The sequence below is a fragment of the Xenopus laevis genome, chromosome 1L (assembly GCF_017654675.1).
Source record: "Xenopus laevis strain J_2021 chromosome 1L, Xenopus_laevis_v10.1, whole genome shotgun sequence".
Lineage (NCBI taxonomy): Eukaryota > Metazoa > Chordata > Amphibia > Anura > Pipidae > Xenopus > Xenopus laevis.
Genome location: NC_054371.1, coordinates 231,071,731 through 231,143,819, shown reverse-complemented (window position 1 = coordinate 231,143,819; position 72,089 = coordinate 231,071,731). Strand labels below are relative to the sequence as shown.

The window sequence follows — 72,089 nt, the reverse complement described above, 5'->3', positions numbered from 1 at the left end:
CCAACCCAACTACCGACTGCTTCCTATGGGTAACTGCAGCTGTACAGGCCGTCTGTTCTCTATGTAAAGACAATGCTTTTTCATATACAAATACGCTCTGCCTTCATACTCTGCTGTCTGAGCAAGACGCTATGGCAGCTCCCTCCCATATGTATCTGCAATTCTACTTGTCGATTGCTGTGGCTGATTAAAAGTAATTACACATTACCATTTCTTTGGCAGGAATGCGTTGTTATGAAGAAGTCAGCTGATGCCACACCCCCACAGAGCTGCACTGACTGTATGTTGGGAGGAGCCTGCAGGTGTCATGTGACCAGCCTTAATGCGGGTGCTCTTGATGCCCTTGGCTCCGTCATAGAGAAGGAAAACGCCAAGAAGATCCTGGAACTCATCTCCAACATCCTCCACTTGCTGACTGGAGAGGTGGGTACAGCGGCCCCCCAATTCCTTGTTGCTTAGTAACAATGTGAGATAATCCCTTTCTCTGGCTGGGGGTGACTGTAACATTGTGTGTGGCAGGTTGCCATAAGGTGTGAGGATGTGGCCATCTATTTCTCCATGGAGGAGTGGCAGTATATCCGAGACAATGAGGCTCTTTATACAGGAGAAACCAAAGAGAACGTCCAGCAGCGCCTCCCACTGGGTGAGTTGATGTGTGATCCACATACAGAACCGGACTTACACTATCAGTACAAATACAGACCCAGTGGAATCTGCTCAGTGGCATTGTGGGTAATTTAGTCAAGGAACTAAACTACAGCAAGGAAAGCCCAGGCAGGTATCCATATACAAACACTGATCACAGTCTCTCACTCTTTGGGGCAATTTCACTAAAGGGCGAATTTCTCGCTGCGCCAGGCGTTAATTCGTGACCACTACGCTAATTCGCTAAAATGCGAGGTTGCCTCTCTGCCAAATGCTGGCAACGTTTCCCTACATCAGCGAGAGCCTTTCTTTCTCTAGCATTCAATTCTGCCTAGTAAAACGTCATTAGTACTGACAGACAGACGTTACCCACACACTGACCAGCCTGTGTCTATAGAAACAGCAACTGTTGTGTCTCTTTAGATCCAGTCAGAGCAGCTGAACACAGTAGTTGTGTGTCGGGGGGCTGCCAGTGAGGGGGGCATTTTACTTCTATATAATAAAGGCAAGGGTTGATAGTGAAGAATATGGAAGCAGAGGTGACCGGCACTCAAAACGGATCCACAGGACCAAAGGAGTTCAGTTAAAAAATAATTTTATTTGTAGAAAAATTAAGAATATAGCTGCATCTCCATCCACCCTACACATTTTGCACCCCTACAGGGCACTTAGTCATGGGCTCCCTAAAGCTGGGGGTCTGGGGCTGGTGCACCCGGACCACTTTCACTGTTTGGTGAGTCACTTTATATCTCATTCTGGAGCACCTTGTTCTCCTCTAACCATTTAAAGCAGTGATCCCCAACCAGTAGCTCGTGAGTAACATGTTGCTCTCCAACCGCTTGAATGTTGCTCCCAGTGGCCTCAAAGCAGGTGATTATTTTTGAATTCCAGGCTTGGAATGTCTAAAAACCATGTTTACTACCAAACAGAGCCTCAATGTAGGTTGTCAATCCACATAGGGGCTACCAAATGGCCAATCACAGCCCTTATTTAGCACCCCAAGAACATTTTTCATGCTTGTGTTGCTCCCCAACTCCTTTTTCTTCTGAATGTTGCTCACAGGTTCAAAAGGTTGGGGATCCCTGATTTAAAGGGTTGATAGTGCCCTCATATTCACCAACCACCTCAGATCGGCCATGGTTTGTATAAATGCCGTGTACCTGAGCACTAAAAAGCACATTTATATAAGAATTAGTGAAGTGCAGCTCAGTAGAAACTCATCCCACACCCGACCGCAATTTGCAAACCAGCAAACAAACCTAACCAGCAAAATATTGTGTCTCTCTGCTCCATACGCTACTTCTTCTTGCTCCTCTGGTTTGAAGAGGAAATTCACAAATTTTCGCCTGGGAAGGACTCTTCCCACCACTTTGTCAGACGTTCAATGCAGACACTAGTTCATAAAATGCAAAGTTACGTCTCTTATAATAAGGAATTTTGAAGACAATCCCGCTTTAAAAAACATGAAAAAACGCCAGCGTTTTTCGCAACTTTTATGAGTTTCTGGCTTACAGGATATGATGTCACTGATATAAGATTGAGGAGGATGAAGCTTCATCTTAACAGCTCGTCAGGTCTAAGGTGGTGAAGGAAACTCTGGCAAAGCGTTCTGTAAAATTCACACTTTAGTGAATTTGCGGGGGTAATGATCGTTCGCCTGATCGTAAATTCTCCAGGTGAAAGGGCACGAAACTAAGCTAGCGACGGTCTCTTTCACTAGCGAATTATCTTCTACGCCTGTTAGTAAATTGGTGATGTTTCTGTGGATGAGATTTCTGGTGAATGTTCGCTAGCGACGGCCACTTTGCCCTTTAGTAAATCTGCCCCTTAATATCCATATCTGCTGGGCTATAGTGTTAAAGGAGAACTCCACCTAAAAACTGTAACCCTAAGCAACATGATATTTGCAGAGTAGAGAGAGAATCCACGCAGTGCCAAAAGAGAAAATGTTGTCCTGAACATCTTACACTCAGGTGCAAACATGAAGGAGTTTGTTTGCCCTTTAAATTCCATTTGTTGGCTCAGCTTGTGTCTGTATAGTACATATCCACTTTAATTACTAATTCTCTTTCCCAGGCTGTGCAAATGAAGGATCCGGTGAGATTAAAGCTGCACCAGAAGCAGAATTATCCCCCAATAAGGAGCCTGCTCTCTGCACAGAAGGAAATATCACAAACACAGACATCCCTGTGCATCAAACACACACAGAGCAGTCGGCATCGTATGATGGAGGCAGCCAATCAGACCACAGCATTAGAGAGTTTATGGAACATACACAGGCAGCATATACAGCCGTTCCTAACACGGGAATCAGTAGAAATAAGTGCTTGCCGGGTAACAGTACTCCCAGTGGTATAAAAGAGGAATATTCTCTGTGTGACACAGAAGCGAGAATTCAGGAATGTCGGCCTTATACACCATCTCCAGTCATGGGCTGCAGCGTAGATCATGATACAGCCAATAGCAACAAACAGGAGGCTGACTCTTGGGAAAGAGAAAGCCAATCAGATTCCAGCAGTGACGCACTTACAGAACTGACACGAGGAACCGACACGTCTAATTACGGCATTGGATACAGCCAGAGTAACTCCATGTCCGATACATTGTTATCATCTCCTGGTATCAAAGAGAAGCCAACGACATACAAAGGGGCAACGCAATCGAGTTCCACCTTTAATAAACGTACGGGACTGGTACACGGTATAGATACGTCTTCTGATACCTTCGCATCGCTTTATGCAGATGAGGGAAACCATTCGGATTGCAGCACTAATGCCCCTACAGAACCGACCCAAGGGAATGACTCTTCTGCTTATATCAGGGGATGCAGTGTGAATAACAGGATTTCAGAATATACTATAAATGCATCTGCTTCTCACCTAAGCACTGATGCCTTGCCAGGTAAGTACAACTGTGACAGATATCAGAAACCCTTTATAGATAATGGAAACCTTTTTCAGCATCAGCAAACTGATACGGAGGAGAAACCGTATGTTTGTTGTGAATGTGGCAAATCCTTTTCCCACAACTACCTTCTTGCGAGGCACCGGAGAAATCACAGTGGGGAGAAACCATTTTCTTGCTTGGAATGTGGGAAGAGTTTTACCCATAATTATCTTCTTATGAGGCATCAGAGGTACCACACCGGCGAGAGGCCGTTCTCTTGCTCCGAGTGCGGCAAATGTTTTACGCAAGTGTCGCAGCTTAATTACCATCAGAAAAGTCACACGGGAGAGAAACCATACACGTGCTCCAAATGTGGGAAATGCTTTGCGTATCGTTCGTACCTTATTGTACATCATCGTGTTCATACAGGAGAGAAACCATTCACCTGCTCCGAATGCGGGAAGTGTTTTACCCATAATTACCTTCTGGTCAGGCATCGAAAGAATCACTCCCAGGAGAAAGAGTTTGCTTGTTCCGACTGTGGGAAATGTTACATGCAACTTTCACAACTCACCAGTCACCAGAAGAGTCACACGAGGGAGAAACCATACACTTGCACTGAATGCGGGAAGTGCTTCTCCCATAACTACCTCTTGGTCAGGCATCAGAAGAACCATTCCGGAGAGAAACCGTTTGCGTGTTCCGAATGTGGGAAATGTTTTACACAAATATCGCAACTTAATCATCACCTGAAAGGTCACGCAGGAGAGAAACCATTTCCTTGTTCCAAGTGCGGCAAGTGTTTTGCATACCGTTCCCAACTCCTTATACACGACAGGACTCACACCGGGGAGAGACCATTCAAATGTATGGAATGCGGCAAGTGCTTTACAAGCCGCTCCCACCTCAATGTGCACCAGCGGTTTCACACCGGAGAAAAGCTCTATCCTTGCATGGAATGTGGCAAGCGTTTCACGCGCCGCTCACACCTCAATGTGCATTACAGGTGCCACAGCGGAGAGGAAGTCTGTTCCTGTAACATATGTGGGAAGTCTTTCACGTTTCACTCGCAACTCAATGAACATCTTCAGGTTCACGGTGGGGAGACACTATTTAAATGTTCCGAGTGCAATATCTATTTCAAAAGCCGATTGGTCCTGTTGGAACACTACAGGTTTCACACGGGGGAGAAGATGTTTTATTGCTCCGGGTGTAACAAATGTTTCCCGAGCCGCTCGCAGCTGATTATACACTACAGGGTGCATATGGACTCAAACATCATCGCTTGTCCTGAGTGCAATGAAGGGTTTGTAAGCCACTCTCAGCTCATAGAGCATCTCAGGACTCACACAGGGGATAAGCCCTTCTCCTGCTCCGAGTGCGGGAAATGCTTTGGCTTTCAGAGAAACCTTTATGCACACATTAGGGTTCACTCCGACCAGGATACTGCCAGTGGGAATGTTTGTTGAGCTGGAGGCTTTATGGGTCATGTTGTTCTAAATATGGACACTGATTTGACATGTTCATTGGTATTTAAAGCAGTTATTTTATAAATAAACATGTAGCAACAATCACTTTCTTATCAATGAAAGTACATGGTACATTGCAAAAAAAAAATTCCAATGTCCGACTCAGTTTATATCTAATTGGGGCTTGGTGAGATATTGATCTTTTAGTCTATATATACTAATAGTCTCCCATGCAAAGAAATAGTCACATGAGCACCAACAATTACAGTTCCCTTATGCACTGGGCACCAGAAAGAAGCAGAGCTCTCATGCCCAGCACGAGAGCACCAGGAAATACACTCCCCCATGTAAAGGAAGTAGCAACAGTCACATGTGTGCCAGGAAATACACTCCCCCATGCAAAGGAAGAGTCACATGAGCACCAAGAAATACAGCCCCCATGTAAAGAAACCAAAGACATGGGTACCAGGACATACACTCCCTGTGAAAGTGAAAATCAGGAAATACAGTTTTTCTGTTGTAGGAAGAGATTTCACCGCATTATTGGGGATCAATAGCACCCACTCTAAATATCATGGGTCCCGTAGGTTAAAAAATACAGAATAACTGCAGAACATTTCCCCAAAGAGGATACGAATAGACAGATGGTGCAGAGGGACCCTGTTGCCCTGCTTCTTGCACTTAGGATTCCCAATAGGAGTGCTAATATAGGTAATACACTGCGGGGAGATGTAATAGGGGCAGATTTAAGGCAGTTGAGGGGGCTGTTATATCTCAGGGGGGTTTATTTCTCCTTGAAAGACTCAGGCTAGAAATGTTGTACATGATGTTTTGTGCTTCTGTCCCACCCAAGGCAACCACAGCCCTTTAGCAGTAAAGATCTGTGTCTCCAAAGATGCCCCAGTATCTCCCCATCTTCTTTTCTGCTGATTCACTGCACATGCTCTGTGCTGCTGTCACTTACTGAGCTTAGGGACCCACTCACAATATACTGAATATACACAGTATAACCGTTTTATATCAACCCTATAGTATCAACCTCTCTGATATGTGAACCTCATTTTCTGTTTGATGATTTGCGAAGAACCCTAAGCTTAGCTTCTCAACAGTGGTCTAAACCACAGAGAGCATGTACGTGTCTCAGAGACTCCCAGCAAAATGCAATATGGGGGACTCCCTGTGAAGGCCTGGCTCATTATGGTTATAGATCCTGAAACTTTAAGCCAGTTCATTATATGAAAAGCCAGGATTTCTACCCATTATGTTTTTAAGGTTTAGTTCTCCTTTAACCACAAATCACAGTTTGGTGCATCGAGGTTTAGGATGAGGCAATCACAGACCCATTGGTGCCTATGTATCAGATATCCAGATTCTGAAAGCAATTATGCAACTTTTTTATATTCTAGTTTGTATCGGAGGTGACCCCAATAACTCATCACATTGTGTACCCACCAAACAATGGAGGTACCCCATTACCCCTCATCCATTTGTTCCTTTAATACTTGGCGCAGCATCACAAATTATATGGCAGCGATTCCATTCATAGAACTGATTATAATGCTTCAGTGAAGCATATGCCCAATTGCATACAAAGTACAACACCCCCATTTGTGGTTTTTCAGTGTATCTGCAAAATAGGGTGTAAAATATAAAATCAGGGAAATGAGTTGAAGCAACAAGTCTAGAAGTAAATGTGACATTTATCTATGACACACAATTCTACACTGAGGCGCATATTATCTATATTTAAGGGTCGAATTTCTAATCTAAAAAACGTTGAAATTTGAATTCAAAAAGGCCAACCATTGAAGTTTTTTTTTTTTGGTCGAAAGGGTCCGTTTTCGATCGAATAGGTCCATATTGAAAAAACTTCAGAATTCGAATTCAAAAAGAATCCCCCATAGGCTTTAGATGGCGAATGGTAGAAGTTGAATTTTTAAAGAGACAGTACATGATAAATTTAGATTCAAATTTTTTCAAATTTGAATCGAATTTGGACTATTTCCTAGTCGAAATACACAAAAAAATTGCTCGGAATTCTTGTTTTTTTCATTCGAAAATTAACCTCGACCTTTGATAAATCTGCCCCTGAGTTAATGGCAAGTGTTAAGCAGTGCAGCAATTGTGTGACATTATGGGGCAGTACTTGCAAACCGCTCTGAGAGTCACAGGCACAACTAACACTATGGGGATTATTTATTAAGGATCGCATTGTTTTCTATGAAAAATTTAGTTTTTAAGTCAATTTTTTTTAGTCAAAATTCACATTTTCAAAAACAATTTTTCGAGATTTATTATACCCGACACTGGGAAATCCAAAAATACACCATGTAAAACCTGCAGAGGTCATATCGGAGTCAATAGCAGAGGTCCCTTGAACCATTTGAAGATGTTAATAGCCTTCATGAGGTTTGAGGGTTTTGATCAATTCCAGAGGTTCAAGTTTTTTCCAGATTGTTAACCTCAAACTCACTGATTCGAGTTTTTTCCATTCGAGTTTTCCATTAAATTAGAAACCATTCCAGTTGTGAATTCATTTGAGGTATGAAATATTTTGACCTGGCGTGGCAGTAGCAGATGCAAACCAATGGACACTTATCACTTCAAAATTCTTTGCCCCATGGGAGGCGGTGCCAGATATCCGAAAAATCACACACACCCCTCCCACCAGTACACCAGAGAATAGACCCTTATTGGCACTTATTAGGGATCCATTGGATATGGTTCTGTGAAGACAATTCTTCAGCAGAGCCCATCAACTTCCAGGTTTCCATACCTCCACATAGCTTGGTGGTAAGTGCATTCTGAAAGGAGAGGCTTCTGGTCATAGAACTCATGGATGAATGGAATGTTGGCAGCCACGTGATTGTCAGGATCTGCTGAGGTCTTAAGACTAGTGATAGGTGCCTCCTGCACCACCGTATCTATCGCATTCGATACAACCACTAAAGGTCTATGAGTCTTTGGAGGCAGAGTTTTCTTTCTACTGTGATGGTCACCTATTCATGTCCAGGTGCATTTAAATGGCTAGTATTGAAGGTGCTTCCATGGTATGAATCCTTTTCCCGACAGTACGGTAGGGCGTGGCTATGGAAAGACTCCAAAGCACCTGCCCCAAACGCAGGCCTGTTCACTTTTTGTTCTTCATTGTATTCAATGCGTCCATGTAAGCAAGCTCTGGAAACAGACACAATATTTGGCAGGGAAACGAGGACTATCAGTGTCGGGCAGCTTATGTCCAACCACATCTTTCACTTGCTTTCTTTCATCCCGGCACTGTCTATAATGAGAAATAAACATTTCCTCTGGCAGTGGCACTGCGTACTATTAGATACACACGCTAATCTGAATATGGACAACATAGTGTGACGTTTCTGAGACCGGCACCCAAGAAAAGCGGCACCCATCAAGCACTTCCAGCGACTGTTCAGCCTGGCCATAGACCAGCCATTTTAATAATGAGGGTGGTCTGTTTCTGGTCGTTACCGTTACCTAGACAAACAACCCCTCTATCGTTATGTCAAACGATTTTTGAAAAGCGTTTCCCTTCTTTAGTGCAGACAATTTGAAGAAACAACAGCCCAGACATGATTCAGAGCTTATACACATCTCTTACTCGTCTGCTCTGCTGTTAAACGGACAAGGAATAGTGAGAAACAAGTGTCCATAAGTAGCTTCCAAAGAGCATTCGGATTCACATTCCTACAAAAGAGGTGCAGTTCTAACGATCCCGCATTCTCCTCTCACGGTGACATCATAGACTTGGACCTTTGGTGATGTCACGTGATGCTTCCATTTCTTTTCATTCTTTCTATTGCTTTTCATTGGTTTAAACGATAAAAATTGGGAAACGTACACCAAAAATTCAACTTTATTTCTGGCAGGTCAGACAGCGTTTCTACGTCTTTTCCACATAATGCAACTGAATGAGCTCATGTCAAATAGGAGGGGGGGGGGAATTTTCACTTTAAATATTACAATCACTCTGTTCCATGTGACACAAATATCAAATTGTCTAACTTTAATCTACTGCCATGTCCTCGGCAAAGAAATCCTGCAGATAACGGGATCCTGCATAATATCCATCTGGATCCGGAAAAGCGTTGCGTATGGCCTCCACTACACACGGTGGGATGGGTCTCCTGTTCGAGGCACCCAAGTACCCATAAATCCATACGGTGAAGATCCGATAAGCGATTATCCGAAGTCCACTGAAAATGAGATGAAACGGAACAGGAACATTACTGCGCAGAACATACATGTACATTTGCATATATACACCGGTACACATACATGAATATATAAATACAAGATAAGTCACATGCAAGGAGTGCTGGCTGTGTGGTGCGAATATTGTCCCTCCATAATGTGTTTCCCCGCTTAAACCCCCAGAAACCCCACTCACGTCTAGCGAAGCAAAATTTTGTTTCATTACCGTTGGTAAATAGGAAGTGGAGGCGATTTCTTTAGTGTTTTATTAGCCATCTGATAGCAGTGGTGAATGTGGCCTTTATCCAGACAAGTCCAGTAGAAGTCGGGGAGAGAAGTTATGCAGCAAACAGTGTCAGACATTTTGTTGTGAATGGGCGGGACCTCACGGCAACAAAGGCTTTGTACTTGGGTTGGCATCGCTGGGCATTTCCCACACACACACTGCGAAAAGGTGACCGTTTTGTCACAGCGTGAGGGGTCTATAACGTTGGGTCCAGGATTTGCGGGACAGTCTGCTTCATTATTTGGTGGCATGATGGGAAAATATCCTCCTGCATTCACAGTCCCACTGCAATTTTGTAATTTTCCCGATGGAATTCTGAGCTGTTGGAACAAAAGTGATTAAATACTTCTTGCAGGTTCATCTGGAACATCGAGTAGTAAGTGGAAACGTCATGGGGCATATTTATCAAGGGTCGAATTTCGAATTGAAAAAAACCTTGAAATTTGAATTCAGAAAGACCAACGAAATTAGTTTTTTTTTTTTTTTTGGTTGAATAGGTCCGTTTTCAAATAGTTTGAATCGAAGTTATAGCGCATTTGACCAAATTCGATTCAAAGTTTTTCCCAAAAAACTCCACCAATTGACTCCAAATAGGTTCTAGGAGGTCCCCCATAGGCTAAAACAGCAATTCGGCAGGCTTTAGATGGCAAATGGTTGAAGTCTAATTTTAAGATACAGTACATGATAGATTTCGATATTCGAATTTTTACATTTTTTCAAAATCAAATTTGGACTATTCCCTAGTTGAAGTACACAAAAAATAGCTCGAAATTCAATTTTTTTTCATTCGAAAATTCACCTCGACCTTTAAAATAAATCTGCCCCCATGTGTCTTTACACTCCTCCAATTCATGATAAACAGTAATAATGTGTTTTAAATCTGACCATAAATGTTAATCATTCAGTGATATTGCCAAACAAGGGCACAATTGTCTATTACGGCCAATCAAATGCAGCGACGAAATCAAGTGGGGCCCATCTGGAGAGGGCAGCATCAATGAATGTGCTTCTCATTTGCCTCTGCCCCATCGATATCAGGCCAATTTAGGCCCCATACACACTTCAGTCTGGATGTGACTACACGGCTTATTCTCCTCTGAGTGCAAAATGCAGCTGTGGAAATGTCTGATCTAGGGGCATTGCCCTAAAACATCACCATCAGGAAACTCATGGGAAAACATGTTTTTTCCAAAATGCATCAGTTAATAGTGCTGCTCCAGCAGAATTCTGCACTCAAATCTGACATGGGGCTAGAAATATTGTCAGCTTTCCAGGTGCCCCCAGTCATGTGACTTGTACTCTGATAAACTTCAGTCTCTCTTTATTGATGTACTGCAAGTTGGAGTGATATCACCCCCCTCTCCCCCCCAGCAGCCTAACAACAGAACAATGGGAAGGTAACCAGATAGCAGCTCCCAAACATAAGATAACAGCTGCCTGGTAGATCTAAGAACAACACTCAATAGTAAAATCCAGGTCTCACTGAGACACATTCAGTTACATTGAGTAGGAGAAACAACAGCCTGCCAGAAAGCAGTTCCATCCTAAAGTGCTGGCTCTTTCTGAAAGCACATGACCAGACAAAATGAGCTGAGATGCACCTACACACCAATATTACAACTAAATACACTTGCTGGTTCAGGAATGACATTTTATATTGTACAGTGAATTATTTGCAGTGTAAACAGTGTCATTTAGAAATAAAAACGACACCATAAAAATCATGTCAGAATCCCTTTAAAGGACCAGTAACATCATTTTTTTTTATTAAACAAATAAAAATTACAGCCTGCTTATAATACCCCTGACCTAATAGATAGTCCATATTCACCCTCCTTTTACCTGAAAAGTCCCCAGTAAAAACTGACCTGACTTTAGAAAAAACGGCGATTTGGCGACCAATCTTCACTCATTGCAGTACGTGCGCGTCCCAGGCACTGCTCCTCCTCCCAGGACTTCCGGCAGGAACCCAGAAGTCAGAAGAGCTTCAGAGCATAGCAGCCGGCAACCAGCGCAGACGTCTCCCTTTTCTTTATTTTTTTTTTCTTTTACTTTGTTTTACGAGTTGGACGCTAGAGTGACAGCAGCGATGGTGAGAGGAGCTCGCTAAGGAAAGGAGACGGCAGTGAGAGAGGAACATGGAAGGGGGAGGAAAGTTGAAGGCTGGGTAAGGGGAACGGCAGTGAGAGGCACACAGAAGGGGGAGAAGGCGGCATAGACATGGGACGCTAAGAAAAGGAGCCGGCAGTAAGAGGAACATGGAGAGGGGGAGGAAAGTTGAAAGTGTGAGAAAGAGTTAACAGAGTGAGATGAACACAGAGGGGAGGGAGAAGGCTGTATGAGGGAACGGCAGTGAGAGGAAGGGGGGGGGGAGAATGCTGCATTGAAAGTGGACGCAGCTGGGTGAGGGAATGTCAGTGAGAGTAACACGGAGGGGTAAGGCTACATGAAAGTAGGCAACGGCTGTGTGACAGGGACACAGGGAAAGCTGCATGGACAGACGCTGAGGGAACAGTAGTGAGAGAGGAAGTGACGTCATGAAGACCAAGAAGAGGCACACAGCTGCGCGCACGTAGAGGAGAAGAAGAAAGATGAAGCTAGAAGATGGCGGAGACCCTTTGGACGCCGTGGGACAGCGTCGGTTTGATTTTTTCCGGATGTCTTACTGAAACAGCAGGAAAGAGCAGCATATTGGGGGTAAGTAATGTATATTAATTATTTTTTTTTGTGAATAAAAAATGATGTTACTGGTCCTTTAAATATGCCGGGTTAAACCCCGCTTGCCCCTGTTGTGCCGGTTTCCTTTCCTCATGTCGTTACAACAACCATTCAGCAAAACCTGTGGAGTGGAATAGGGGCCATATTATCTCTGTCCATCGGTCACTACTTCTAATGTCAGACAGGTGGACCCCCACTGGACAAAAGTGAAGTTAGAACAGTCACTGCGTCATTAACTTAAACACAAATTCGTGCCACGTTCAATTAACTGGAGCAGATTCATTAAACTTCATTAATAAGAGACTTACCAGATCCTGAGAATCGGTGACAGTCGGGGATTCCTCTGAAATGTCAGACTCCAACATGTGTCTGTTATCAAAAATATAATTACTAGAATTATTAATTTACAGTAGGGGGTACATTATCCCTTATAATACATGAGTGATACTCAGAGTTCCCTGTATAACTCAGCCTGCAGCCTTGTGTCTTTATATGGTCACAGAACAACCCCTCAGTGACTTCTAATATCCTTATCATTTACAGTAGGGGGAACATTATCCCTTATAATACATGAGTGATACTCAGAGTTCCCTGTATAACTCAGCCTGCAGCCTTGTGTCTTTATATGGTCACAGAACAACCCCTCAGTGACTTCTAATATCCTTATCATTTACAGTAGGGGGAACATTATCCCTTATAATACATGAGTGATACTCAGAGTTCCCTGTATAACTCAGCCTGCAGCCTTGTGTCTTTATATGGTCACAGAACAACCCCTCAGTGACTTCTAATATCCTTATCATTTACAGTAGGGGGTACATTATCCCTTATAATACGAGTGATACTCAGAGTTCCCTGTATAACTCAGCCTGCAGCCTTGTGTCTTTATATGGTCACAGAACAACCCCTCAGTGACTTCTAATATCCTTATCATTTACAGTAGGGGGTACATTATCCCTTATAAAACATGAGTGATACTCAGAGTTCCCTGTATAACTCAGCCTGCAGCCTTGTGCCTTTATATGGTCACAGAACCCCTCAGTGACTTCTAATATCCTTATCATTTACAGTAGGGGGTACATTATCCCTTATAATACATGAGTGATACTCAGAGTTCCCTGTATAACTCAGCCTGCAGCCTTGTGCCTTTATATGGTCACAGGACAACCCCTCAGTGACTTCTAATATCCTTATCATTTACAGTAGGGGGTACATTATCCCTTATAATACATGAGTGATACTCAAGAGTTCCCTGTATAACTCAGCCTGCAGCCTTGTGCCTTTATATGGTCACAGAACAACCCCTCAGTGACTTCTAATATAAACCATGTGGGGTATTTACTAACTATAACAGGAGAATGGTTCTGTTTAGAGTAATACAAATGTGCAGGGTGGGGCTTATAAATATAGTAATTAGTTAATTATACCTTTCATTATCTTTCATAGAAGGACAACTTGGCTCTTGCTCCTGAGCAATATCCATATATATTTTATATTGTACATTACAGAGATCAGCGACTCCTCCATTGTTGTTATCCTTTAACTTTCCAATTGGCTCATTTTGTTCAACATCAGTCGAGGTCATTAGGTCTTTTCTTGGTGCTGATTTAAAGGGTAAGTCAGACAAAGGGTTACTGTAAGAATGGTCCTTTCCAATAGAGTCCTTTTGCTCACAGATCACATCTTCCGGGAATTGCACTTCCGCACTTAACATGGGAACCCCTTCTGTTTGTGTCGATGCATCCTTCCTGGTGGGTGGAGCAGGGGTGGGTGGAGCAGGGGTGGGTGCAGCAGGGGAGGGTGAAGCAGGGGTGGGTGCAAATAAGCTGGTGGAGGTCACATACAGCTGCCTCTTCTTAGAGACTCGAGCGTTCTGACGAAATGTTGTTTTGAATATAGTTGGGGCAGAGTTCTCCTTTAGCCGCCTCTTGCCCTCCACCGTGATGTAACAGTCGTCTGTAAAGTGCTCTGAGCACATGCGGAAATTGCTGCACCTTTGGGTGATGTACGTCACAAACTCCGCCATATTTTCATATCGTTCTCCAGTCCTTGACAGCCACACCTGGACTTGCTTCTTGCACCTCGGAAATGTGTGCAGTATAACGTTGTCCGGTTTTCCATTCCTTCCCGTGTAGTGCGGGCAGCTCTGGACAAAGCACTTGGGCATGGCGGCTCCGGGAACACACAGGAAGTGTCACTGGAACACAAAAACCCACACAGGAAGTGTCACTGGAACACAAAAAACCCACACAGGAAGTATTAGAAAACAAACACACGCAAACGCACAAAGGAAGTGTCGCTGGAACACAAAAAACCCACACAGGAAGTGTCACTGGAACACAAAAAACCCACACAGGAAGTATTAGAAAACAAACACACGCAAACGCACAAAGGAAGTGTTGCTGGAACACAAAGGCACACAGGAATTGTCACTAGAACACAAAAACCCACACAAGAAGTTTTACTGGAACACAAACAGGAATTGTCACTGGAACACAAACTCACACAGGAAGTGTCACTGGAACACAAAAAACCCACACAGGAAGTGTTAGAAAACAAACACACACAAGAAGTGTTGCTGGAACACAAAGGCACACAGGAATTGTCACTAGAACACAAAAACCCACACAAGACGTGTTACTGAAACACAAACACACGCAAGAAGTGTCACTGGAAGACAGACGCACAAAGGAAGTGTCACTGAAACACAAAAACCCACACAGGAAGTGTCACTGGAACACAAAAACCCACACAGGAAGTGTCACTGGAACACAAACACACACAAGAAGTTTTACTGGAACACAAACAGGAAGTGTCACTGGAACACAAAAACCCACACAGGAAGTGTCACTGGAACACAAAAACCCACACAGGAAGTGTCACTGGAAAACAAAAACCCACACAGGAAGTGTCACTGGAAAACAAACACACGCAAGAAGTGTTACTGGAAGACAGACACACAGAGGAAGTGAGTGAGAGAAGTCCCAGGTAGAAGAGCTGAGAGGAATAAGAGGTAGAACACAGGAGACACTGCTCTCGTTATGTTACTGTGTCAGTAGATGGGGGTCAGTGTGGGAGGAGCCCGAGTCAGACAGGGGAAAAGACGCGGGAATAAGAAGCGGTACCTCGGGGACGTCACAGAGACACCAGGGGACACCAGAGCGCTGCTCGGAGTATTTCCAGTGCGCATGCGTTGTCAGACCGGAAGTGGCGGAGGAAAAATATGGGGCGGGAGATAGAGGGTTAGATCGTCTGCTTGTCCCTATTATACACACTGGGGCAGTTCGTAGCGTCGGATTTATGGAGCTTCAATGTCTTGTGTTTATTTCCTGAGCGACTGACGGATTATCTGCGCCGGGATTTCAGCGAGTCTGTATTTATTGTGTAATGTCCGCCAGCGGCCGCCAGATGTCAGCACCGAGGCGCCAAACGTCACTCCCTGTCAGTAACACCAGAGACGCGGCATGGACAGCACGTGACTCCTCCTCAGTCTCACGCTGCGTAACAGGGCGGCGCCTTTCTCTGGCTCTTAAAGGAGACGCAAACCCTAAACTTCAACCCCTCCTCCCTACACAGACTCCTCCCCCCAATCCCCCCAATATAAAATAATTACAATTCATAAATATCGGTCATAATCAAGTTGTAATTGAGATAAAGCACTGAGAAGTCTCGCGTTCCTTTAGTTAAACAGAACACGGAATATATAAATGCTATTGAATTAACAGCGAGTGAATTTGTTGTTTATTCCATCTTCCCCTGCAGTCCTAGCTGAGGCAGCCATCTTGGATTTCACTGGCCCCTCCCACCTATATCTTCCCAGCCAACTGCAGCTCTGAAATCTCGCACATGCTCAGTTGAAATTCCTTGGTTGCTCAGCAACCCTTCCAAGCTCTGTGTTAGCTGCTGTTCAGTAGTGCTGCCCCCTGCTGGAAGTTACTGTGTGCCCTTCATTTGCATAATGACATCACCAGCAGGGGACAAGATAGGGAAATCTCCTGATACTTCTAGTGGAGGAGTTTACTAAAACAAGGCATTCTGGGTAGAATACTCAAAGCAGTGTTACAATCTAAGCATGCTCCTGAAATTTGCATATTATAGTCTCTGTTATAGTCTCAGTATGGCCTCTCTCAGTGAAAGAACCCATTTGACAAAGTAAGGGATTTTCTAAAACCTGCAGTTTTTTCAAAAAACTATAAATGTAGTTTGATTAAAAGTTTTGTACTGGTCAGATTGTTAATATGTGTTTGATTTTGGCTGTGATAGGTGCCCTTTAAATCATGTGACTGTGAGGAAGTGGCGACACTAAGGGGCACATTTACTAAGGGTCGAATATCGAGGGTTAATTAACCCTCGAATTCGACCCTCGAACTAAAATCCTTCGGCTTCGAATATTGAAGTTGTAGGGTTTACCGCAAATACTACGATCGATCGATCGAAGGAGAAATCGTTCGATCAAACGATGAACAATGATTCGAAGGATTTTAATCCATCGATCGAACGATTTCCCTTCGATCAAAAAACCCTTGGAAAAGTAATGGGGAAGGTCCCCATAGGCTAACATTGTAGCTCGGTAGGTTTAAAGCGGCAAAGTAGGTAGTCAAAGTTTTTTTTAAAGAGACAGTACTTCGACTTTTGAATAGTCAAACGATTTTTAATTCGAATCAAAGTCGTAGTCGAAGGTCGTAGTAGCCTATTCGATGGTTGAAGTACCCCAAAAAAAAACTTCCAGTACCCAAAACGAATCCTTCACTCAATCTTAGTAAATGTGCCCCATAATCATTTGCTCTGTGTCTGCTTCAATAAAGTCATTTATATGATACAAACATTGTGTCCATGTGTCGTCCTCCGACTAGCGCCCAACATACGGGACAAACACTTGTATAAACATTATACCCCTCCCCCCAGCAGCACTTCATTAATCTCCCTGAGTGTCGGTTTATGATTATAGAAGAGAAGAAGATGGCGCCCTTGAACTCCGCTAGACACAATCTGCACCAAGGGGTAAGTAAAGACTTAGGGGCATTTGCCTGGGGTAACACTTAGGCTGAGGGGAACTGGAAGGGGCTCTATGTTGGTTGGGGTTTTTAACTTTAGGGTTTGCTTCTCCTTTAAGATGGCCCTACACAGGGAGATCTCTCATTTGGCGAAGTCTCCAAACGAGCGTATCTCTCCTTCATTGCTACATTGAGGTGGGTGACATCAGGCTGATATTGGGCCCTAGGGTGGATCAGAATGGAGGCGAAGTCTGATCATGAGACAACATCAACGAACAGATGCAGCCGCAATTCAACGGGATTCTTTACCCTCTGCAATTTCAGCCAAATATTGATCAGGGACATTCATCGTCAGCCCCACACACTGGCCAATAAGCTGCAGACTCAGTCTGTCGGCAGCTTTTCTCAACCTCTGTATGGGGGACTTAAAGGAACAATTCAGTATAAAAATAAAAACTGGGTAAATAAATAGACTGTGCAAAATAAAAAATGTATCTAATATAGTTATTTAGGCAAAAATGTAATGTATAAAGGCTGGAGTGACTGGTGTGTAGTATAATAGCCAGAACACTACTTCCTGCTTTTCAGCTCTCTTGCTTTCCACTGATTGGTTACCAGGCAGTAACCAATCAGTGACTTGAGGAGGGGCCACATGGGACATATCTGTTGCTTTTGAATCTGAGCTGAATGCTGAGGATCAATTACAAACTCACTGACCAGTTATGTCCCATGTGGCCCCCCCTTATAGTCACTGACTAACTCAGAGTTAGAGAGCTGAAAAGCAGGAAGTAGTGTTCTGGCTATTATGTTACACATCCACTCACTCCAGCCTTTATACATTACATTTTTGCCTAACTAACTGTATTAGATACATTTTTTATTTTACACAGCCTATTTATTTACCCAGTTTTTATTTTTACACTGAACTGTTCCTTTAACACAATGGGGCTTTGACTGCCTCTAATTCATTACCCCTCGTCGGGACTACACGCCCTCTAATCCTGTGTATATTCTCATCAGAATAGCGGCATGTGCTTAGTCAATGCTGTCCCCTATGTGCTGCCCTCTGCTGGTCACATGATTATCTGCACATGATACGTCTATAGGAATGACGTGTGTCTGCTGACATCTAGTGGTCACTGTGGGACATTACACAGAATTGCTGCTGCTGATGAGAGTTTTAGTTGTGCTCAAGGCCACCCTCAGTAATCAAACAACCCCCCACCCCCCTAAAATCTTGAAAAAAAAAATATTGCTGGTCATGGCCCCCCCATAAAAAATTTTGATGCCTAGAGGTTTTAAAAAATATATAAAAAAAGACAATTTGTATTTTAAAGTTTGACAAGTCTTCTCCTCAGTAAGACATTGGCTTCATAATTCACCTCTTTGGCTTCTGCTCCCCTTCAGCAGCTTCCACCCCCCCCCTCCTTAAAACTAGAAATCCCAGGATGACCCTGTGCTCCACTGACGGTGACCCTGGTTGTACATAAGGGACAATATCCTGGAGAGAAAGGTGCAGCCCTGATATACAGTGAGTGATATACAGTGAGTGTTATACAGTGAGTGATATACAGTGAGTGTTATACAGTGAGCGATATACAGTGAGTGATATACAGTGAGTGATATACAGTAAGAGATATACAGTGAGTGATATACAGTGAGTGATATACAGTGAGTGTTATACAGTGATGATATACAGTGAGTGTTATACAAGTGCAGTGAGTGATTATACAGTGAGTGCATATACAGTGACAGTGAGTGATATACAGTGCAGTGACAGTGAGTGATAGTGAGTGAGTGTTAATACAGTGAGTGTTTTACAGTTAGTGATATACAGTGAGTGATTACATGAGTGATTATCACAGTGAGTGTTTATACATAGTGTTATACAGTGAGTGAGTGTTTATACAGTGAGTGTTTACGTTAGTGATATACAGTGAGTGATATACAGTGAGTGTTATACAAGTGACAGTGAGTGTTATACAGTGAGTGTTATACAGTGAGTTTTATACAGGAGTGATATACAGTGATAGATATACAGTGAGTGTAAACAGTGCAGTAATATACAGTGATGATATACAGTGACGTGATGTTAACAGTGAGTTGATACATTTAGTGATATACAGTGATAGACCAGTTGAGTGTTATACACAGTGATGGGAGTGATATACAGTGAGTGTTATTACAGTGTAGTGAATACAAGTGAGTGTTATACGTGAGTATACAGTGGAGTGTTATACAGTTAGTGATATACAGGAGTGATATACAGTGAGTGTTATACAGTGAGTGATATACAGTGAGTGTTATACAGTGAGTGTTATACAGTGAGTGATATACATGAGTGATTACAGTTGAGGTTACAGTACAGTGAGTGTATACAGTGAAGTGATAACAGTGACAGTGCAGTGAGTGTATACAGTGAGTGAGTGTTGTATATTACAGTTAGTGATATTACAGCTGAGTGGTTGTTATACAGTTAGTGATATACAGTGAGTGTTATACAGTGAGTGATATACAGTGAGTGATATACAGTGAGTGTTATACAGTGAGTGTTATACAGTTAGTGATATACAGTGAGTGAGTGTTATACAGTGAGTGATGTACAGTGAGTGTTATACAGTGAGTGTTATACAGTGAGTGTTATACAGTGAGTGTTATACAGTGAGTGAGTGTTATACAGTGAGTGTTTTACAGTTAGTGATATACAGTGAGTGATATACAGTGAGTGATATACAGTGAGTGTTATACAGTGAGTGTTATACAGTGAGTGTTATACAGTGAGTGATATACAGTGAGTGTTAAACAGTGAGTAATATACAGTGAGTGATATACAGTGAGTGAGTGTTATACAGTGAGTGTTATACAGTTAGTGATATACAGTGAGTGATATACAGTGAGTGATATACAGTGAGTGTTATACAGTGAGTGATATACAGTGAGTGTTATACAGTTAGTGATATACAGTGAGTGTTATACAGTGAGTGTTATACAGTGAGTGTTATACAGTGAGTGATATACAGTGAGTGATATACAGTGAGTGATATACAGTGAGTGTTATACAGTGAGTGATATACGTGAGTGCAGTGAGGTATACAGTGAGATATATACAGTGGAGTGTTATACAGTGAGTCGTTATACAGTAAGAGATATACAGTGGAGTATACAGTTAATACAGTGACAGTGAGTACAGTGAGTGATATACAGTCCAGTTGGAGTGAGTGAATACGTGAGTGTTATACAGTTAGTGAATACAGTGAGTTATACAGTGAGTGATATACAGTGAGTGATATACAGTGAGTGTTATACAGTGACAGTGGTTATACAGTTTTAGTGCATATTACAGTGAGTGAGTTGTTATACAGGTTGATGATGTACAGTGAGTGTTATACAGTGAGTGTTATACAGTGAGTGTTATACAGTGAGTGTTATACAGTGAGTGATGTACAGTGAGTGAGTGTTATACAGTGAGTGTTATACAGTGAGTGATATACAGTGAGTGTTATACAGTGAGTGTTATACAGTGAGTGTTATACAGTGAGTAATATACAGTGAGTGATATACAGTGAGTGATATACAGTGAGTGTTATACAGTTAGTGATATACAGTGAGTGATATACAGTGAGTGATATACAGTGAGTGTTATACAGTGAGTGTTATACAGTGAGTGTTATACAGTGAGTGATATACAGTGAGTGATATACAGTGAGTGTTATACAGTGAGTGATATACAGTGAGTGTTATACAGTGAATTGTTATTACAGAGTGTTGATATACAAGTGAGGTGTTAAACAGTGAGTGTTATACAGTAAGAGATATACAGTGGTGAGTTGATATACAGTGCAGTGATATACAGTGAGTGTTATACAGTGAGTGTATACATTGAGTGTTACAGTTTAGTGATATACAGTGAGTGAAATTTACAGGAGTGTTATACAGTTAGTGAATATAACAGTTGAGTTTATACAGTGAGTTGATATACAGTGAGTGATATACAGTGAGTGTTATACAGTGAGTGTTATACAGTTTAGTGATATACAGTGAGTGATATACAGTGAGGGATTATACAGTGAGGTGATTATACAGTGGAGTGTTATACAGTGAGTGTTATACAGTTGAGTGACTATACAGTGAAGCTGAGTAGGTTATTACAGTGGAGTGATGGTTACAGTGGTGTTATACAGTGAGTGTTATACAGATGATTATAATGAGTATATACAGTGAGTGTGCTTATACAGTGAGTGATGTACAGTGAGTGTTATACAGTGAGTGTTATACAGTGAGTGATATACAGTGAGTGTTATCAGTGAGTGAGTGTTATTACAGTGAGTGTTATACGTGAGTGATATACAGTGAGTGTTAAACAGTGAGTGATATACAGTGAGTGTTATACAGGTGATGAATATTACAGTGAGTGATGTACAGTGAATATACAGTGAGTGATATACAGTGAGTGTTATACAGTGAGTGACTATACAGGAGTGATATACAGTGAGTGTTATACAGTGAGTGTTATACAGTGAGTGATGGTACAGTGAGTGTTATTACAGTGAGTGTTATTTACAGTGAGTGATATACGTGAGTGATATACAGTCGAAGTGTTATACAGTGAGTGTTATACAGTGAGTGATATACAGTGAGTGTTATACAGTGAGTGTTTATACAGTGAGTGCATATAAGTGAGTGATTACAAGTGAGTGTTATAACAGTGAGTGATATTACAGTGAGTGTTATACAGTGAGTGATTATACAGTTTGATGTTATTACAGTGAGTTTATTATACAGTGAGTGATATACAGTGAGTGTTATACAGTGAGTGAATATACAGTGAGTGTTATACAGTGAGTGTTATACGTGAGTGTTATACAGTGAGTGTTATACAGTGGAGTGATATACAGTGAGATGATATTACAGTGAGTGAATATACAGTGGATGTATACAGTGAGTGATATACAGCTGAGTGATATACAGTGAGTGTATACAGTGGAGTAATATGTGATATACAGTGAGCTGATATACAGTGAGGGATATACAGTGAGTGATGTACAGTGAGTGATTATACAGTGAGTGATTGTACAGTGGGAGTGTTATTACAGTGAGTGTTATACAGTGAGTTGTTATACAGTAGTTGATATACAGTGAGTGTTATACAGTGAGTGATTTACAGTGAGTGTATACAGTCGAGTGATAACAGTGATTGATATTACAGTGAGGTGTTATACAGTGAGTGTTAACATGAGTGATATACAGTGATGTGCTTATACAGTGAGTGATATACAGTGAGTGTTATACAGTGAGTGATAAACGGGAGGGGATATACAGTGAAGTGAATTTAACAGTGAGTTGTTATACAGTGGAGTAATATTACAGTGAGTTTGATATACAGTGAGGTGAGTGGATACAGTGAGTGATATACAGTGAGTGTTATACAGTGAGTGATATCACAGTGAGTGAATACAGTGAGTGTTTATACAGTGAGTGTAACAGTGAGTAATATACACGTGAGTTGATATACATCGTGAGTATGAGTCTGTTATACAGCCTGAGTGTTATTACAGTGATGATATACAGTGATTGATATACAGTGATGTGAATACAGTGAGTGTTATACAGTGAGTCGACTGTTACAGTGAGTGATATTACAGTGAGTGTTAACAGTGAGTGATGTACAGTGAGTGATATACAGTGAGTGTATACAGTGAGTGCTATACAGTGAGAGGTTATACAGTGAGTGTATATACAGTTAGTGATATTACAGTGAGTGATATACAGTGAGTGTTCTACAGTGAGTGTTATACAGTGAGGGAGTTGTTATACAGTGATGATGTAACAGTGAGTGTTTATACAGTGAGTTGTTATACAGTGGAGTGTTATTACAGTGAGTGATATACAGTTGAGTGTTATACAAGTGAGTGATATACAGTGGTGAGTGTTATACAGTGAGTGTTATCACAGTGAGTGTTATTACAAGTGCAGTGATGTACAGATGATTAATACAGTGAGTTGTTAGCATGTACAGTGAGTGATGTACAGTGAGTTATATAGCGTGAGTGATATACAGTGAAGGTGTTATACAGTGAGTGTGTATACAGTGAGTGTTATACAGTGATGTTATACAGTGAGTGTTATACAGGAAGTGATATACAGTTGAGCGGATATTACAGTGAGTGTTATACAGCTGAGTGATATAACAGTTGATGAATACAGTGAGGGATATACAGTGAGTGATGTACAGTGGAGTTGATATACAGTGAGTGATGTTCAGTGAATGTGTTATACAGTGAGTGTTATACAGTGAGTGTTATACAGTATGATATACAGTGGAGTGTTATACAGGTGAGTGAATATACAGTGAGTGTTATACAGTGAGTGTTATACAGTGAGTGATATACAGTGAGTGTTATACAGTGAGTGATATACAGTGAGTGTTATACAGTGAGTGATAAACGGTGAGGGATATACAGTGAGTGATATACAGTGAGTGTTATACAGTGAGTAATATACAGTGAGTGATATACAGTGAGTGAGTGATATACAGTGAGTGATATACAGTGAGTGTTATACAGTGAGTGATATACAGTGAGTGATATACAGTGAGTGTTATACAGTGAGTGTTATACAGTGAGTAATATACAGTGAGTGATATACAGTGAGTGAGTGTTATACAGATGGAGTGTAACAGTGAGTGATATACAGGGAGTGATATACAGTGATATTACAGTGAGTGTTATACAGTGAGTGATGTACAGTGAGTGATATACAGTGAGTGTTATACAGTGTGGAGTGATGGTATACAGTGAGTGTTATACAGTGAGTGTTATACAGTGAGTTGCTATACAGTGAGTGTTATACAGTGAGTGTTATACAGTGAGTGATATACAGTGAGTGATATTACAGTAGTGTTATACAGTGATGTTATACAGTGAGTGATATACAGTGAGTTGAGTGTTATTACAGTGAGTGATGTACAGTGAGTGTTATACAGTGAGTGTTATTACAGTGAGTGTATACAGTGGTTGATATACAGTGATGTATACAGTGAGTGTATACAGTGAGTGAGTGTTATACAGTGAGTGTTATACAGTTGAGTGTTATACAGTGATAGTTGATGTACAGTGGTGATATACAGTGAGTGATGTACAAGTGGAGTGAGTACAGTGAGTGATATTACAGTGAGTGATATACAGTGAGGTATATACAGTGAGTGTTATACAGTGAGTGTTATACAGTGAGTGTTATACAGTGAGTGTCCTATACAGTGAGTGATATACAGTGAGGATGGAGTGTTATACAGTGAGTGATTATACAGTGAGTGATGTACAGTGAGTGATGTACAGTGAGTGATATACAGTGGAGTGTTATACAGTGAGTGTTATACAGTGAGTGTTATAAGTGAGTTATACAGGAGTGTTATACAGTGAGTGATATACAGTGAGGGATATACAGTGTAGTGTTGTACAGTGAGTGATGTACAGTGAGTGATGAGACAGTGAGTGTATATGCAGTATATACAGTGAGTGATATACAGTGAGTGTACAGTGAGTGTTATACAGTGAGTGTTATACAGTGACAGTTGACAGTGTGATATACAGTGAGTATACAGTGAGTGTTATACAGTGAGTGTTATTACAGTGAGTGTGAGTGATATACAGTGAGTGATATACAGTGAGTATACAGTGAGTGATTATACAGTGCAGTGATATACAGTGAGTGTATACAGTGAGTGTTATTACAGTTAGTGATATGACAGTGAGTGTTATACATTGAGTGTTTACAGTGAGTGTTATACAGTGCAGGATATACAGTGAGTGTTATACAGTGAGTGTGAGTACAGTGAGTGCTTATTACAGTGAGTGATATACAGTGCAGTGTTATACAGTGAGTGTTGTACAGTGAGTGTTATACAGTGAGTGTTATACAGTGATGTTGTACAGTGAGTTGTTATACCAGTGAGTGATATACAGTGAGTGTTACACAGTGAGTGTTATTACAGTGAGTGTTATACAGGTGAGTGTTATACAGTGAAGTTGATATACAGTGAGTGATATACAGTGCAGGAATTATCAGTGAGTGAATACAATGAGTGTTATACAGTGAGTGATATACAGTGAGCAGTGTTTATACAGTGAGTGTTATTACAGTTAGTGATATACAGTGAGTGTTATACAGTGAGTGTGAGTGTTATACGTGAGTGAATATACATTGAGTGATATACAGTGAGTGTATAATACAGTGAGTGTTATACAGTAGTGTTATACAGTGAGTGTTATACAGTGAGTGATATACAGTGAGTGATATACAAAGTGAGCAGTTATACAGGAGTGATATACAGAGAGTGTATACGTGACAGTGATGTATACAGTGAGTGTTCATAAGTTAGAATATACAGTGAGTGTTATATACAGTGAGTGTTATACAGTGAGTGTTTATAAGTGAGTGTTATACAGTAGTGAATATACAGTGAGTGATATACAGTGAGTGATACAGTACAGTGAGTGATATACAGTGAGGATACAGTGAGTGATATACAGTGAGTGTTATAACAGTGAGTGTTATTACATGTAGTATATACAGTGAGTGTTATACAGTGAGTGAGTGTTATACAGTGATGGTGACAGTTAGTGTATACAGTGAGTGATATACAGTGAGTGATTATACAGTAGTGTTATACAGTGAGTGATACAGTGAGTGATATACAGTGAGTGTTATACAGTGATGTGTACAGTGAAGTGATACAGTTAGGTGTTATACAGTGAGTGTTTATACAGTGATGTTATACAGTGAGTGTTATACAGTTAGTGATATACAGTGAGTGATATACAGTGAGTGATATACAGTGAGTGATTACAGTGAGTGTTATACAGTGAGTGTTATACAGTGAGTTGAATATACAGTGAGTGAGTGTTATACAGTGAGTGATATTACAGTGAGTGATATACAGTGAGTGATGTTACAGTGAGTGTTATACAGTGAGTGTTATACAGTGAGTGTTAGTACAGTGAGTGATATACAGTGATAGTGTTATACAGGAGTGATAATACAGTTTATACAGTGAGTGTTATACAGTGAGTGATATACAGTGAGTGATATACAGTGAGTTGATTACAGTAGTGATGTACAGTTGAGTGATGTGACATATACAGTGGTGTTATACAGTGAGTGTTATACAGTGAGTGTTATACAGTGAGTGTTATACAGTGAGTGATATACAGTGAGTGTGAGTTGTATACATGCAGTGAGTGAGTGAGTGTTATACAGGTGAAGTGTATACAGTGAGTGTTATTACAGTGAGTGCATATACAGTGAGTGATTTACAGTGAGTATGTACAGTTGGAGTGATGGTACAGTGAGTGATATACAGTGAGTGTTATACAGTGAGTGTTATTACAGTGATGTTAGTTACATTGAGTGTTTATACAGTGAGGTTATACAGTGAGTGTTATACAGTTTTAGTGATATACAGTGAGTGAATATACAGTGAGTATACATTTGAGTGTTATAACAGTGATGATGTACAGTGAGTGATGTACAGTGAGTATATTACCAGTGAGGTTATACAGTGAGTGATGTACAGTGAGTGATGTACAGTGAGTGATATACAGTGAGTGTTATACAGTGAGTGTTATACAGTGAGTGATATACAGTGAGGTGTTATACAGTGAGTGTTATACAGTGAGTGTTATACAGTGAGTGTTATACAGTGAGTGTTATACAGTGAGTGATATACAGTGAGTGATATACAGTGAGGGATATACAGTGAGTGATATACAGTGAGTGTTATACAGTGAGTGTTATACAGTGAGTGATATACAGTGAGTGTTATACAGTGAGTGTTATACAGTGAGTGTTATACAGTGAGTGTTATACAGTTAGTGTTATACAGTGAGTGTTATACAGTGAGTGATATACAGTGAGTGATATACAGTGAGTGATGTACAGTGAGTGTTATACAGTGAGTGATGTACAGTGAGTGATGTACAGTGAGTGATATACAGTGAGTGATATACAGTGAGTGATGTACAGTGAGTGATATACAGTGAGTGATATACAGTGAGTGTTATACAGTGAGTGATATACAGTGAGTGTTATACAGTGAGTGTTATACAGTGAGTGATATACAGTGAGTGTTATACAGTGAGTGTTATACAGTGAGTGTTATACAGTTAGTGATATACAGTGAGTGTTATACAGTGAGTGTTATACAGTGAGTGTTATACAGTTAGTGATATACAGTGAGTGTTATACAGTGAGTGTTATACAGTGAGTGTTATACAGTGAGTGATATACAGTGAGTGTTATACAGTGAGTGTTATACAGTGAGGGATATACAGTGAGTGATATACAGTGAGTGTTATACAGTGAGTGTTATACAGTGAGTGATATACAGTGAGTGATATACAGTGAGTGATATACAGTGAGTGATATACAGTGAGTGATATACAGTGAGTGATATACAGTGAGTGTTATACAGTGAGGGATATACAGTGAGTGATATACAGTGAGTGTTATACAGTGAGTGATATACAGTGAGTGATATACAGTGAGTGAGTGTTATACAGTGAGTGTTATACAGTGAGTGATATACAGTGAGTGTTATACAGTAAGTGTTATACAGTGAGTGAAAGGATTTTCTATTGCCTTGAGAAAGTTTTTTTTTAGCGAAACGCGCGTCGGCAAAATTCTACCTTTTAAAGCTACATATTAAACACTCTTTTCTACCCGAGTGCACTTGTATCTCAATTTAAAAGCCTGTAGTGTGGAGCAGCATTTGATCTATAAACTCCTAAAGGTTGCTGGATTTTTTGCTCTTGTCGTTAGATAGCTCCACCAGAGTCAGCTTAAAATCATATTAAAGGAAAACTATACCCCCCAAACAATGTAGGTCTCTATAAAACAGCTCAGATGTAAAATCCTGCTTCATGTAAATAAACCATTTTCATAATAATATACTTTTCTAGTAGTATGTGCCATTGGGTAATCATAAATAGAAAATTGCCATTTTAAATAATAAGGGCCGCCCCCTGGGATCGTAGGATTCACTGTACTCACAAACATACCAACAAACCATACATGTTAGGTCACATGAGCCAATTAACAGACAGAGTTGTGTATTTTGCTTCAACACTTCTTCCTGTTACAGTTAGAGTTGAAGTATTTCTGGTCAGGTGATCTCTTCCTGTTACAGTTAGAGCTGCAGTATTTCTGGTCAGGTGATCTCTTCCTGTTACAGTTAGAGCTGCCGTATTTCTGGTCAGATGATCTCTTCCTGTTACAGTTAGAGCTGCAGTATTTCTGGTCAGGTGATCTCTTCCTGTTACAGTAAGAGCTGCAGTATTTCTGGTCAGGTGATTTCTTCATGTTACAGTTAGAGCTGCAGTATTTCTGGTCAGGTGACCTCTTCCTGTTACAGTAAGAGCTGCAGTATTTCTGGTCAGGTGATCTCTTCCTGTTACAGTTAGAGCTGCAGTATTTCTGGTCAGGTGATCTCTTCCTGTTACAGTAAGAGCTGCAGTATTTCTGGTCAGGTGATTTCTTCATGTTACAGTTAGAGCTGCAGTATTTCTGGTCAGGTGATCTCTTCCTGTTACAGTTAGAGCTGTAGTATTTCTGGTCAGGTGATCTCTGAGGCGGCACACAGACCATCACTAAATGGTGGCTCAAGGCAAGAGATGTAAAAGGGCAATATTTACTTAAATATATATTCCAGTTTGGTAAGATTCTTTAATATGCCACTTAATATGATCTGAACTATCTGTTGCTTAAGTGTTCATTTTGGGGGTATAGTTTTCCTTTAAGGGGCAGATTTATCAAGGGTTGAAGTGAATTCGAGGGAATTTTCGAAGTAAAAAAATTCAAAATTCGAAGTAATTTTTTGGATACTTCGACCAATGAATAGGATACTACGACTTCGGCTTCAACTTCGTTTCAAAGTAAAATCATTTGAATATTTGGCCATTCGATAATCGAAGTACTGTCTCTTTTTGTGAAGTCGAAGTATAGCCATTCGATGGTCGAATTTCAAAGTATATTTCACTTCGAAATTTGACCTTTGATAAATCTGCCCCTAATTGTTGCATTATTTAATTAATTGTTTGAGAATGTGATACAATGAATTGCAGCACTCGTCACTTTATATTTATTAGTAATTAACATTTGAATTAATTTTCTCTACAATTTGAGTATTCAACTTACCAGCCAATTAATTACTATCCTTTGATCATTTATTTTTCAATTTAATGTGAAATTAATTAATTAACCAGCACTTAGCACTTTATTAGTATATTATTACAGGCAATCAAGATAAACAAGATCATCAAAAAATACATTTTTTATTTGTTTATAATTTTTTACACAATTTTTCACAAATAAATTAATTCGTTGATTAACTTTGTAAATTTATTGGAAGTGGCAAGTTGTGTTTTGGGAGGTCACAATAAGTTAATTTTTCATTACCATAAGGGCTCTAACCGATAATTTATAAGGGAAATATACGGGGTATTCTTTTCTCTTCTTTAAAAATTAATTTTTTTAACTTGTAAGGGGGTCCTGGCACCAATGTTTTTTTTTTAAAAAAAATATTTTTTGGGGCCACAATTTTTTTTAACTTGTAAGGGGGGTCTGGCGCCAATGTTTTTTTTTTAAAAAAAAATTTATGCCCCAATTTTTTTAACTTGTAAGGGGGGCCCTGGCGCCAATGTTTTCTTAAAAAATATTCTTTGGGGCCTCATTTTTTTTAACTTGTAAGGGGGGCCCTGACGCCAATGTTTTTTTAAAAATATATATTTTGGGCCCCGATTTTTTTTTTCTCGTAAGGGGGGCTCTGGCACCAATGCTTTTTTAAACAAAACTTTTATGGGGGGCCCTGGTGCCAATGTTTTTTTTTTAAACTTATAAGGGGGCCCTGACCATCAATAGCTTTTTATAACTTGTGTGTGGGGGGGGTTACTTTTTTAGCGCTGATGTCTGTGTGGTCTTTTAACTGTGATGTGGAGTGGGCGGGATCTGGGGTGCGTCTTGGGTGCGTCTTGGGCGCCAGTGTTGGTTTTTTGTTGTACAGGGCTCCGTGACTTCTAATGGTGGCCTTGTGTGGAGATATATCTAGAGAAGTTTAAAGAAGGGGTTTATTGAGGCGTCCTCCACACCCCTCTCTTTCCAGCTACACATACCCCCCAATAATGGACTGATCTCACCAGATCCTGCGTGGTCACTTGTGGATCCAGTAGCCTTCTCATGATATCTCCACTACCTCCAGATAGTGTTTTGTTATCCTCAAAAGGACCTTGGGGATTTAAGGTGTTTTCCAGAACAATCAAAAAGACTTCTCCTTGATGCCACATTACCTCTATTAATCCTTTACCTCTATTAATCCTTTAGACTCTATGAATCTGCTGACATCTAGTGGCCATTGTTGCTCATTACATGAAGGTTGTGTCCAGCAGGCAGAAATGATTGAAGGGGGATCAGCAGCTAAAGGGGCAGTTTTTTTTTTAAATTGCCACAATCTCATTTTATGGTAAACATGCCCTTTATCAACCCCTCATCAATTTTACATTCACTTATATTAAAGGTTTACTTATCCTTTAAAGGATAAGTAAACCTTTAAAATAAGTGAATGTAAAATTGATGAGGCTGCTATTCTAAGCACTTTTGTAATTTATATTCATTATTTATTTTGTTTTTATTCCAAGATATTAAGGGATACATGTACTGTTAATATAAATGAATTTTGTTACAACAGCGCCACCTGCTGGTCAGTTTCCCACCAGTCTGACCAGCAAGTAGTCAAGGAAGTTGTCAGGAGAAAGAAAGAGGCTGATGTTCTTCTGCTTAGGAAAGATGTGAGAGAGGTTTCTGCTTTTTATTTGCTAAGCAGAAGAACATCAGAGCAGCCTCTTTCTTTCTCCTGACAACTTCCTTGACTACTTGGTGGTCAGACTGGTGGGAAACTGACCAGCAGGTGGCGCTGTTGTAAGAAAAATTCATTTATATTAACAGTACATGTATCCCTTAATATCTTGGAATAAAAACAAAATAAATAATGAATATAAATTACAAAAGTGCTTAGAATAGCAGCCTCATCAATTTTACATTCACTTATTTTAAAGGTTAACTTATCCTTTAAGCATGTGTCCCGCCCCCCCCCCCCCAAGAATGGGGCAGAGGGGAAAATCAGTCAATTGTGACAAACCACTTCAATGGCACAGGAAAGAAATGCTGATACATAGGCACCGCCCCCAGATGGGCCCTTATAGACTTCTTGCCATTGATGGGAACATTAAGGCCCACTAGTAAATCTGATATTATAGGTCCCAGGTTTCCCAGTCACAGGGATGGAAAGTGCCACAAAGTTGGCTCCAGTCACCCCCTCCCCCCATTCCAACTAGGGGTGCCACCTATGCTGGGTTTTGTAGTCCTATAAATCTGGGTGTTCTGGGATGCTTGGAGTTGTAGTTCAGCTGGAGGCAGGGCACTAGGGATTCCATGAGTTGCACAGGAGTCTCCTGATGGATCAGCTTAGCAGGTCATGTGACAGTAGAAAGCAATTTAATCTATTGTTGCCTCTGATGTAAAACACGGAAATAAAAATATATAGAGAAATCAGCTGAACAGGACTGGGCCAGGGAGCTCCTCCATCCTGCAGCACTCGGGGAACCAGGACTTGTGCATCTTTCCACTAAGGGTTAATATGCCCTCCCCTGATTAAGGTTTACTGGAGCAGTGCACTCTGGGAAGACTCGGCAGCTCTATGAGTCTCGCCATTCGGCAGTTAGATATATCCCCAAAATAGCAACAGACAGTTTATTTCAAATTAAGTGACATAATTAAAGAATCTTACCAAACTATATATTTAGGTAAATATTGTCCTTTTACATTTCTTGCCATTAGCCCCTATTTAATGATGGTCTGTGTGCTGCCTCAGAGATCACCTGACCAGAAATACTGCAGCTCTAACTGTAACAGGAAGAGATCACCTGACCAGAAATACTGCAGCTCTAACTGTAACAGGAAGAGATCACCTGACCAGAAATACTGCAGCTCTAACTGTAACAGGTAGAGATCACCTGACCAGAAATACTGCAGCTCTAACTGTAACAGGAAGAGATCACCTGACCAGAAATACTGCAGCTCTAGCTGTAACAGGACGAGGTCACCTGACCAAAAATACTGCAGCTCTAACTGTAACAGGAAGAGATCACCTGACCAGAAATACTGCAGCTCTAACTGTAACAGGAAGAGATCACCTGACCAGAAATACTGCAGCTCTAACTGTAACAGGAAGAGATCACCTGACCAGAAATACTGCAGCTCTTACTGTAACAGGAAGAGATCACCTGACCAGAAATACTGCAGCTCTAACTGTGACAAGAAGAGATCACCTGACCAGAAATACTGCAGCTCTCACTGTAATAGGAAGAAGTATGGAAGCAAAACACACAACTCTGTCTGTTAATTGGCTCATGTGACCTAACATGTATGGTTTGTTTGTGTGCACCGTGAATCCTACGATCCCAGGGGGTGGCCCTTATTTTTTAAAATGGCAGTTTTCTATTTATGATTACCCAATGGCACATACTACTAAAAAGTGTTTTATTTTGAAAATGGTTTATTTACATGAAGCAGGTTTTACATATGAGCTATATTATGCAATATCTTTTTATAGAGACCTACATTGTTTGGGGGGTATAGTTTTCCTTTAACTGATTGCATGTGCCTGGGGGAGCTCTTGTGTTGTTGGGCAATGGCTCTAATAGCAGCTGCACTTACATTCCAGTGGGTACTTACCTTTAATGTCCCAAATAAGGGTTTTTATCTTCCTTGGCCCCATTTACCAGCCACTAAGCTTCCATACCTGATAGGGGCCGAGATTCCTTAAGGGGCTTCAGAGGGCCAAACCCGGATATCCAGAGAATGGCAGTGCCATGCTAAATTGTATTTCTATATTTAGCCTTCTAAATAATAACAACAGAATAGGATTTAGGTCAGACAGAATTAGACACAATGGCGTTTCAGGCAAGACCAAAACCGCAATCCAATTCTTCATAGAAGTTCCTTAAAGTCTTATGGGCATTGGGCCAGATACAGAGACGACACCAGTCTTTCCGTCGGCACATTTTTTATTAATATGTGTAATAAATAAACAAAGCAATAAATATACATATATAATATCTGTCAGAATACAGACTGAATGGGCGGAGTCACGGCGGATGAGTTTAACAGCGGGTAAGAGCAGATGTGTCAGCGGGTTAAACGCCCCCGGGTCTGTAGTTATGGTTACGGGGAAGGAAAAGCATTGGATATTCCCAGGGGACTGGGGGGTATTTGTGCCACAAGGTGACCTTGCCACCTAAACTATGGGTTTCATTCCAGATCAAGTCTAAGACCCAAATATCAGGTTCTCAATAAGAAGCAGTGGGTCAGATACTTCTGGATTCTTTCCCCGAGCTCCTTCCTCCTGTGACTACTGAGAAGGACCAGACGGAGCATGAAATAAGCTGTTAGTATATATGTAATGTCTGTACAACTGATACTGACTCCACTCTGGGACCCGCCCGTGCATTCATCTCAGCCTCCACAAGGGGGAGCTGCCCCAACTGCTACTGAGCTCTACTAACAGTTAGTACCTTCCTCAGTACTGTGACATTACCACTACTTTATCTACCTCCTCCTATTGACTCCAACACTTTCACAACCTGATAGGAGACATGGGGTGAGGCCAGTGACACAGGCAGGAGGAGGAGATGGACCTCCCTGTGCCAATATAGAGTCCAGACAATATATACACTACATACATTGCTTATAAACTGATAATTACATATTCACACAAACAGAAAATTATCATTACAAAAAATTAGCGACTGAACCCTCATCAGTCCTTTTCATTCCCATGGGGCAAATCTCAGGGCGGTATGTAAATATGGGGTTATTTGGCACTTCCACCCATGTGATCTCACCCACTGTGTTCCTAAAATGTGTCTCTTTATGAACTGGGAAAGAACTGCTGTCATTTATTGACTTCATAATGATCTCTGTGAGTTCCAGATATATGGACTGGTCTTTCACTTGCTGTTACTTGAACAGAATGCTACAGACATTGGGGTAACAGTCACCCTGCTATAGTTCCAGGGGTACCCAGGGCACAAATAAACACTCACCCCAAATCTCCCCCTTACTGGCCTCCAGGCTGGGCCCCCTTAGCTCATAACAAGGTTACAGATATATAGAAACATTGGGGTAACAGTCACCCTGCTATAGTTCCAGGGGTACCCAGGGTACAAATAAGCACTCACCCCAAATCTCCCCCTAACTGACCTTCAGACTGGGCCCCCTTAGCTCATAACAAGGTTACAGATATATAGAAACATTGGGGTGTCACCCTGCTATAGTTCCAGGGGTACCCAGGGTACAAATAAGCACTCACCCCAAATCTCCCCCTAACTGACCTTCAGACTGGGACCCCTTAGCTCATAACAAGGTTACAGATATATAGAAACATTGGGGTAACAGTCACCCTGCTATAGTTCCAGGGGTACCCAGAGTACAAATAAACACTCACCCCAAATCTCCCCCTAACTGACCTTCAGACTGGGCCCCCTTAGCTCATAACAAGGTAACAGAGATATAGAAACATTGGGGTGTCACCCTGCTATAGTTCCAGGGGTACCCAGGGTACAAATAATCACTCACCCCAAATCTCCCCCCTAACTGACCTTCAGACTGGGCCCCCTTAGCTCATAATAAGGTTACAGATATATAGAAACATTGGGGTGTCACCCTGAAATAGTTCCAGGGGTACCCAGGGCACAAATAAAAACTCACCCCAAATCTCCCCCTAAATGGCCTTCAGGCGGGGCCCCCTACCTCAGATCCATGCCCCTTCAAGGGTCCTAATCCAAAGCTTCATGAGTGACTCTGCTAAGGTAGGATAGAGAAGAGTGAAGGTGGCAAATACACAAGGTATATTTAAGGAAGGGCTGGATGCTGATTATAGATCCATTGATACAATACAAGGTTGTGTTCATCACTTATAGTACATGCCACCCTGAGATTTCACTATGATTTGTACAGATCATCCCTTTTTATATCAGACACTCACAGTGTTGCTTTAGAAATAATATTACACAATATTGGTACATAACTGAACTGAATGAAGACGCTGCTGGGAATTCCCTGGTTTAATAAATAACACTATACTATACATAAATTACACATTTTCCCTTATGAGTACTTGTTTAGTACATAGAAAGTAGTGGTACTATGTGTTTAGGCAATCACATTCTTCCCTCCCCCACTGCCCGGGATAAACAATAAGTGCTATGATAGGTTAATATCAATATTGGGCGCATCCAATAATGACACGAGGGATCTGCTATAATTAAATTTCTACTAATATCAATGGGCAACTTGCTCCATTTTCCCTTAAAACCCACTCCAAACCTTACCCTTTATATACAGACCAGCACCTAACCGCATAGATCTGTACCCAGTGCTGGGCACCCAGTCCTTTCATTTGTACCTAGAGCAGATACATCGAGGAAAGGGGCAGCCAGTCCTCAGACTAATTTCCAGCACCTGGCTATGGAGACCCCCGCACCCCTTACTATAATATCCACATGCTAATTAGCAGTTAATGGGTGTGGCTGTACAGAAACCAGCAGGGTCTGCAGCATGCATGAAAAATATTTGCTAATTAGACATTTGATAATTCCCCATAATCATTGTACTCTCTGCCTCCTTCTAAAGGGATCCCAGTATTGACTTTGTCTCTGTGAGGTGCCTGTCCAACCCTTCTACTCCCTTGGGATGGAGACAATGGGACATCTCACCAAACCTTTCTTCTAAAGAATAATATCATTATTTGTTACCTGAATTTGTTTCCCCATAATGTAGTTACCCCATCAGTTAATAATATCATAATTATATCAAAATGGGGGTACAGTTATTAGATGATTTGAATAATAGTACAGCCAGCCAAGTCTTGTGATGTCACTATTAAAGGCTCCTTTCATTGGTTACATCCCTGGCTGGGGTCTCGTAAGGTGGGCAGTTGGGGAAGGTGCTCTTTGTTGTCATATAAGGAATGTGAGTGAACTTCACTTAGCTGCCCAACCCCTGTGATGTCAAACAGAAAGAGAGCCTGGGTTGGTTGTTAGATGGGTCCTTATGGCTGAAGGGAAGAGTTTGAAGTTCTAGTCATGAAAAACATAAAATTAAATACTGTTATGGTTTCTTTTTCAATAGAAGTTGGGGTTAAAATGCAGGGTAATAAATGATGATAAAATCCCAATAAAACAGCCTGTGACCATATTGCAACTCTCACCATCTGATTCAAAAACATCTAGTCTTATAACCATTTAAACCACAAACTTAAAAACCAACTCATATTCACTAGGCCCCCCCGGCTGACTCTTTTCTTCCTTATCAGAACCAATAACATACTTTTCTGCAACCCCCCCCCCATGAACTGGGAGACCAAACATTATCATCTCAGTCTGATGGGTCTCTTGGCTCTTGGCCCAACAAAACCAACAGGATTCCAGAACTAGTGATATATCTCATCTTCTCACTAAGCCAGAACCTTCAACCCTCAGAAACAGTTCAATAACCAACTCAGGATAGAGATATACATTCAGCTGGTTCTGACTAATGATCCCTCCACATCTATAACCTACACCAAACTTTAGCCATGTTTCATGTCCTTGTAGCTCCTCAACTCAATGGCCTCAATGACATTCCTTCCCTGCTCTCTTATATTCATACATATAGGTACTGTGGTGCAATTGCGCAGCTTCGCCTCCTTCATATATGTACAGATACAGAGAAGAGAGAAGGAATGTTCTTTGAGCACAATGATTCATGCTCCATTGCCGTTCCTAATCCTTTAAAAGCCTATTCCATGGAATATTAAGCAGTAATAAGGGTGCAACCAAAATCGCTTTCTACTCAGTAGTCTGCAAGCCGTCACTCAATCGCCTGCTCACATGCTTTCATGGTGCTACAAGTCCAGCTTTCCCAGTGCAGGAAGTCACATGTTCTCTCTGAGCAGGAAATCACATGTTTTCCTGGGGGCAAGAAGTCACATGCTCTCAAGGTGCAGGAAGTGACATATCATGTTCTACCTGGGCAGGAAGTGACATCTTTTTTTGGTGCAGGGTGTCATTTACGAGAAGTCTCATCTTTTCGCATGTCCTTGTGGGAATTGAATATTAAACGGTGACAGATGGTTGAATGTTGGATGATAACAAACCTTACACTATTCCATAAATCGTTAGGGAAAAGCTGCTCAGAATATAAGTGCTAGACACATATGCCCCAGTGGTGGGCGGGGAGATGCTGAAGGAAGCTGGGCGGGTAAGTTAGGTATCCCATAACGTTATGTGTCAGGGTGGAGGTCACTGAGTCTTTTCTTCTAAGTTATCGGCATGCACAGCTCACGTCAATACCACGGCTAGCACACGTGCACGTTGGTTTGGACTCAGGAAGAAGAATACTGCGTTAATGCTATCTACCCCACACTTGTCTGATGATTATTGTCTCTTCTTGCCTCTCAGAGGAAAAGAAAGAAAGTTCTGATTGGATAACAGCTCTGTTCCACTAATGAAACAAAAGGAGCCCAGCGTTACTCCATGAGCCTCTGTACAGCTGAACCCCAACATGGTACCTCACACCTAGTTAAGAGTCCACGGGGTCAGGGCGAGAAACGTATTTTAAGGGCATCAGCCCATTCTGACTTGCCGAGGTGCAGCGGAGCTGGTCAGATTGTGAAGTGTAGGCAAAGTTGAAGGTGCGGTGCCCAAACTCCGTCTGATGGAATAGAGGTTTCTCCTTCCTGTGAGGACATAAACACAAAATGAAAGTCTCATTACATCTCAGTGTAATTAAATCTGTTACCCCAGCCAACCGCATGAATCTTAATTAAGCAAATGAGCTGATTCCACTGGGGCAGCTAGGGTGCAGTTTGCCCTTATGGTCACATTTCTAGGAGGATCCAGGTCGCCCTACTTTATACCAGAAGATCTTCCATATGGCCTAGGCGAGTTTGCCCTGCTAGTTATCAGTGTTCTCCTCTTCTACCTTACGACAGTGGAAAGTTTCACAACTGAACACTCGGCCTATTGATGGGCTGTGCTCCAGTCCAATCTTAGTGTGTTACCTCCTAGGCAAGGCCACCATTAGAAACCCATTCTAGCAGTCACAACACAAGACACACCTCATCTTCCACACAAACAAGCCTCAGACAGGTCAAGATCTCCTTGGTAGAACAAGCGGCTAATGGGAAAGTTTAAACAATGAGGAAAATAAAAAAGGAAGAAGAGCAAAACTAACTGTTGGCATTAGTCAGAGTGGCAAAACTACATAAGAACTTCAGAGAGACCACCACTGTTTGCTCCACATACTCGGAACCAGGGCAACTGTGAGAGTTTTGATTCCCTACGATTGTGCCAAATTTATTCCAGCAAAACACTAACTTCCGTAGAGAGCTGCTCTGCTTACCGAGAATTCTGGGAGCATGGTGAAGCCGGTGATGCCGCCATTTCTGATACGATTTCGCCTTTCTCTGAAACGGCTTCTCCCCAGATTCCAGCACTCACAGTCTGTGCAACGATTTGGAGGACAGACTTATCCAGGTTCAGCCAGCCCGAGGGCATCCTGCAACCAATCAATGGTGTGTTATTGGTTAGGTAGTTTTGGCTTTATGGGGCCCATTATTTATATAAATTGGAACTTACCAAATGATGACATACTAACTACAAACCTTAAAGCGACCCTGACAGTGGCCATCTTGCCTTACTGTCTCCATCTTGCCCAATTTTTCACCATTTTACTTGTGTCTATCCTGTCCCATCATCTTAGTGCCTTACTGTTGTCTTCTGACCTTACTGTAACTCCCTTGCCCTTATACTGTCACCTTGCTCTGCTGGCACCATGTTGTCCTGCGGTCTCCATCTTGTCCCACCAGTGCAGTCTTACCTTACTCTATCCATGTTTCCCGACTACCAACTTGCCCTGCTGTCTTCATGTTGCCCTATTCTTTCCATCTTTCATTGCTGCCTACATCTTTCTATACCCACAATACCACCAGTAGTCCTGCCTTCTCCTGCTGCTCTGTAGGTCTTGCCATTCTACCTTGTGGTGTAAGGGTTTTGTGGGTGTTCATTTCTAAAGGGACACGAAACTCTAAGCTAAACAAAGGTCATCATGATGTTTGATCAAACTTACATTACAAAAAGGACTCCACTAACTGTACATTTTATCCTGAAACAATTTGTATTTACCCATTGATATTACAGCTTGCACTTAATCTGAAGGCCACACTGTCCCAGAGGTATCTCACCTGTTTGCCTGCTTGCCCTCTCCCTGTGATCTCCTGGATCCAAAAAGATGTCCCCATTTCCTAACCGGACTGCTCTGCACTGGGGCAATGTTTTCCTTTGCTGTGGCCCCTTGGGCTCCGCCCCCTGAGTGTCTCTGTGGAGTTTGATTCTCCTTCTCCTTTCCACCTTTCAGTTCATTTAATACAGACTCAGGAGGGCTCCCCATCCAAGACTTCTTCTCTTCCTTTTGCTTAACCTCTTGTTCTTTCTTGGAAGGTTTTTCCTCTTTCATCACCTCCAAGCTTGGACATGACTCTGCACCCTCCACCACACCTTCCCGAGGTGGTGGAACTTTTTTAGGTGTTCCAACAGTGCCTGTCTTTCGTCTTTCCTGGCGAGTGAACCTTGCGGTGTCAGATGAACTTTCTATATAAACCTGGGAACTCTGCATCAGTTGGTACCACCACCCGGCCTGTTTGTCTTTTTTCATTTCAACATTGGCATCCTTCTTCTGCTCCAACTCTACTGATGCAGCCCCCTCCCCTGTTGGCCTCTCTGACCCCAGAACATCACAGACTTCATTTTCAGTGGTCTTCTTCTCATGGTTTCCTTGCTCTTCCTCCTCACTGCTCCTCATGAGCTGTAATGTTGAGTGAACTGACTGCAGCAAGTCCTGCTTTACCTTTAGCATCTCTTTCTTCTTCTGCTGCTCCCGACCCATCTGCACCAGGTGGTGCTCAAACAGGAGGTCCAAATCAAAGGGAAGCAGGGACAGAGGCTGGAGAAGTAGCAGCAGCTCCTCAAATAACATTTGGCAAACACCGTGGGACACTGACAAGAAACCAACTGGCTCATAGTGAGAGAAGATGATGTCTGCAATGGAACAGAAAGATGGTGGATGGGTATTGCCAATTTATGATCTTTAACAAGCCTTTTTTTGGAGCACATACACTTGTATACTGTTAGACAAAAAGTTTGAACTTGATGGATATGTGTGTGTCTTTTTTCAACCTTATCTCATATGTCACTAAGAGCAGTACCAATTTGAAAGGATAGTGCTGGAAGTCATGCACGGATGAGTCTAGCCAGTCTACAATTCCCAGCATCCAGCCAACATGTGTATATCTATCAAATGACCTACCTTCATGGTTATATAAGTGGTTAAACCAGAACTCGACGGATCGAATGCTGCAAATAAATAGAAAAAGTCCAGATTAGATATGGGGCCTTTAACAGGAAACACTTCCTTTTAACACATTCTACTTCCTGTTCTTCTGAGCACAATCAAAACAAACCTGCAGGCCTCTCTGTATAATGAGCTGCTCCTTATCTGAAAGCCTAACAAAGGTTGCAGAAGGAGAAAAGGATGGGTTTGTTTAAACAGAGGCTTCTAAATGGACAGCTAATTTGTTTTGATCATAGAATGTGTCTTTTTCTTTCAGATGTTGCCTTCTGAAACTACCCTGATGCCCTGTAATACAGTTTAATGACTATGAGTGATCTTTTGCACCTACTTGAGGAGACCGAAGATGAAGGCATTGAAGCGCAGGTTGTGGCTGGACAGTTCTGAGTACTGATTGACTTTGCAGCATAAGCTGTGCAGGAGTTTGGTGGAAGGACCTTTGGGAGACAAAATACAGTGTTTAGATTGGAGCAACATTCCTGCTGCCCCCACACTGTTTAAAGGAATTTACAGAGATTATTTCCCAATAAAATTTTTATATTCTTCACTCTGAGACTCTCTGGTTTGGCATTTAATGAATTATTTTTTTATACACAGATGGTACAAGGTTTTTTTTTTGTTCATCGTTTCCCAGGATAGGAGTTGCTAGTGAACAGACAGACAGACGTTGTGATAAACATAAGGGCATATTATGATAGAGACGTACCGAGCTGCGTTGAGGCTTCCACCACAGTCCAGGGCAAGTTTCGTCTCTGACCAACAATCACATCTAATACCCAGGGCTTCAGGCCATCACTCAGAATGTCCCTCACCGCGGGGCACAAGTACTTGAGGATTAAGTGTCCAATGTTAGGGCTCACTGAGCTGTTCCCAAGCTTGGCCTGAAAAAGATACCAGAAACCCTATGAATTGGGAGCAGAATGCTGCCATAAATATGCACAACAACTATATATATAGGGAGAGAGTCACATTTAGTTGTAAAAGACATCTGCTTACTCACCTTTACTCCTGGGTCTCGGCTAGTTCCAAAGTGGGCCACGATCAGATCGACCGCAATATTTACAGCCTTTACCAGCCCTGGGGATACAAAAAGTGACACCTGGATAAATGCAGGAATTTCACAGCAAGGGATTCTTATCAATGTCCCTCCCCTGGCCCAGTTCACCAACTATGGGCATCCCAAACCCGGCATTATTCAATTAGGGCGACTGAGACTTTGGGTGAATACTGTATATTTCCATCCTGAAAGTCTATTTGGAAATGCTGAAATCTAACAAGTTGTTCAGGCTTTCTTTCTGTCAGTCTGTGACATCACTGAGGGTGGGCTGATGAAGGAAATGCTCTTTGGAATCACTTTAAGAAACAATCGTTAGGTTTGGATGTGGCCAGGGAAAATTGGGGTCCATGGCATAAAACACCCTTCTGTGTCTATGGGGAATGCTAGGATGTTGAGTCACATGCTTGTGCTCCCCCTATTTCTCTCTCACTGACAGACCCTCAGGGTGAAGAATGATCACAAGTGTTGCGCCACTGTAGCTGAGACAAAGCCTAAACCAAATAATTTAAAAAAAAAAAGATTTTTTTGGTTTAAGTCCCAACATTTGAGAAGAGCCATGTTACCTAATAACATGGTTACATATGAAAACATTGCTGTATTAGTCATTTAATAAGGGTTCTAAGAAGATCTAGGGCTGCAAAATGCTCCTCCAAAATCTCATCCTAATTGGCCTTCAGACTAAGCTTCTAGGACTGTCTAGGAAAGTAAATTCTTCCCAAATCCCACCCAAAATGCACTTGGTCACTCTAACCAAGGTTCTAGGTGGTGGCTCTATGTAGAGATTGAAGTGAGTCTCCCACCTCTTTTCTGCATCAGGTCGATGGACAGAGATTCAGTGCCCCCGTCGGGGGACAAGCAGAACTCAGCTGGAGGCCGCTCCGTCATGGAGAAATAATCTGGGAAGAAGTCACTGGAGATGAGTGCAGAAGGTTTTCCTGGGAGGAGAAGACAATGAGAACATTCCTTATAATAAACCAAGCCTACAAGCTTCATGTAATGGCACTGGTACAGGTACCCTGGGCCCCTATATCATGTGATTGGTATAGGAATTTTTCTTTCTGTTCTACCAGGACATTAAAATTCTTTCTGTGACCCCAACACCCAATAGATGCCTTGTTAGGGGGCCTATCTGTTCATTTCCAGAGTTATCTTCCTAGTTTTCTTCCAGGCTGCCTTTTAAACTACACATTGGTTACATTAGACCATCATTTTGGCCCATTCAAGGGTCAATAATTCGTCAGTTCAAGAGTCAAGAGTGGTCAGTAGTCAATATCAACCCATGTATAGGTCATAACCAGCAAGGAATGGTGGGAAAGGAATACAAATAAAGGGATAATAATACACTTATTACAGTTAGGATCATTAAACATATTTGCTAAGAGTACTGAGATGATCACTGAGCTGCTGGAGTAGTAGACGCCTTTAGCATCTGATCTGGGCCCTTGGCATTTAATGGCCTCTGGCTCTAGGGCCCCTCTTCTCTTATTGCCCTGTCTACTCACCAAGTTCAGCCCAGCAGGTCCCAGTACTATTCACTTACAGTAGTGCACTTGGAATTGGGTATCAGACAGTATTACAGAGAACCGCCAGTGAATCCTATTTTCATAGTTACTCAGGTTTCATGGTGTTAGTATACCTTTAACAAGATGAAGAATCAGCCAAAGAAAGAAAAAAGAAGCAAAGAAAGGGAAAGTTCTAGATGTTGCCTAACCAGCAGAATAATGGAGAGCTCCTAAAGTTTCATACACAGCCTGGGAGCTGAGAGGCTCCGCATATTATTTATATAATCTTCATGCTAAGGAAAAGACAGCAGCGACTGATCCGCACCATTTAGCCGTAAGTGGAGGCTGTTACCATGGATACTGCTGGGGAAGTCGAAGAAATTGCCCCTGCGAGTTATCTTGTTCTCCTGCCTTCTATCCAGACTCCCAGACAGCCCGGCCAAGCCATGCACCCGATCAAGGCCCAGAGGGTTCCTGCGCCTATAATCCCTCCATTTCAGCGCCTGCGGGGACAGGTGATTGGCTATGGCATCCAAAGGAAGGAAGAGAAGCAGAGAGTGGAGAAAGAAATTAGTGGCAGTGAAAGGGTGTAAAATTGCCCACTAACGAACTGGAACTGGGCGTGTTAATGGCAGTGAGTCAGTTAAAAACAGTGTGCAGAACGTCTCACAATGTGCAGTGACAAAGATAGCCCCATGCACCAGAAGCCTAAAGAACATAGTATGAACTGTCAAGGAGACCACTGAAAAATTAATTCCCCCCTTAAAATTTTTTAGAGGATGTCCCAATATCGCTAGTACTAACTGCTCCTGAGCCCCACTTGTCCCCAGCCCAGTACCTGACTGCTCTGCAGAGCCTGAGATAGGGGCAGAAACAAGACTACGGAGCCGTCAATTTTGAGGTGAGCCAGGTGAGTTGGTTGATAGTCAACTATTTGGCCAACCAGGGATCTGGACAGTGATTGGCTGCAGGTCTGACACATGATATTGAACATTGGTCCAAAATTATAACAACTAATCCAAACACATAGGTACCATTTACTGCTCGGGACACGACAATATTCTCAGCACTTCTTGGTCCATTCTCATCATCCTTCTTTGTGGATATCGCCTGGCTCCCCTCGTGGAGAATTGTGTTCAGCAAAGGTAAAGAGGTGATGGGTTGAAGACCATGTTTGGAAACTAGCGTGCTGGGTTCTTTCAATGGCTCCCTCTTAACAGCTGTCCTCTGAACCTCCACTTTGGGGGAGACTTCATATTTTTGGGAGGGCTCGGCAGCTCCGGGTAGGGTAGTCCCTCGAGCAGGTGATGCTCTAAAAGGGAGAAGATTGGCTGACATTGGGCAAGAGCGGCTTCGAGGTGGCTGAGTCTCCTTGGCTTTCTCTGGAGAAGGAGAACTTGAGGAACCAGAGTCCATGCTCTGAAAAAATATGGCATTGTTCCTGATTGGAGAGTAGCTGCCCAATGGAGAAGGGCGAGTAGAATCAGGAGCCGGTTTCTTGGTATGTTCTTTGTTTGTCCATCCATCCTGGCTGTGTTTCCCTTGTACACTTATTACCCTGGGTTCTGTCTGACTGATCAATGTCCCAGGGGCTGAAGAGTCCGAGGCCATCTGCTGGTTTGATGATCTTCCACTGGACAGACCATAGAGTTGGGACAGGCTTGAAGTAAAATGACTGTGCAGGGGGCGCGCCTTTGGTTTGCTAAAGTGGTGCTGGAAAACAAATGGTTGGATTGGTAACGTGGTGGGACGCTGGTCCTTGCTGTAGCGAAAAACTGGCTTGGCCTCTGCACCGATTCCTGTAACAAAGGGACACAATGTGTCAGGTAATGAGTATAGCGGCAATGACATCATCAACATCGTTACTACAGCTGTTACCCCAATGTTTATATATATCAGTAACCTTGTTATGAGCTAAGGGGGCCCAGTCTGAAGGTCAGTTAGGGGGAGATTTGGGGTGAGTGATTATTTGTGCCCTGGGTACCCCTGGAACTATAGCAGGGTTACTGTTACCCCAATGTTTCTATATATCTGTAACCTTGTTATGAGCTAAGGGGGCCCAGTCTGAAGGCCAGTTAGGGGGAGATTTGGGGTGAGTGTTTATTTGTACCCTGGGTACCCCTGGAAATATAGCAGGGTGACACCCCAATGTTTCTATATATCTGTAACCTTGTTATGAGCTAAGGGGCTGAGTCTGAAGGTCAGTTAGGGGGAGATTTGGGGTGAGTGTTTATTTGTGCCCTGGGTACCAATGGAACTATATCAGGGTGACTGTTACCCCAATGTTTCTATATATCTGTAACCTTGTTATGAGTTAAGGGGGCCCAGCCTGAAGGGCAGTTAAACATTTAAAGGAAAACTATACCCCCAAAATAAATACTTAGGCAACAGATAGTTTATATCATATTAATTGGCATATTAAAAAATCTTATCAAAAGGAATATATATTTAAGTAAATATTGGCCTTTTACATCTCTTGCCTTAAACCACCATTTTGTGATGGTCTGTGTGCTGCCTCAAAGATCACCTGACCAGAAATACTGCAGCTCTAACTGTAACAGGAAGAGGTCACCTGACCAGAAAAACTGCAGCTCTAACTGTAACAGGAAGAGATCACCTGACCAGAAATACTGCAGCTCTAACTGTAACAGGAAGAGTTCACCTGACCAGAAATACTGCAGCTCTAACTGTAACAGGAAGAGATCACCTGACCAGAAATACTGCAGCTCTAACTGTAACAGGAAGAGATCAGCTGACCAGAAATACTGCAGCTCTAACTGTAACAGGAAGAGATCAGCTGACCAGAAATACTGCAGCTCTAACTGTAACAGGAAGAGATCACCTGCCCAGAACTACTGCAGCTCTAACTGTAACAGGAAGAGATCACTTGACCAGAAATACTGCAGCTCTAACTGTAACAGGAAGAGATCACCTGACCAGAAATACTGCAGCTCTAACTGTAACAGAAAGAGATCACCTGACCAGAAATACTACAGCTCTAACTAAAACAGGAAGAGATCACCTGACCAGAAATACTGCAGCTCTAACTGTAACAGGAAGAGATCACCTGACCAGAAATACTGCAGCTCTAACTGTAACAGGAAGAGATCAGCTGACCAGAAATACTGCAGCTCTAACTGTAACAGGAAGAGATCACCTGACCAGAAATACTGCAGCTCTAACTGTAACTGGAAGAGATCACCTGACCAGAAACACTGCAGCTTTAACTGTAACAGGAAGAGATCACCTGACCAGAAACACTGCAGCTCTTACTATAACCGGAAGAGATCACCTGACCAGAAACACTGCAGCTCTAACTGTAACAGGAAGAGATCACCTGACGAGAAACACTGCAGCTCTAACTGTAACAGGAAGCGGTCACCTGACCAGAAATACTGCAGCTCTAACTGTAACAGGAAGAGATCACCTGACCAGAAATACTGCAGCTCTTACTGTAACAGGAAGAGATCACCTGACCAGAAATACTGCTGCTCTAACTGTAACAGGAAGAGATCACTTGACCAGAAATACTGAAGCTCTAACTGTAACAGGAATAGATCACCTGACCAGAAATACTGCAGCTCTAACTGTAACAGGAAGAGATCACCTGACCAGAAATACTGCAGCTCTAACTGTAACAGGAAGAGATCACCTGACCAGAAATACTGCAGCTCTAACTGTAACAGGAAGAAATGTGGAAGCAAAACAAAGAACACTGTCTGTTTATTGGCTCATGTGACGTAACATGTATGGTTTGTTGGTATGTTTGTGAGTACAGTGAATCGTACGATCCCAGGGGGCGGCCCTTATTTTTTAAAATGGCAATTTTCTATTTATGATTACCCAATGGCACATACTACTAGACAAGTATATTATTATGAAAATGATTTATTTACATGAAGCCGGATTTTACATATGAGCTGTTTAATGCAATATCTTTTTAATCGGGCCATTATTTTTAAATTTGGGGGCCCACTTAAGAATAGGGGCCATTTATTTAAAAATGGGCCCCACTTTTTTTTTGGGGGTTTTAATATTTTTTCTCCCAAATTTTTAAAGGGGGGTTAAAAGGGGCCCTAAAAAATTTTTTAAATTGCGGGGCCATATATATTGAATACGGGGCACTAAATTTTAAAAACGGGGCCTTATATTGAATAGGGGCCACTTTATTCTTTAGGGGCCACAATTTTTGAATTTTGGGGGCCATTTTAAAAATTTAAGGGGTTGGTGGCAAACTGGGAATGAATCCAGGGCCTTATAATTTTGCGGGGGGCCACTTTCAAAAATTGGGGCCACTATATATTTGTAATACCGGGGCCATATTTTTGAAAATCGGGGGGCCACTATATATTTAATACTGGGGCCACTATATATTGAAATCGGGGCCATATTATTGTAAAACTGGGCCCTATATATTGAAATACTGGGGCCACTTATATTGTAATACTGGGCCACTATATATTGTAATACTGGGGCCACTATTATTGTAAATACTGGGCCACTATATATTGTAATCTGGGGCCATTATATATTGTAATCGGGGGCCACTATATATTTTAACTGGGGCCACTTTTATATTTAATTCTGGGGCCACTAATAATTGTAATACTGGGCCACTATAATTGTAATCTGGGGCCACTATATATTGTAATGCGGGGGCCACTATATATTGTAATTACGGGGGCACTATAATATTGTAATACTGGGCCACTATATATTTAAACTGGGCCACTTATATATTGAAATACGGGGCCACTTTATTTAAATTGGGGATATATATTGAAACTGGGGCCACTTTAGTAATGCTGGGGCCATTTAATTTTGAAAGGGGGGCCACTTATTGAAATGGGGCCCCTTTATATATTGAATCTGGGGGGCCCATATATTGTAATTTTGGGCCACTATATTTTTGTAAAATACTGGGGCCACTATATATTGTAATCGGGGGCCCATTATTTTTTGTTAATACGGGGCCACTATATATTTTTAAATACTGGGGCCACTAATATTGTAATAGGGGGCCACTAATATTGTAATCGGGGGGCCATTAATATTGTAAATGGGCCACTATTTATTGAAACGGGGCCCCACTATATATTGTAATACTGGGCCACTATATATGTAATCGGGGGCCATTATATTTGTTAATTACGGGAAATTTATTGTATACGGGGCCATATTTGCGGGGCCACTATATATTGTAATACGGGGCCCAATAAAATTTAATTTTGGGGCCACTATATTTTTTAATACGGGGGGCCACTTTATTGTAATCTGGGGCCCAAATTTATATTGTAATCCTGGGGCCACTATAATTGAAAATACGGGGGCCCACTATTATTTAATACGGGGGGCCACTATATTTTGGGAAAAATCGGGGGCCTTTTATATATTGTAATCGGGGGCCCCAAATTAATATTGAAATACTGGGGCCACTATAATTGAAATTTTACGGGGGGCCACTATATATTGAATACTGGGGCCACTTTTTTAATTGTAATCGGGGGCCATTATATTTTTGTAATCCCTGGGGCCACTATATATTGAAATTTACGGGGGGCCCATATATATTTTTTAAAAACTGGGGCCACTATATATTGTAATGCTGGGGCCATATACTATTGTTATCATACTGGGCCACTAATATATTGTTATAAATCTGGGGCCACTATACTATTGTAATATCTGGGGCCACTAGCATATTGTCATACTGGCGTACTTATATCTGTAGATGCTGGGGCACTCGTATCATGAAATGCTGGGTGGCCAATATATATATTGTAATACTGTGGCCACTATATATGCTTAGTGTAATGGGGCTGGGGCGCCATTAGTATATTTGTAATACTGGGGCCACTATATTTGGTGCTTTGTAATTAAACGTGAGGGCGATACTATATCTATGGTACATGACTGGGGCCACTATATAGTGGTACTGCGCTTCCGGGAGCCGAATTATAAGTTATTGGTAAATACTGGGGCCAGCCTTGATAGTATTCGAGGTTCCGCAAGATTACTTACGGGGCGCGCGCCCTACGTATACATGATTTTAGACGATGGGGCCAACCTATATAACTTGTAATCGCCTGGGGCCATTATATATTGTAATTGGCTGGTGCGCCCGCGCCCGACCCCAGTACTCCTACCCCCCGCCCCCCTCCCCGTCAGCCTACTCGCATGCGCCCTGCACTCGCCAGATGGTACTAACTTGTCGGCCCGCCACCCCGCCCTCCATCACGCGTGGACTGTTGATGCAATCTGCGACGTATGATTCCTCTCTGCCTGGAGTGACAGCACACGATGCACGACTGTCGCTAGTACGCTCCTATCGTTCTGGATGCCGTGTCGCGGCGATCAATCATCGTCATTGCCTAGCTAGCCACCGGTTCTACACTATGTCTTGATTTCGCAGAGGGTAGTGCTATACATTGAGCGCGGCTCTGCCGCACGAGCTGCTCGAAGATCCCGTTTATCGTCATGAGAGATCGCACGCCGGACCCAGTTATCGATTCGTACAGGACTAGACGATCCGCCGACACGGCTATTCTCCCTCGTAGATGCCCTACAGGACTCCCGATCGAGAGACCTCAACCCCATATCTTCCGGAGCCAGATGATCTCAGTCGCCGATTGTGTAGAAGGACAGGCGTCCGTCCGGCCGATAGCAGTTTCGCCGCCCCCCGAAGATTCTTTAGTCTTCCGCTGATATTTTGAGTGTGGTCGTTGCGTGCATTGTGTCAGCTCGTCGCGTAGAGGACGTTTGCTGCCAAGTTCAGCGTATCTGTATGCTGAAGTCTCAGTATCGATGCGCTATCAGCTGTGAGCACTGCCTAAAGCTTACGTTCGAGCTCGACGGGATATTGCGATCGCATACGGCATTTCGACGGTGATCGAGTATCGAGTGGCGTCGGCTTCCAGAGTGCTCTATCAGTCCCTCGCGTGCGAGCTTTACGAGCTGATCGCTTCGTGGATATGCATGTCTTTAGAGGAGCCTGACGCGGCCGTCTGTCGGTCATACGAAGATCCGAGAGTCATGCAGTCAGCCGTAGACGTTGCTCCGCTCGCCGATACTGTGAGAAGGTAGAGCGATCACGCATTGTTCAGTAGGCGTCAGATCGTGCATGTTCGTTCTGCATCTTAGCGCAGCGCGTCGCCATGTAGTCAGTGAGTCAAGTGATCGACTACACGATTGGAGTAGCGTTTATGACGCAGACGTCCCATCTATGATAGACGAGTTCGTCTGACACGCACGGCCGACGTGTTGATAGTTAGAGAGCGACGTTACACAGCGCTACGTGCGTGTCGTGACTCACGTCCCGCCGTTCACACGCTGCGGACGCGCGAGCTGTTGCCCCCCCAGCCCCCCCTCCTCACACGCTCCTCTCCCGCCCGCGACCCGCCGCCTGCGCCTACACCCGCGCGCTATCCCAGATAGTCGCCCCCGGCTTCGCATGCCGGCAACTGATGCAGACAGAGGGATCGCGAATGATTTCTGCCTATGACTGCGGTAACATGCCGTGCCGAGCGCGCAGAGAGGCAGGGCTCCCTGTGCGGGACTTGCCCAAGCGATCTGCGGCACCGCGCCGTGGCGGATCCTTCTGCCGCGATGGCATGGCTCGAGTGCTTCTGACCCCATCCGGCCAGCGTAGCCAGACGCAGCATAGTCTAGTAGGCCTGTGCTCTAACCCGCGACTGGGACGCTCAGCGACAGAGCTACTTGACTATGAGGGTGATGTTCGAGCATGTTGTAGATATGTGCGATGACGGTGGTCGAGGCTGCTGGAGTCGACGCGATGGCACTGGAGCGTAGGTGATTAGTTAAGTCGTCGGCCGTGAGGGGGGTCCCGTCTTGCACGCCAGGACGGCTAGGAGTCTCGTTGGTCAGTCATTGCTTCGGCTCACGTATCAACGACGACGCACCGGCAGCACGCTGCGTCCAATCGCCGTCTCTGCTGGTGCCAGTCGCCATGCGAAGGAGGCCCCGCTTGTGAGTTCATCTACTGAGCGTATCATTCAGCAGTGTGCTGATGGCGCAGTTTGTACGTGGAGCGACTATCAGATCGCTCCGAGGACTGATGCAGTGAGTTATGACTGACTCGTCGATGCATCAGATCTGAGCAGATGCGACGATGAGCGCACGCGCAGTATGTCTATGCAGTCATGCACAGAATAGTCGAGCACGTTACGCGCTGACGCGTGAGTACGACTGACGATAGATTGGATGCTACACGAGCTCGCGCAGTTATCTCTATCTGATCGCGATGCTCGTACAGACGGTTACAGCTCAGTGTCGGAGCTGCGCAGTCGCATAGACTTGCCAGATGCGCGTACTGTGCAGACTAGTTCAGCGCAGGTGTTCGAGGGTCATTGCTGAGCTTAGCCGCAAGGATAGGATGACAGACGACAGAGTGCGATGATATAGCTTGATGATGCGTCTGCAGAGTGATCAGCAGTATGCGTCGAGCATACGAGTACGCGACGATCGCTATCTTAGTGAGGCAGCGAGCGCTGAGTATACGACGCAGTATAGCTGTGATGTGTGTGAACGCGCATTACATGACGAGCTGCGTAGATACGTGTCGAGGCGCGATGCGTGACCAGCGAGTCTCGCGCAGATCGTCAGCTAGCAGAGTCGCGTTGTTTCGACGACGCGTGTAGGTACGCGGCACATTACGATGAAGGTACGTATGGAATAGTTCAGCCTGATACGCGAGGATCGCTGATATGAGATACGATGTGTTCAGCCCCGCTGGTGCAGAGACTAGGCATGTCACATGGAGTTGCATGCGGCCGCGAGCAAGGTGTGGCTGATGAGCTGTCGATGGACACTATGCATGCGCATGATCAGAGTAGCTGCAGGAGAAGCAGCCGTGAATGCGTGTGCATGATTACGTGTGCTTATCATGTTCGGTCTGCGTCGATACTGACTTGAGCGAGTCGGCCGTTGATCGTGGCAGCAAAGCGGTAGTACTAGACAATGCTTATAGCAGTTGGCTAGAGCTGATCGCTATTATGACTGGTCATCTAGACGAGCACGCTTCTATGGATCTCGAGGTTAGATCAGGACTCTCCACTGCTGAGCCGTCAGTCGTGACGTAGAATATGACGGACGCGCTTCAGCGACGCATTCTGGATCATCGCGTTGGAGATAGTTATACGATATCGAGTCAGACTTAGAGCTTATCGCGTGTGCGTCTGCACAGTGCGCACGATGATGCGATCAGTGACGGAGCGCGTGCGATGCGTGTCCTAGTCGTGACTTAGCCGTCAGATCTTGGCAATATCTCGAGGTAGTGGCTTGTGTGCGGTAATGAGCTAGTGACATGATGACTATGCGATAGCATCAATCGTCGCGCGAGTGCCGATGTAGGTCCGTATGAATACGAGCTCAGGAGCGAGCTAGGTCTTTACGATAGTCTATGAAGTGATCGGCGGCTGTATCTAGCGCGCCGTTTTTCACGCTTCGCTATATGATCTAAGCTCGAGTCAGACACTATGATGGCTCATGCTATATTGTTCTTAGTGATGAGACTGCTGAGGATTGTATCGTCCGCGCTCTATCGTAGATTGAGAGAGTATCTGAGCGTAGTGCTTGATACGACTTATTGCTGTTACGGAGCAGGCAGTGCGTGGTCGTTTACAATGACGAGTACGCTCAGCTGCGTTCAGACGCTGCACAGCTTGACATACGTGTATCGAGCTGTGTCATCGCCTGTTAGGCTGAGACTGCGCGTGATCGCTCCTTATACAGCGCTTGAAAGTGATTATATGCACGCCGAGTGTCAATCGTAGACGCTGCGAGTAGACATTATTCTGACCGATCTCGACTACGGACAGGCCGTGGATGATTGGTGCGCGCTGGCACCAGTTGGCAGCAGAAGACATGCTGATGTGTAGCGGAGTGTCGGAGCGATTCGACTGAGAGAGAGACCCGAGTGTCGTGATTCACGATTACTTCTAGATGACGATGTAGAGCGACGACGACCGTATGGCATGTGACGCGTAGAGCGTACTGATGCTGAGCGCTCGCGCTAGGGAGATGCGTCCGCTTGGCTGTGTAGCAGGACGCTGAGTTTGAGACGTCGAGGATGGTGCTGTCGATACTGTATAGGATGCAGTAAGACCTACGTTTACGATCGCGCTGTTAGTCGCTGCGCGCTGCAGATCGCATCGCGGCGCGGCGTGTCGCCCGGATATCGATGACATGTGCTGCATTGTGACGATATCGCTGTAGTCGGCTCGGTAGCGTCGAGTTCTAGCTGTTGCACGCTACATCGATCACACGGTAGGACGATGTCTGTATTAGCTGAGTATGGCGTGTCTATAGGAAGAGATTGTTACAGCGCTGAGCGCCGAGCAGCAGCGCAGACGATCGATGTCGCCGGTCTGCTGAGTCCGCGCCTGCTAGTCAGAGATGCTCACGCGGTAGCTGCATACGAGTGGCGTGGCAGTTGAGTTGATTAGCGACAGTCAGTCGCCGGTTCATGACGAATGCTGTCTGCATGCGCTGCGTGCGCGGATCTCGGATCGACGTCTCGTCGTCTCGGAGGTGAGCGTCGAGAGATAGAGATGATCGCCTCTATCAGAGATATTATGTACATTTACTAGGACGAGGTAGATGATGTGAGCAGTCGTACGTGCGCTAGCCGCGATAGGGTCATTATTGAGTCCGAGTTGATCTATGTGCATGCGACGTCGTTAACAGGTATCGCATTGTGCGTCGCGTGCACTCTCTGTCGGACTGTCTGCGTAGGTGTTGTATGCTTGATGAGTGCAGATACATCACGCATTCTACTACGCCAGCCAGTGTGATGCAGGTATCGTGAGCAGCACGTCGGATTGTGTGCGATCGGCCAGATACGTCGCGGCGTCGATAAGCGTAGTCGTGTGACGACGTCGCGCGTCGATCGACGTTGCTAGATGTCTGCTGAGTGATCTAGTCTTATGCTACATTGCGAGAGAGTGTAGTCTGCTTCCGTCTCTGGCGCAGAGTCATCAGAGAGTTTCGATACGGCGATACCGGCTGGTTCAGTGAGTGACATGTAGAGACTCCCGTGCCGACGAGCCTCGCCCCCCGCCGCCGCTCACCCGCGCTCCCCACGGGCACCCCCGCGCTGCCGCCCTGCGATTGCCCTCGCGTGCCTACGACCGCCGCGACCGAGCTTTCAAGCACGCCCGACGCGACGTGCGCTGAGCGCCCCCCCGGCTCCCCCCCCCCCGGGCCCCGCCCCCCCCCGCCCTACCCCCCCCCCCCCCCCGCCGCCCCCCCCCCCCCCCCCGGGCGCCGCCCCCACCCCCCCCCCCCCCCACTATAGTTATTGTTTATACTGGGGGCCAACTTATCTTTTGTATACTGGGGCCAACTAAATAATAATTGTAATACTGGGGGCCACTATATATTGTAATACTGGGGGCCCACTATAGTAATTGTTAAATGCTGGGGCCAACTATATACTTGTAATACGGGGGGCCACTATATATTGTAATACTGGGCCACTTTTATTTTGGGTAAACTGGGGCACTATAATTTTGGGTAATACTGGGCCCCACTATATTATTGTAATATTTGGGGCCATATAATTGTAATACTGGGCGCCACTAAAATATTGTAATGTTTGGGGCCACTATTATATGTAATACTGGGGCCACTATATATTGTAATGCGGGGGCCATTTTTATTTTGGGTAAACTGGGGCCACTATTATTGAAAATACGGGGGCCACTATATATTGAAATAACTGGGGCCACTAAAATATTGTAATGCTGGGTCCATTATATATTGTAATACTGGGCCACTATATATTTTTTATAACTGGGGCCACTATATATTTAATACTGGGGCCACTATATATTGTAATACTGGGGCACTATAAATTGTAATACTGGGGCCACTATTTATTGTAATACTGGGGCCACTATATATTGTAATACTGGTGGCCACTATATATTGTAATGCTGGGTCCATTATTATATTGTATACTGGGCCACTATATATTGTTATACTGGGGCCACTATAATTGTAATACTGGGGCCACTATATATTGTAATACTGGGCCACTATATATTGTAATGCTGGGCCACTATATATTGTAATACTGGGGCCACTATATATTGTAATGCGGGGCCATTATATATTGTAATACTGGGCCACTATATATTGTAATACTGGGGCCACTATATATTGTAATAACTGGGGCCACTATATATTGTAATGCTGGTCCATTATATATTTGTAATACTGGGGCCACTATATATTGTTTATACTGGGGCCACTATATATTGTAATACTGGGCCACTATATATTGTAATACTGGGCCACTATTCTTTTGTAAAAACTGGGGCCACTATATATTGTAATACTGGGGCCACTATATATATTGTTAATACTGGGGCCACTATATATTGTAATACTGGGGCCACTATATATTGTAATACTGGGGCCACTATATATTGTAATGCTGGGGCCATTATATATTGTATACTGGGGCCACTGTATTTTTGTAATACTGGGGCCACTATATATTGTAAATACTGGGGCCACTATATATTGTAATGCTGGGGCCATTATATATTGTAATACTGGGGCCACTATATATTGTTATACACTTTATATTGTAATACTGGGGCCACTATATATTGTAAATACTGGGGCCACTATATATTGTAATGCTGGGGCCATTATATATTGTAATACTGGGGCCACTATATATTGTTATACTGGGGCCAATATATTTTGTAATACTGGGGCCATTTTATAATTGTAATACTGGGCCACTATATATTTTTAATGCTGGTCCATTATATATGTAATACTGGGGCCACTATATATTGTTATACTGGGGCCACTATATATTGTAATACTGGGGGCACTAAAATATTGTAATACTGGGGCCACTATTCATTTGTAATACTGGGGCCACTATATATTGTAATACTGGGCCCACTATATATATTGTAATACTGGGCCACTATATATTGTAATACTGGGGCCACTAATATTGTAATACTGGGCCACTATATTTGTAATGCTTGGGGCCATTATATATTGTAATACTGGGGCCACTATATATTGAAAATACTGGGGCCACTATTTTATTGTAAATACTGGGCCACTATATATTGGTAATGCTGGGGCCATTATACATTGTAATACTGGGCCACTATATATTGTTATACACTTTATATTGTAAATACTGGGCCACTATATATTGTAAATACGGGGCCACTATATATTGTAATGCTGGGGCATTAATTTGTAATACTGGGCACATATATTTGTTATACTGGGGCCAATATATTTTGTAATACGGGGCCACTATATATTGTTAATACTGGGGCCACTATATATGTAATACTGGGGCCACTATATATTTAATGCTGGGGCCACTATATATTGTAATGCGGGCCACTATATATTGTAATACTGGGGCCACTAATATTGTAATACTGGGGCCACTATATATTGTAATACTGGGGCCACTATATATTGTTATACTGGGGCCACTATATATTGTAATACTGGGGCCACTATATATTGTAATACTGGGGCCACTATATATTGTAATACTGGGGCCACTATATATTGTAATACTGGGGCCACTATATATTGTAATACTGGGGCCACTAAATATTGTAATACTGGGGCCACTTTATATTGTAATACTGGGGCCACTTTATATTGTAATACTGGGGCCACTATATATTGTAATACTGGGGCCACTATTCATTGTAATACTGGGGCCACTATATATTGTAATACTGGGGCCACTATATATTGTAATACTGGGGCCACTTTATATTGTTATACTGGGGCCACTATATATTGTAATACTGGGGCCACTATATATTGTAATACTGGGGCCACTATATATTGTAATACTGGGGCCACTATATATTGTAATGCTGGGGCCACTATATATTGTAATACTGGGGCCACTATATATTGTAATACTGGGGCCACTATATATTGTAATACTGGGGCCACTATATATTGTAATACTGGGGCCACTATATATTGTAATACTGGGGCCACTTTATATTGTTATACTGGGGCCACTATATATTGTAATACTGGGGCCACTATATATTGTAATACTGGGGCCACTATATATTGTAATACTGGTTGTGTCTGACCACTGAGGATTCCATGGATGTATCACTAATTGATGGGATATAAGAGACCCTTCTCCTCTTGCTTGAGTTTTAATATGACATGACTGGGCAGAGCTCACATTCGTATCATGGATTCTCTCCGTAGTGAGACAAACACTAATATTATTATTATCATTACACTCCCCACATACAGAGGCAGGAGATACTCCAGTGATACTACGTCGGCCATCTTGCTCTGAGCAAACACAGATGACGGAGCATTTTCCTTCCCCCCCAGAAACACTTTTATGGCTAATGGAAGGAAATGTAACGTTTCACTCCACATGAATTACATATTCCCAATGGAATTGGCTTTGAAAGCAGCGTCTGTCTGTCTGTTTATATTCTCTGCACTGCTGTTCTGACTCCCCAAACAATACAACAGAAAGCAATTGATTATGAGTTGGTCTTTGGATATTACATGCGTTTTCCCTCTGGGAGAGAAGCTTTGGTTGTGCCTTGAGTCGGTTACTTATCTCTCCGTGTCCCCGGGGCAGGCCGCAGTAAAGTGTGAGCTCACGTGGCCGTATGTCTAATTGGGTAATATATTTGTTATTTATAGATCTTTCCAGGGAATGGAGCTGCTATTGAGGAACACTCTGCGTCTGGGGTGGGGTCTCTCTGTCCCTCACTAAGTAACAGCTGCAGAACGACTGTCTCTCCCTCGGCCCAGCACTCTCGCTATTTATACATGCGCCTCTCTGGAATCTCCTGGTCACTGCTGAGCGATTGCATTAGTCACGCTCGTGCACCATCCGTGAAATTCCTCAGCCTCTCTATGGAATATAACAGTATAGTGACAACTGCAATCTCAACTGCAGCTCTGGGTGCACACAGGCAGTGGGGAGCAGCACCCAGAAAAAATATCTGTTCTGACAAAATATTGTAAGGACAGTCAGGTTATGGGATTCCCTACCAAGAGAGGGGGAATGAGTGATTCATTGGTGGGGAGGAAAGGAGATCTCACCATCAGCATAGGAAGGGGTTCTTTACTGTAAGGGCAGTCAGGTTATGGGATTCCCTACCAAGAGAGGGGGAATGAGTGATTCATTGGTGGGGAGGAAAGGAGATCTCACCATCAGCATAGGAAGGGGTTCTTTACTGTAAGGGCAGTCAGGTTATGGGATTCCCTACCAAGAGAGGGGGAATGAGTGATTCATTGGTGGGGAGGAAAGGAGATTTCACCATCAGCATAGGAAGGGGTTCTTTACTGTAAGGACAGTCAAGTTATGGGATTCCCTACCAAGAGAGGGGGAATGAGTGATTCATTGGTGGGGAGGAAAGGAGATCTCACCATCAGCATAGGAAGGGGTTCTTTACTGTAAGGACAGTCAGGTTATGGGATTCCCTACCAAGAGAGGGGGAATGAGTGATTCATTGGTCGGGAGGAAAGGAGATCTCACCATCAGCATAGGAAGGGGTTCTTTACTGTAAGGACAGTCAAGTTATGGGATTCCCTACCAAGAGAGGGGGAATGAGTGATAAATTGGTGGGAAGGAAATTAGATATCACCATCAGCATAGGAAGGGGTTCTTTACTGTGAGGGCAGTCATGTTTATGGTATTTCATTCCAAGAGAGGGGTAATAAATGATTAATTGGTGGGAAGGAATAGGAAATTCATAACATAAGATGAAAGACTCATAACACCAAGCAGTTACTAACTCACCATCTGCCTTGGCTCTGAGGTCCAACTGTAGGAAGCTCAGACCAGATCCACCTGGGTCCATCCCACTGCAGAGCAATTCCTGATTGGTGTCTCTGTCACAAGTCCCTGATGTTTGGATGGCTGCAGTCATTTGGTTGGAATTTGTGGCTTTAGCTTCCCTGGTATCACCTGTGCACCCCTCACAGGTCCGACTCCGACAGTGCAAGAAGGACATGGGTGGGAGGCTCTGACTACGGAATTCTCCATGCTCTGTAATCCCATTGCCATCATGGTGGAACTCTGTAATAGGGGAAAATTCCAAAGATGAATCCCCGCTGGTTCTCAGAGGCGGGCTGATGCCATTCTTCTTTCTGGTCTTGGCTAACTCCATAAAGGAAGTCACCCTTTTAGGAGATGAACTTTGGGCTTGGCCAACTTGACCCTCACTTAGTTTAACTGGGCAGCTTAACATGCGCTCCAGCGACCCTAGACGTGTACTCTGACTCTTATCCAAGCTACGATCATAACTGCGTGAACGCTGGCGACCAGTGGTGAAATTTGGAGGTGACACATTCACATAGACCTGTCCTTCAATGATGTCTGACTTGGAACGTTCTATGGGCCCTTTAGGTTCATTCGTATCTAGATTTGTGTCTGATTGTTGGAAGAGGAAATATTCTGTGGGCTGAACTGGGCTGCCTTTAGTTTGCTCATCTGAGCAGCTAGTGATGGAGGATCCTGCTGGGCTTGGAGAGGACTGAGATGACAAATCACAAGTAACAAGCTTATAATAATTCTGAGTGGCCACCACTAGCCGAGCTTGACTCTGAAAGCAAGAGGTCAGATCAGAGTTTTCCCCAGGACACTCCCTTAAGTCGCAGTTTAAATGGTAGGAATTGCAGTTGGCATCCAGTACTGGAGAAGATGGGTGGTGGTGGTGACACCCACATTGCTTTCCAGAGCAGTCATGGAGGTGTGAGTCACATGACATTTTGGATTCTGTGGGCGATGTTTGCAGGTCAAGATAAAAAGCTCCTGTGTCTGGGTGGCTACAAAACGAGGAGTCACAGGAGAGGCTTCCAGAATTAAGGTTGGACCTGGGTTGTCCATTCATCTTGTTATACAAGGTGCTGAAGTTAACCAGAATGCCATCAGAACTATTGCACGAGGAGTCGCTGACGTAACTCACCTGCTGGTCCATTTCTGACTGACTGGAAGCACTGTAACACCTACAGTGCCTTAATGTGTCTGAACCATTGCAACTACATTCTCGGCTCTGCAGGAGATCTTGGTTTCCTAAATCTGAGCTCTGGTTCCAGTCCAGAGTGTAGGTGGGTACAGTATGCTGATTCCATACATGTTCTTCAGTGATGAGTTCTGATGGACCTTGGTTGCCATTGCTCCCTTTCTGTATGTCATCAGGTGAGGTCTTCTCTTGTCCATCCACCAGCCCTGACCTACAATTCACCATCCAAGGCTTCACAATGGGTGCAGTGTCATGGAGGTGGAATGGTGGCAGAGCTGGTTCCTTGAAATGGAAACATGATTTAGGGACACTGGAAGCATTGTGAAGGTGGAATGATTTCTCTGCTGCACCTCCGCCGACTATAACTTCCTCCTCTTCCTCACTGGGTAGGAATGGGTTGTGCCGTTTTCTAGTACTAGGTCCTTGCCAATCCTCCTCTTTCTTGATTCCCGTTTCAATAACAGTAGGTTTCGAAGCTTGAATTATGCTGCTGTACACCAAAGAGTCGGCTTGAGAGAGGTCCCTTTCTGGGAGGGAGGTGGTTCTGGTAAGGCCAAGGTCATTGTTGCCATAGGAGTGAGATCTCTTAGAAGTTGGGCAACACTTTCTATCAGGAACTTGGCAATGCACCAGGGGTATGTGGTGCACAATCAGAGTTTCTCCAGCAAGCTTGGGTGGGCTATCCATCATCAGTGGCTTCTTCAGCACATTGGTAAATCAGCAAGAGATGAAAAGGGGGTCCTTATAGTGCCCCACCTGTGGAGGAAGAAGAGTGGACAGATGAAATATTGAGCAGTGCAGTTCAACTCTCTGCAGTGATTACATGACCCAAGCCAAGAACTGTGCTGAGAGGTCCTACCTGAGAGGATGAACTTTACATTCTCTGGCACAAGCAAACACTTCACCTTCACCCACACCCAGTGCCCTTCAGCACCATCTAATTTACACCCGCAGAATGGAGTATCAGTGATCCTGGGGGGCACTCCAGTAAATTGTAAAGCTGTGGGGTAAAGGTGATTATTACTCACATAGCACGAGGTTCTGGCTGGTGCACCCATTAAACATTCCACTGCTGTCCAGTCCAACTCTGTTATCCCCCCGAGCTCAGTGTGTCCCCCCAGTAACTGTGCCACAATGTGTGACATGAGGAGACAGAATGAGACTCCCTGCCCAGAATAGAACCTGTAACAAGAGGCCCATCCCATCATAATGCTGAGTGCCACATGCATTCCATCCACATAGCCCCAAACTGCCTGCGTGTGTCACATGTCATCCAAACACTGACTGTCAGTGACCCCCACCAAGGCTTGGTATAGTCCCCCAACAATAACTGCAGGTAACGCAACCCTGAGATAAGTGTTTTCTGCCTTATTTGTGCACATTCCATCTCTCAATTCATCTCAACTACAGCCCCTTTCCCTGACACCAACTTGCCTTAGGGTAAGGCCAGACGAGGAGATTCGGGGAGATTTTGTCGCCTGGTGACTTATCGCCAGTGAGGCAACTTCGGGCGACTATTGAAAACGCATCGCCGCGTGTGCATTAGCGCAGGTCGATTTTGCGCTATAGCCTATGACTAAAAAACGCTGAGGCAGTTCGGGGAGATAGTCGCGCAAAAGACGTGGCGATAAGTCGCCAGGCGACAAAATCTCCCCGAATCTCCTCGTCTGGCCTTACCCTTATTATTCACACTAGGGATAATCAATCAATTCAGAGACACAAGTGTTAGAGCACTATGGGGCGCAAAAGCACTCCTCTTATTGCTCATTTAAAGGATAAATATACCTTTAAAATAAGTGAATTGATGAGAGGGCTATTCTCAGCACCTTTGCTATGTACATTCATTATTTATTCATTTTAATTCCAAGATATTAAGGCAGGGGTGCCCAAAAGATAGATCGGGATCTACCCGTAGACCTTTAGCTGGTGATCAGTAGATCGCAAGACGCTGTCAACAAACAGCTTGACTAAATCACCCTCCTGTTTCATGCTTTTCATTCAGATATTTATTATATTACGGTTACATAAGAAATAGTTGTTTGTTAAATATAGCAATATACATGTTCTCATAAATCAATATTTAAGTAATATTTTCCATAGAACAGAATGGTAACAATGCTTTTATGGATGTAGATCATAATGGGACAACATTACTAAAAGTAGACTAAAAGTAGACTCCTGTATTAAGGGATACATGTACTGTTTATATGAATGAATTTTGTTACAACAGCGCCACCTGCTGGTCATTTTCCCACCAGTCTGACCAGCAAGTAGTCAAGGAAGTTGTCAGGAGAAAGAAAGAGGCTGATGTTCTTCTGCTTAGGAAAAATTTTAGAAAGGTTTCAGAAGAAGAAGCAGAAGAACATCAGAGCACTTTTTATTCACGTATTTTCAATGTTTACTTTGTTGGTGCATCTCATCACCAAATTAAGACTCTAACACAGGGTGCAGAGAACTGTGCTGGTGGGGGGTGCAAGTCAGTCCTGTCTTTACCAACTCGCTAACACAACAAGCATTCGCCACAGCTTGTATCTGTCCTTTTCCCCACCAAATATAAATCACTCTCCTATCCCACAGTGAAAGCTTCTTGAAGACTTACTTTACACTAGGGTTGTGACCTGTCTGGATTTCACCTGGACAGCCTGGTTCTTGGAGGGGCTGTCCGGGTAAAAAGTGCCTGTTCAGATTTCCAAAGTAGGAAATCCAACAGGCCATTAACATTAATGGCATGGAGATCAGCCAATTGCTGATCAGCACATCATGAGTCCCGCCCCTGACATCATCAGCCCCACCCCCTTACATCACTAGTCTGCCCTTGACATCATCTTCCTGCCCCCCGGCATCATCCGCCTGCCCCTCAATGTCATCCATCTGCCCCCCAACGTCATCCGCCCACCCCCTGCCTCTTTTCCCCGATTGGAATAGTTGGCAACCCACACAGTTCACAGGCCAAGTGGACTGAAAACGTATGAGGGGCCACACACAGTATGCCCACCTGAACACACATTGATCCAGCAATACACATACAAAACACACAGTGACCCCGCAATACACATACAGATCCTTTATTTCTCTGCTGCATTTGTGATTCTTAGTTGCACTTTCAATTAAATCCTTGTGTGGATTCCAACACTGATGTACTACAGTTTGCGCTTAATTGTCCCTTCCCTTTCCATATCCCTTCTGCTCCTTTCTTCTCTTACTGCTTGCTGCTCTTTACTAACTTGCTCTTTACCAACTTCATTTAGCCATTCCAGGTTAAAGCAAATGGCTGCACTATGAGATGGGGCATGGGGCACTTACAGAGCTGAGTGTAAGCCTAGGTGTGGTTAAGAGATCTTGACCTATTGACTTGGATGCAGATTTGAGACATCAGACCAAGTTGTGGATATGAGAGATCATGGTCTAGGTCAGGGTTCCCCAACCTTTTTTACTCGTGAGCCACATTTAAGTGTAAAAGGAGCTGGAGAGCAACACGAGCATGAGAAAGTCCATGGGGATGTCAAATAAGTGCTGCGGTTGGCTGTTTGGTAGCCCCTATGAGGACTAGCAGCCTACAGGAGGCTCTATTTGGCAGAACACCTGGTTTTGATGAAACCAAAACTTGCCTCTAAGCCTAAAATTCAAAAATAAGCACCTGCTTTGAGGCTACTTGGAGCAACATCCAAGGGGTTGGTGAGCAACAGGTTGCTCGCGAGCTACTGGTTGGGGATCACTGGTCTAGGTATTCATATGAGATGTCTGACTAGGGTGGATGTGAGAGGCCTATGCCTAGGGTTGATGTGAGAGATCTTGGCCTAGGAGAAGATATGAGAGGGATTTGAGACATCAGGCCTAGTTGTGGATGTGTGAGATGGACCTAGGTGTGGATATGAGAGATCTTGATCTAGGCATTCATATGAGACTTCTGCTTAGAAAGGATGTAAGAAGTCTATGCCAAGAGATCCTGACTTAGATGTAGATATGAGTGAACTTAGCTAAGGTGCAGATATAGGAGATCTTGGCATAGGTGTATGTAAGATTGTGATCTATATGCTGATGTGAGAGGTCTATGGTGGATGTGATAGACCTTGGCCTATGTGCTCATATGAGAGATCTTGGTGTGGCTTAAATAGGCGTGGGTGAAAGAGACCAGGACCTAGGTGTGGATATGAGACATTTTGATCTAGGTGTTGATATGAGATGTCTGTCTGGAGAGGATGTAAAAGGTCTATGCCTAGGGTGGATGTGAAAGATCCTGACTTAGATGTAGGTATGAGAGGTCTTCGTGTGACATAGGTATAGATGAGAGAGACTGGGGCCTAGGTGAGGAAATGAGAGATCTTGTAGTGAATAAAGCAGCAGCACTCCGGTATTTTTGAAAATTTGCAAACCTTTACTTAGATGCAATAGGCAACGTTTCGGGCTACGCAGGCCCTTTGTCAAGCCGGCTTGACAAAGGGCCTGCGTAGCCCGAAACGTTGCCTATTGCATCTAAGTAAAGGTTTGCAAATTTTCAAAAATACCGGAGTGCTGCTGCTTTATTCACTACATGTATGCGTTACCCTGGCAGGGGGTACGGCGTGCACCCGGGGCTGCAAAGAGCTTAATCCACTTTTGAAGCACACCTTATCTACATTTACTGAAATGAGAGATCTTGATCCTTGTTGATGTAGATGTGAAAGTCAATGCGTAGGGTGGATATGAGAGCTCTAGGCTAAAGTGCATATATGAGAGATCTTGGTTTAGTTGTTGATATGAGACATCTATGACTAGGGTGGATATGAGAGATCTAGGCTAAGATGCATATATGAGAGATCTTAGTCTAGTTGTTATGAGACATCTATAACTTGGGTGGATATGCGAGATCAAGGCTAAGGTGCATTTATGAGAGATCTTGGTCTAGTTGTTAATATGAGATGTCTATGACTAGGGGGGATATGAGAGATCTAGGCTAAGGTGCATATATGAGAGATCTTGGTCTAGTTGTTGATATGAGACGTCTAAGACTAGGGTGGATATGAGAGATCTAGGTAGGGATGGGCAAATTTTTTCGCCTTGTTTCTCAGCAAAAATGACGCCCGTAGACTTGTCTAGTTGTTCATATGAGATATATATGACTAGTGTGGATATGAGAGATCTAAGCTAAGGTGTATATTTGAGAGATCTTGGTCTAGTTGTTGATATGAGACATCTATGACTAAGGTGGATATGAGAGGTATTGGTCTAGATGTTGATATGAGACATCTATGATCAGGGTGGATATGAGAGATCTAGGCTAAGATGCGTATATAAAAGATCTTGGTCTAGTTGTTGATATGAGACATCTATGACTTGGGTGGATATGTGAGATCTAGGCTAAGGTGCATATATGAGAGATCTTGGTCTAGTTGTTGACATGAGACATCTATGACTAGGGTGGATATGAGAGATCTAGGCTAAAGGTGGCCATACACGGAGAGATCCGCTCGTTTCCAAGCGAGTGGATCTCTCCCCAATATGCCCACCTTGAGTAACGACCGGTAATGGGCGGTTGGATCATGGGACTGTATCAATGAACAGATGTGGCCGCGATACGTCAGGATTTTTAGTGCCATCTGATCGAAATCTGGCCGAAAGTCGATCGGGGAAGCCCATCGAGGGGCCCCATACACGGGCCAATAAGCTGCCGACTCGGTCTGTCGGCAGCTTTTATCGGCCCGTGTATGGTCGATAAAATGAAAAGATCTTGGTCTAGTTGTTCATATGAGACATATATTACTAGGGTGGATATGAGAGATATTGGTCTAGTTGTTAATATGAGACATTTATGACCAGGGTGGATATGAGAGATCTAGGGTAAGATGCATATATGAGAGATCTTGGTCTAGTTGTTGATATGAGACATCTATGACTAGGGTGGATGTGAGAGATCCTGATCTTGATGTGGATATGAGAGAGCTTGGCTAAGGGGCAGATATGAGAGATCCAGGTGTAGGTGTGAATATGAGAGATCCAGGTGTAGGTGTGAATATGAGAGATCTGGGCTAAGATGGAGATATGAGAGATGTGGTTTAGGTGTTGATGTGAGAGACCTTGGCCCCTGTATAGATATGAGAGATTTTGGCTGGAGATGTGACATTGGGGTGAATGTGTGAATATGAAAGATCCTGATCTGGATGTTGACCTGGGGTGGAATCTTGGCCTAGACGTGTGGCCCTGGCTTTGTGTGATATGAGACCTCAGCCTATAGGTGGAGATGATGTTCAGGGGGCCCCAGGGCTCTGCCAGATATTCTCATTGTACAGTAAATAAGAGAATGGATTGAGCAGAGAGGAGCAGTGATGTCCCCTCCTCTCCCTGTGTGGATTGTGTTACAGAGGAATCCGGCCTCACTGCAGTATCTGTGTCTGGTCCCTGGCACAATGTGCTTCTGTGTGAGGCTGTGCCCCCAGCCTGTGTATGCAGGATTTACCCACTGTCAGCTCTTGGCAGGACCGCCATCAGAAAACACAGGGCCCCATACAACAAAATTTCCTGGGCCCCCTGGGCTGCGCCCACCGCAAGCCCCACCTACAAGTCCGCCCTCCCCACCCCACAGTAAAAAAACAAAAAAATATTGGTGGCTAGGGTTCCCAGATGTTAATAAAAAATAAAAAGATATTGGTGGTCAGGGCCCCCCATTAAAGAATATTGGTGGCTAGGACCCCACATGAGAAAAAAAATTGGTGGCCAGCCCCCCCCCCCATTATAAGAAAATTGGTGGCCAGGGCCCCTTAAACGTCCATGCCTTCCCGAAGTCAGCAGCTCTCAGAAAGATGGGGGCCGGCCAATCAAGTAAGTGTGGCGTGGCCGGGCCCCCCTTACCCTCAGGGCCCCCCACAACTCTCCCCCCTGTCCCCCCCTGATGGCTGCCCTGGCTCTTGGTACAGACATAAATCACTTTACTGTATATCTGGATGTGTCATGGGATTCCTGGAATAATATAATAATATGCGAAGCGCTTGGGTCTCTTTCAGCTGGAACAAGAACTCCCATGATCCTCAGCAATCACTGGCTAAGGACACTGGGAGCTGCTGGCAGGTAACTAGACTAATAGGCCAAGGGCCTGTGTTGTGTATCTCTGGGGAAAATGAGAGAGTGTAAACTGGATACAAACACACACCAGCAATGTGACACTGGGGTACACACACAAGTAACACAACATTCCACTATAGACACATATATACACACTTCCCACATACACACAGCAATGTGACACTGGGGTACAGACACAGCCCTACACACTGACACACACTCACACATATACACTGACACACACACACACACACACACACTGACACACATATACACTGACACACACACATATACACTGACACACACACACACACATATACATTGACACACACACACACTGACACACACACATACACTGACACACACACTGACACACACACACACACACACACACACTGACACACACACACACACTGACACACACACACATATACACTGACACACACACTGATATACACACACATATACACTGACACACACACTGATACACACACACATATACACTGACACACACACTGACACACACACAGTAATGTGACACACCAGCACTGATGACGATAAACTGTCAGATAAACAGAAATAAATAAGCCACCCCCCGGCCTGCTGATATGTACAAAGACACACACTTATATCATCACAACACACTCACACTGTCATTAGAATTAAATACAGACAGACTGATATCTATACACACGGACACAGCTGCACACATCATAGTGTTACTACCCGACACCTCTCTATGCACAATACACACTGATAAACAAGCCCAGGCCAGGACAACAAGGAGACGCAGCATCCCAGCGACACACATACGTATACAAAGCAATACACACAGACAAAGCACAAACACACAGACCAACACAACCCCAGGGAAACAGACACACAAACAGACAACAGCATATGGACACACAGTGACACAGACTCAGAGAATGACACACACACATATAAAGAGTCAGATATACACACTAAGCCATATGTAGAACGACACACAAAGACAAGTCTATGTATAGATATATATATATATATATAAAGAGAGAGAGGCACATCCATGTATAGAGACACACATATATCACATACATATAAAAGACACAACTGTGTATCCCCAGTACACACCCTGCCCCCGTCCCCACAGCCCATTATAAATGTCACAGCTGAGCCCAAAGCAGAGATGCTCCGACACCCCTGCACCCCCCCCCAACCCCAGTCTCACCTTCCACTGCGGGTATCACGTCTCCTCTGTGCCCATCACATTCCCTGGCACATTGTGCCCATCACATCCCTGTACCAGTGCAGCTGCTCTGACGTCAGCACTCGCCCACAGACTCACACACACAAGGCTGGGACCAGAGACAGGGAGGGAGTGCAGGAGGGAGGGAGGGAGGGAGTGCAGTGAAGGAGAGACACAGGAGGGAGGGAGGGAGGGAGGGAGGGAGAGCGCAGAATGGAGAGAGACATCAGCAATAGCAGGGTGGGAGCCCAGCCAGACCTGCACAAGCAACATCCATTATTAAAGGGGAAATTCACCTTAATTTACCTTCTGTTATTATGTAGCCAGCACATTGTCTGTGTAGAGCACATCTAACAGCAGGGCTGGAGCACAAATGACATTTTCCCTGGGCCCCAAACCTCACAGGGGCCACAGGGAAAGGTAAATAAAATGACACACTATGGTTCAACTACAAGTGTAAATGGCAATACTATTTCCCCTCCAGAATTCCATGCTTATAATGTTAAAAAGTCTATTTCATACTGTCACCCACAATGACCTTCAGAAAAGGGAAGATATTGTGCCCTCGGCAATATCATCCACTCACTTGTATTACTACTGGCTCTGGCACCCATGTGTCACTCACACACAGATCTGCAATCTGATTGGCCCACGAGGCTCAAACAGGAAACACGACTTCCATTCTCACCCTCTTCTGTCTGTCACATGATCTCCTGAATTCATTGGGGGGTCATTATGGAACAACTTTAATGTTGCTCTAATCTCCACCTCCACTGAAAACTGGGGGGATGGGTATCACAGGGGCTATTTTGGCAGGTGCAATTGGGGTGAATAGTGGAACCCCCACACTTAGGGGCTGATTCACTAAATTCGAGTGAAGGATTTGAAGTAAAAAAACTTCGAATTTCAAAGTATTTTTTGGGCTACTTCGACCATCGAATGGGCTACTTCTACCTTCGACTACGACTTCGAATCGAAGGATTCGTACTAAAAATCGTTCGACTATTCGACCATTCGATAGTCAAAGTACTGTCTCTTTAAAAAAAACTTCGACCCCCTAGTTCGGCAGCTAAAATCTACCAAAGTCAATGTTAGCCTATGGGGAAGGTCCCCATAGGCTTTCCTAAGTTTTTTTGATGGAAGGATATTCCTTAGATCGTTGGATTAAAATCCTTCGAATCGTTCGATTCGAAGGATTTAATCGTTCGATCGAAGGAATAATCCTTCGATCGTACGATCGCAGTATTTGCGCTAAATCCTAGTCGAATATCGAGGGTTAATTAACCCTCGATATTCGACCCTTAGTGAATCAGCCCCTTACTGTATCCCAATTGCTTCCCATCTGTGCCAATCAAATATATAAAAATATACTGCCCCCCAGTAGGTACGGGACCTGTTATCCAGAATGCTCTGAACCTGGAGCTTTCTGGATAATGGATCTTTCTGTAATTTGGATCTTCATACCTTAAGTCTACTAGAAAATCATTTAAACATGAAATAAACCCAATAGGCTGGTTCTGCTTCCAATAAGGATTAATTATATCTTAGTTGGGATCAAGTACAAGCGACTGTTTTATTATTACAGGTATGGGACCTGTTATCCAGAATGCTCGGGACCTGGGGCTTTCCAGATAATGGATCTTTCTGTAATTTGGATCTTTACTCCTTAAGTCTACTAGAAAATCATATAAACATGAAATAAAGCCAATAGGCTGGTTTTGCTTCCAATAAGGATTAATTATATCTTAGTTGGGATCAACTACATAAAATAATTTTTTTAAATTTGGATTATTTGATTATAATGGTGTCTATGGGAGACGACCTTTCCATCATTCGGAGCTTTCTGAATAACGGATGTTTCCATAATTTGGATCTTTATCCCTTAAGTCTACTGGAAAATCATGTAAATATTAAACCCAATAGTCTGGTTTTGCCTCCAATAAGGATTAATTATATCTTAGTTGGGATCAAGTACAAGCGACTGTTTTATTATTACACAGAAAAAGGAAATCAGTTTTGTAAAATGTGTTTTATTTGAATAAAATATGGCGTCTATGGGAAACTTCCATAATTTGGAGTTTTCTGGAAAACAGGTTTCCAGATAATGGATCCCAATATATATCGTACACTCCCTATTAACCTATTAATGGTGCTCTGCTCCCTGCCTGGCTCAGTGGAATAATTATGAAACTGCCATTAACCAGCTCAGTGGGGAATTAACCAGCTCCTGTCTGGTTTGATATCAACCAGAGACTGATCCTGAGTCCTAATCTCTAATCCCATTAAATTCTTCCCATTCGCTGTCCTGCTCTGTTATCCCTCCCTTCTCTTGGGCCCTACTCATTTTATTGCTGGGGCCACACAAGTCTTCACTGCTTTTTTACTCAATAACTTTTATTTTCTACTGTCCCTTTATCAAGCAGTTCTACCTTTCTCCAGCGAATCATTCAGGGTATTAACACGACCAATAATATATATATATATATATATGAGGAATTATTCACCTTCATGACTGGCACAGACACTAATACAAAGTAGTGATTCACTGTGATATGACTATATATAATACTGGCACTATATATATGTATATATGTATATCTATATGTGTGTGTATTATAGGACTGTAACTCCCAGCCACTCCCAGGGTTATAGGGCTGAGACAAAATTAAAGGGAAAGTCAACACTGTACATAATATCGCCCCAAATCACAAACTGTGCACAGATCGGGGAGATTTCATCTAAATATAAAAAAAAATGCAGAATCAAATCTATCTTTCCTGTGATGTTTCTGCATCCGCCATCCGCCATTTTGATGATGTGATGTCATCAAGCTCCTCCCATTATTAGAGGCACATGGGCTCTCACAGTTTTACTGGAGCCGTTGGGCTGTATTTCTGTATGTGAGTGGCCCGTTCCCCACATTCCCACATTATGTTCTCTTGGCTCATTCCACCCCCTCTGCTCAGTTCTAATTGTCATTTTATCTTCAGTATTTGCCCCACAGATCACAAAGCCAAACACTGAGTCGTGGGGTGAGTCAGTACAGCGGCTCCTACATCAGCCGGGCAGTGGGGGGGGGGGGGTAGTGGAAAATCTTACTGTTCTCTGAATACTCAGACTGGGAGGAACATGGAAAGAAAAACACATTATACGACATTGTACCAATAATCACATGTTTCTCACCAAATGTGACAATTACAGTAACTCTTTCCCTCCTGGATTATTGTAACTTTCTTCTTATCTGCCCCTGGGCCCCCAGTCACTGAGCTCCCCCCTCTGAAACCACTGCCCCATTATTTGCCCTTCTCTGACAAAGGGGCCCCAAGAGACATAAAAGTGCATTCTGGAAAGGGGCAGGGCTAGCGGGAGAGAGTGGGCAGGGCTAGCGGGAGAGAGTGGGCAGGGCTAGGGGGAGAGAGTGGGCAGGGCTAGGGGGAGAGAGTGGGCAGGTGCATGATTGGGGGGTTTCTGTATAATAAACATGACTGGGTGTGAATCAGGGGCGTGGCCGTGTGCCCATTGGTC

General features: G+C 43.4%; 3 protein-coding genes across 12 annotated transcripts in view; 1 reads left to right on the top strand and 2 right to left on the bottom strand.

Annotated features, from left to right (window-relative positions):
- Window positions 1-5,102, top strand: part of LOC108718991 (oocyte zinc finger protein XlCOF7.1-like) — a 6,401-nt gene extending 1,299 nt beyond the window's left edge. For both annotated transcript variants that reach the window (XM_018267557.2, XM_041570601.1), the window contains exons 3-5: window positions 223-423; window positions 520-643; window positions 2,722-5,102. In XM_018267557.2, coding sequence (XP_018123046.1) covers window positions 223-423; window positions 520-643; window positions 2,722-5,000 — 2,604 coding nt within the window. In that variant the 3' untranslated portion in view covers window positions 5,001-5,102. The remainder of the gene's footprint in view (window positions 1-222; window positions 424-519; window positions 644-2,721) is intronic.
- Window positions 5,103-8,853: 3,751 nt separating this feature from the next.
- Window positions 8,854-15,786, bottom strand: LOC108719030. 7 transcript variants are annotated; one of them, XM_041570574.1, is made up of 5 exons: window positions 15,339-15,786; window positions 13,641-15,127; window positions 12,522-12,582; window positions 9,436-9,815; window positions 8,854-9,211 (listed from the first exon to the last, which is right to left on the bottom strand). In XM_041570574.1, exons 2-5 carry the CDS (start codon window positions 14,378-14,380, stop codon window positions 9,022-9,024), a joined length of 1,371 nt encoding a protein of 456 aa, XP_041426508.1. In that variant the 5' UTR covers window positions 14,381-15,127; window positions 15,339-15,786; the 3' UTR covers window positions 8,854-9,021. The 7 variants fall into 7 exon arrangements, with proteins under 7 accessions (XP_041426508.1, XP_041426519.1, XP_041426499.1 ...); XM_041570585.1 differs by having other exon boundaries at window positions 13,641-15,095; XM_041570565.1 differs by having other exon boundaries at window positions 13,641-14,442.
- Window positions 15,787-36,363: 20,577 nt separating this feature from the next.
- Window positions 36,364-68,700, bottom strand: rusc2.L (RUN and SH3 domain containing 2 L homeolog). 3 transcript variants are annotated; one of them, XM_041570557.1, is made up of 12 exons: window positions 68,547-68,700; window positions 59,077-61,057; window positions 44,294-45,058; window positions 43,585-43,782; window positions 42,558-42,692; window positions 41,701-41,777; window positions 41,407-41,581; window positions 41,032-41,137; window positions 40,659-40,705; window positions 39,538-40,390; window positions 38,697-38,852; window positions 36,364-38,031 (listed from the first exon to the last, which is right to left on the bottom strand). In XM_041570557.1, the coding sequence occupies exons 2-12, from the start codon at window positions 60,989-60,991 to the stop codon at window positions 37,875-37,877; spliced, it is 4,584 nt and encodes a 1,527-aa protein (XP_041426491.1). In that variant the 5' UTR covers window positions 60,992-61,057; window positions 68,547-68,700; the 3' UTR covers window positions 36,364-37,874. The 3 variants fall into 3 exon arrangements, with proteins under 3 accessions (XP_041426491.1, XP_018123002.2, XP_041426497.1); XM_018267513.2 differs by having other exon boundaries at window positions 43,612-43,782; window positions 68,547-68,699; XM_041570563.1 differs by lacking the exon at window positions 43,585-43,782 and having other exon boundaries at window positions 68,547-68,699.
- Between the last annotated feature and the right edge of the window lie 3,389 nt (window positions 68,701-72,089).

Excerpts from the sequence above, each read along its gene's own strand:
- rusc2.L (XM_041570557.1), bottom strand. The coding sequence starts at position 60,991 with ATGATGGATAGCCCACCCAAGCTTGCTGGAGAAACTCTGATTGTGCAC. Across the intron at positions 43,783-44,293 it reads CGTGTCCCGAGCAGTAAATG|CCAATCACCTGTCCCCGCAG; the intron begins GTACCTATGTGT and ends TGGATGCCATAG. Across the intron at positions 41,138-41,406 it reads GGAAGCCTCAACGCAGCTCG|GTCCTTCCACCAAACTCCTG; the intron begins GTACGTCTCTAT and ends TGTCTCCCAAAG.
- LOC108719030 (XM_041570574.1), bottom strand. The coding sequence starts at position 14,380 with ATGCCCAAGTGCTTTGTCCAGAGCTGCCCGCACTACACGGGAAGGAAT. Across the intron at positions 12,583-13,640 it reads TCTATGAAAGATAATGAAAG|ACACATGTTGGAGTCTGACA; the intron begins GTATAATTAACT and ends TTTTGATAACAG. Across the intron at positions 9,212-9,435 it reads CCACTTCCTATTTACCAACG|TGGACTTCGGATAATCGCTT; the intron begins GTAATGAAACAA and ends TCTCATTTTCAG.